Source organism: Megalobrama amblycephala, linkage group LG12 (assembly GCF_018812025.1).
Source record: "Megalobrama amblycephala isolate DHTTF-2021 linkage group LG12, ASM1881202v1, whole genome shotgun sequence".
In the NCBI taxonomy this organism is placed as follows: domain Eukaryota; kingdom Metazoa; phylum Chordata; class Actinopteri; order Cypriniformes; family Xenocyprididae; genus Megalobrama; species Megalobrama amblycephala.
The window spans coordinates 26,878,070-26,939,017 of NC_063055.1; the positions used below are offsets into that span (position 1 = coordinate 26,878,070).

The following is a 60,948-nucleotide window of genomic DNA, read 5'->3' on the forward strand; positions in this document are numbered from 1 at the left end:
CTTGATTTAAAGGGAAAACAAGTTTATTTTTCTGACCCATTGGCAGATATTTGTTCTTGTTTTATGCATAAAGTCAGTTAATTTTGATTCATTTTTAATTAAATAAGACTTATGTCATTTTGCTTCTCAAGTAAATGTATCTTGATTTAAGAATGTTTAGATATTTGTGCTGGAAAACAAGACAAAACTATAAAGAAGAAAGAAAGATAGCAGTGTAATAACTTTTTCTTACTCGGAAATGACTTTTTTCCCCCGCTGACATCACTTCGGCCTATTGGATAATAGTCAAAAAAGCTATTTAGGCCTTATTCCAGCAAATATGTATTCAGGTCTGTCTCAGTTCACCCTGTTAAAATCAATTTAAATCAATTACTTAAGGTTCTCAACCTTAACTTCCAGAGAGGCCCCAATAATTCTTTACATTTAGTTATATTAACAATCATAATTAAAATGCTAAAAAAAAACCACTAAAAATAAATATGTACAACATTAAACTTACATTGTATATTTTAGTTTATTTTCATTACAACATGAAGTAACAGAGGTTCATATCACCTTAGACAGAAGGGCCTTAAAATATTATCTTGGATAAAATCAAGTCCCTCCCTACATTTTTTCCCCCCAAGATCCTGTTTCTTAAATATATGTAAACAAAATAAATTGTGAATAAGTTAACTTTAAAGAGAATATTCTCTGCTACAACAACAAAACAGGACATAAGCAATTCATACTAGTCCTATACAAGACAGTCCTTAGGAGCCGAAACACCTAATATTCTTACAAGATCTTTAAAATGCCACATATTTTATGTTGATGTTATTAATCTTTCATAAGCCATATCGTATAATAAGCTTATCTACTGCAGAAAGCTGCATAAACGACTCACATCCTCAGGTTTTTAATGCACAGTACAGTCCTGGTGTGCCGGTCATGCTTTTCACTAACACAATTTAGGCAGCCAGCTTAACTCATTTCTAGTTGAACAACATGTTTGGAATTGAAGAGCCTGTTTTTTGGTTTGGATGAATGTCTCCCGTGTCCATGCTGAAATCCCAGTGTGTGCAGGTTGAGCTGGGTTTCATTATTTACATCTCTGCAGATCCTCCTGAGCTCTAATCTTCACGTCTCGCAGGCTCCTCGGGGCTATTTCATTTAGCTTTAATATGTGCGTTTGACGTTTTGTTCATTTAGCTTCCCCCTTTAATTTAATTGACATGCTGCTGCCTTGTTTTGTTTGTTCTCGCCTGTGTAGGGATTTTTTTTTTTCTCATCTTCTAATGCTTCTATAATGCTGCGGTTGTGTTAGAACTTTTATTGTGTGTGGACAGACAGTGAAAATGAATTTATGCAAGCATGCTTATGGGGAGGTAAAAGTCAGTGACTTTTTCATTACATTACAATACCTGTGGGGACGCCTCACTCATGCAATAAATGTACCAGTGGAATCAGCAGAAATGTGTTGTGTAATCTGGTTGACTGAATTATAACCGGCTGAGATTATGAGAATGCCATGATGTCGGTTATCAATGTGCATTGGTTAATGTTGCATTTAAATTAGCAGTTAGTTAATAGGCTGATGGTAAACTCATTTCCATAAATCACTTAGACAAAACAAGAGCAAAGAAAGAGTTGTGAATTTCACTTTAACATTTCAGAAAAATGCTTATACAGTTAATTGTTACACTTATGAGCAACATGATTTTTTTTTTTTTAAAAATAGATATCTTCTTTTAGCTCACATGAAGGTATTCAGAGGCCTAAAGCATAACCTACAGTATTCCCAAAAGACAATTACACAGTTCCTTCCTTTTCCCCCCTCATTTTTTGATGAATTTCAAAAGCAGTTGTGAATCATTTTCTTAAGAAATAGGGTTACTAATAAGGTAACGCAAATGTGTAAATAAAATGAATTCTAAACTTTAGAATGGTCTTACTTTAACATATAAATCTCAAATATTTTACATTTTTAAACATTTGAGAATTTTTAGTCCGGAATCATTTACACATAGGCTAAATAATAATAACAACAACTTTAGCCGTGTTCATTTCATTTTACGATTATTAGACGTTTATATGTGAACATGTACAATCTTGCAGACGTTCTATTTGTAATTGTTTTTTAGTATTACTTTGTATAAGTGATGAATTTTAAAGACAGGTTTCACAAAATGGTGCGTATTTTTGCTACAGTATCTGAATGTGTTCTTTGTTTCGGCGACATCAGAAGCGCTGGTGGCAAATGGCGCGGCTGCCATCTGGCGGTCACTGCGAGTACAACACTCAGTCAAACCCATTACTGTCTGCATAGTTACTGACATAATTCTATCAATCGCATTTCACTTTAATTCAGAACAACCCAGCGCAGCTTCATATTAGTAGGCAACACTGGTTTATTAAACGTTCATATTATGAGGTGGAAATAACATTATATAAAATAAAAATAAAACAAGTTGATGATAATTCTCCATTTATATACGGAATAAAGCTGTTACACAAGTAAAAAATGCTCATTTTCGTGATGCTCATTTTCCCCGGATCTATTAAATAATTCAAAAACACACTAAAAAGCATAAATTACTTGAATACACTTCCTCAATTCCTTAAGCAGGCTAGTCCTATAGTCAAAAAAGTCTAGGTGGTGTAACCGTTAGGAGAGCAAAAGAGGAAAAAAATGATCATTTAAAGCCTGAAATTCATGAAAATAGAAATGTTTGCATATTATTTTAAAAGATTACTTATTTTCATGAGCAAAAAAGAGAGGAACCCTCATAGACCCTCACGACTGTACATATGGTAACACCACAATAGGTCTCATTCGTTAACACTAGTTAATGCATTAACTAACAATTAGCAATACATTTTACAGCATCTTTGTTGCAAATAAAAATATTCATGTCAGTTCATACAGCATTAATGTTAACAAATAGCTACAACTTTTGATCTTAGAAATACAGTAAATGTTGAGAATTACATTAAGATTAATAAGTGCTGCAGAAGTATTGTTCATTCTTAGTTTATTAACTAATGTTAACAAATGTAAAGTAGGCCTACATGTTTCATTTGTTAACATGGACTAGAAACACATTTTCCCCAGGTCAAATGGCGTATAGTAGGCTATAAATGTTTTTCAAGAAAACATTTTTCCTTTTTATCATATCAGACATCCTTATTGTCATTGCACCATATATAAATGATGTAATATGATGGATATTATATACAAAATGTAGCCTATATTAAAGTTGGCTGTGTCCATTCTGCTGTTCTAGCTGCATGTGAATTACAAACCATGTGAATAAAGCAAGCCTAACATTAAAAAAAACCCTAACTGAACAGTGTGTGTGTGTGTGTGTGTGTGTGTGTGTCTGTGTGTGTGTGTAGTCATGTGTGAGCCTCACTGGACTGATGATCTGTGATTTCAGTGCCATCTGGGATTGGCCCTCAGGCTGTTTAGATCTTCATGCAACAATCTGACATCAATATGTAACACAGTTGCATCAGACAAAACCCATTCCCAAATCCAGCATGCACAATCAAATCAGCAAACCCCCAAGAACCATTGTTTACAAACGGATAAATGACAATAACACGGCCACGGGATTGCCAAATGTGTTTAGATGGGGGGCGATGACCTCGTGTTGTATAATCAAAGTTTATTCATATCACTAGCCTGTTTCACCAATAAGGCCTCCATCTCACACAGCGGGCTGCCGATATCCACCCGATCTCACCTAAACAAAAGCCATCTCATCTCCCGACCAAGCGAGTCATTTCGGGTTATTAATACAACTAATTACCCTTTTTCTGGCCAAATTTGAATTTAAATGAACAATCGGAGATATCATCAAGAGAAGCAAAGGCACCCCGCTGCGTTCTTTTCCTCTGATGGAAAGATTACAATTAGAGCACTGGAGTGGTAAGGGCAGGAGAGAGAGCGCAAGCGAGAGCCTATTACGCTGGAAAAAAATCTCCAATTACAAATCCGCTATACAGTTGTCAGTGGTAATTAAATGCGTGGCGAGTGCGGGGGCTTTGCTATTTGTGGCGGCCTTTGTTTCGTCATACTCGAGCCGGGTGACGTGCTCGACGTGAAGGTGACAGACATCAGTGTGAAGGGATCTGTCAAGGAGAGAATGCCACATTTTAAATGCAGTTACATCCTTGATGGTTGAACTTTTCATAGACAAAGTTTTATTTGTGATCATCGATTGTGAAGAAAGTCTTTCTGCCATCAGACCTCGTGGCTGCTTCAGGAGGCTTAGGCCAGCGTGATTAAAGTCACCATCGAAATTGACAAATTCTATTTTTTAATGGAAAATTGCAGTGTTTATTATTGATTTATCTGTGTATGTTTTTTTTTTTTTTAATTAATTAATGTGCCCTCGTAATCTTTAAAGAAGTGGTTAATAATGATTTCACTTTTGTAACTTTTGTAACTGAGCATAAACAACATCTGCAAAGTTACGATGCTCAAAGTTCAATGCAAAGGGAGATATTTTCTTTTAAAGAATTCTCTGTTTAAGGACTACAATAAACAGCTGGTAGGGACTACAAAGAGCTTCTTCCTAGGTTAGTGACATCACTAACCCTAAAATTTACATAAACCCTGCCCCCGAGAACACGCAACAAAGGGGGTGAGGCCATGTTGGACTGCTTTAGAGTTGTTGTAGTAGAGAGTTGTTGCCATGCTGTCATTTTACACCGGACTGCTTCACAAACGAGGGTCAATTTAACACTGGATTTGCACAAAAGATTAACATCTTGGCACATGCTAGTCAATGAGTTGAATCAACTCCACAGCAACTACATAAATTTATCCACTAACCATTCAGAAACGTCCGGTTGCATTCTAAAAGTTGTAACTTCTTCCTGAGTCTCTCCATCACTGTCCAGCTCCGGTTTGAACAATGTAAGGCTGAACACCGTTACTGACTATCGTCATTTTGGCTGTGTGAGATTGTCCAGCTTTGTTGTTGTTGAGCAACCGAAGCACGAGATGTTAAAGCTCCGCCCTCTTCTGGAAAGCAGCTGGGAGCAGCAGCTCATTTGCATTTAAAGGGACACACACAAAAACGGCGTGTTTTTCCTCACACCCAAATAGGGGCAAATTTGAGAAGATATAACAAATGATCTGTGGGGTATTTTGAGCTTAAACTTCACAGACACATTCTGGGGACACCAGAGACTTATATTAAATCTTGTAAAAGGGGCTTTATAGGTCCCCTTTAATCAAAATAAAGGTGAGTTCACGGTCGTAATTAACGAAATCATGAAATTCCAACTTGAAAACTTGGAATTTTCTGAGCGTTCCAACTGGAGGTTAATTTTGGCGTTGTTAGTGTTGCCATAGAAATGCATAATTTCGAGTAGAATGTCACGTGTTGTCATCTCATAATTATGGTAATTGTGACATTCACGCCACGCAATGACATGTTTTCTCTTCTCTGATGATGTGTTTACTGGCATGAGGGCGGGACAACCTGTCACTCAAATGAGATCACAGCAATAGCAAACCATAACCATCCAATCAATTTGCAATGGACAAAATCCAGTCCCGCCCTACATATTTTCTTGTTCGAGAGGCTGTTTTACTCAGATATGCCTCACAATAGGGAAGAAAAGAATATCGCAACTTTCGTTTCATGCTGACTTTAAAACTAAAAATAGCCAGAAGATACAGGAGACATGCATTTCTATCAGGACATTTTGGTGAAAAACAGGCGTTGCATTTTCACGGAAAAAGTCTTTAATCTTTTTTTTTTTTTTTTTTTTTTAAAGAATTATGTACAGGTTCATATTAAATCACATAACACACAGAATGCCTTCCCAACAGGAGCCCAAGTGAGTATGCTCACAAATGCAAGCCATAACCCATAATTCTCTTAGCATGCTCTTCAAAATAGTGGACCAACATGATACGGTAGGGATTATAAAGCTCTTAAATACAGATCGAGTACAAAGCCTTGCTCTCAGTCAACATACTGTGCAGATATTAAGCCAGTTCAGTTAAGTACAGTACACCAAAACCCTGTTTAAGTCGCTTCTGCTAAAAAGTGTGTTCAAATGAATAGTAGTGTATTTCATCTGTTCAATTAAAAACTGCCCTATTTGGAAACCTCAAAGACTATTAGTCTTGTGGGTTAGAATACTTCCACATTGAGGCTGTCGCTTTTTATTTCTTCCGGGTAAATGGAGAAAACACCAAAAACATCAACCTTTCAATCTCAAGCAAACCGTGAGGGGGGGAAAAGACAATAGAAACAAATTAATCAAGATTAAGCCCTCTTCAAATGTTTGCCACAGGTTACACAACCCCCAAGGTGCATATTTTAGTTAGGGCAGACTTTACACACAAAAACGTCTTGGTAAAAGTACATGTCATGAAAATATAAAGTCTTTGATTCCTTTGGCAACTAATCTCACCAAGGTCCACCAAATGAAACATTGCTGCTGTGGTAAAAAATAATAATATTAATAACTCCAACCACTGCAAACAAAAAGAGCACCAAAATAGTGTGCTAGCCTGAACCATTTGAGATATTAAGATCAATAATACCCGATTCCACATTACAGAAAATGTTGAAAAGGCAAAAATTAATATCACATTATAATTTAAAAAGGAACAAGTAAAAACAAAGATAGTCTGTTATGACATTTATATAGAATATAAATGTTATACAGAAAATCAGTGTTGTTCCAAAGTGCACTGCAAATTAAGAGTCTTGTAGCTGATGCTCTTCGTATTACAGTTTGTGCAAGAGAGATACATGGTAGCAACCGGCAATATCAAGTTCATGCACCATTCAAATCAGAAGGAAAAAAAGTATATACAGAGCTCTACAGGCTACAAAAGCTAGAGGAAAAGAATGCATTACAATATTTTATTAATCCCTTTATGTACACAGTTGGAGGTAGAACTAATAGTTCTAAGTGCATCTACTATATTTAGGACCAAAATCAACAACCAGAGTTTGTTTTCGGATATTCACACATCTTTAGGAGCAACAATAAAAGACAGATTTGAAAGGGAAAACTTGGACAACCACACAAAATGTTAGGGCTACAGTTCTTTTGCCCTAGTTCTACGCAAGTGCAAAGGTTATTGGGAAGTTCTGATGTGATAAAGATAATTTAGCAATAACATGTACTGTAGATTATGATATTCTACATTCCTGTTTAAATAATATATTGTGCCGATATCAACAGCAAAACTGTTATGAAGAATACTGTATGTGCTAATTTACGGGATTATGACATGAGGTAGCCTGAATCGCATAGATATATTCTCCTCAACAACGTCAATATACTAGTCCTCAAGCACTGATAAAGATGCCACAGTGTTAAAATGTTCTTCGCTATCTAAACTCAAACAAAACACCATCAGAAAAAAAAGTGCAAAAATTGTACCTTTAGGTGTACAACAGCTTGTCACAAGGGGAGTTCCCATAAGAGGGACAATTTGTACCTTATCTAACCCTAAAAGGTGCGTATTAGTACATTAGGAGTAGTAATATGTGCCCTTAAGATACTACTATGAATCTTTTAGGGGTAAATACAGCCCCAATGACAAGCTATTATTGCCCTAAAGGTAAAATTTTTTGCCTTTTTCTAAAAGTGCACCACAAAATACACAAAAAATAGTCCTCCTAACTCATAGTTTTACTTGGGAACTGCATTATAAAAATAACAACGATTTTAATCCTAGAAAAGTAAGAACTCTGAAAACAATACATGGAATTTAAACACAAGTAAAGGTCAGTATCAAACTAAATAAAAAGATTTTCTGGGGACAACAGCAGTAACTTTTGTGTAAGACCATTTCGTAAGACCTAACAGTCATTCAACACAAATAAGCATCCACATACTGAACGTCCAATTGTGGGGTGGGGTGTTTCTATATGGCATGTTGTACTTTTTACTGTAGGTTGGTTATTAATAGCCAGGCTTTGACAGATCCGACTTCCTCACTTCAAGAAACATGTGGCAGAAAACCCACCAAAACTAAAAGAACAAGTGGTACTGCAAATATCTGCAAGGCACTAATTTACAACTCTATCCGCTAATGTGAAGACACCCTGTTTTAGCAGCTTCTGTGAGACTTAATTTTTCTCAAACTTGCTTCCTCAACCGAACTGTGTGCATCTGTCCAACAGCTAATTCATGGAACAAGTCAGTAAATATAATAAAACATTAAATACAGGAGTTAAGTAATAAATACATTTTATTTTATATAAATATGTGGGCCCTTTTTTCCAAATCGTCTGGGAAACGTAGTAAAGAATGAATGTACAATAATGACAACACCTGCTTACATTCATAGAACAAGCTGCCCTATTAAAATAATGGCATGATTAATTTGATAAACTGTAACATTGATACACTGGCAGCATCTATAGTGATGCGTTTTATGATATGACTCTGCGTGTGACTGTTAGCTATGAATGGGGTGAGATTGCACGGTTTATACGAGAAGAACAGAATCATGGGTTCCCCTCTGAAGCGTCCCGACACATGAACGTTTGCAGGTAGTTCCTGGTCCCTTTTTCATTTGATAGGTATGTTTTAACAACTAATTACTTGCTAAATCTGTTTAATATAAAATTTGATTCTAAGCCCCAGCACCTCCCCAATACTACAGAAAAAGACGTGGGTTATAAGCGAGATCAGTAGAGAGAGCGGCAATGTCGCCACCGGCCGCATTATTTGATTTCATTCATTCAATACCCCACCGTAGTAAAACCTGTCATGATCATATCTAATTTTTGATCGCTTTTAAACTTTTTTATTTTATTATGTACAGCTATACAGACTGAGGCGATGCCTCGTTGTGATGAAGGGGAGAGTAGTCGTCCGCGCTGTCCTCTCTCTCTCTCTCTCTCTCTCCTACAGTCTGCCCATACAGGTGGCTGTTCTGCTTCACTTGCGATCGTCGATGGTTTTAATGAATTCCACGGCGGCAGTGAACTGCATCCACCAATAGCACTCCTCCCCGCTCAGCCTGCTGGCGTAGAAATTATTGATGTACTGAATGGTGGACAGAAGGCAGGGTGGGTTTGCCTGGAGGGAGGGAGAGAATGAGCGAGAGGGGGGAATTAACGTACGAGATAACATCTGACCACCCACATTGTGCATGCTTACACATTCAAGCGCGCTTACAAGTTTCGAAAATCTGGTGTGGGCGTGTGCATCGCTAACACAAATAGGTATGGGGTGGGAAGATGTGAAAAACTCACACACGATAACAAAACTTATTCATCGAGCAAACAAAACTCTAGCACAAGGATCAGTGCATTAAGTTTGTTCCTGAAGACTTTTCACCTTGAAACACACTAGCGTTAAATCATAACTTTTATTCAGCGAGGATGCATTAAATTTATCAAAAGTGACGGTAAAGACATTCACAGTGTTACAAAAAAAATCTATTTTAAATAAATGTGATTCTTTTGAACTTTCTACTCATCAAAAAATCTTTAAAAAATACAAGCAAAATACAGAACAACTGTTTTCAACATTGACAATAATAAGAAATGTTTCTTAAGCACCAAATCAGCATATTAGAATGATTTCTTAAGGATCATGTGACACTAAAGACTGGAGTAATGATGCTGAAAATTCAGCTTTGCCAAGTATATTAAAACAATTCATGATATTACTCTTTTGTTGTATTTTTGATCAAATAAACGCATCTTTATTGAGCGTTCTTTCAAAAACATTAAAAAAACCTAACCAACTTTTGAACTTTTATATAAAATGAATCTCAAAATATTAAAAAATTTGTAAAATTTTATTTGTAGCAGGGATGCACAATATATCAATATAATATCGGTTATTGGTTAATATTGAGATTATTTCTATTTAATCATTTTAACTTCATTAATTGGTATCATTCTATAATGGATATTTAATTGTGCATGCTCATTTCCCCATTTTTATCTTTGCCATAATTTAATGCTCTTAAAAATCTAATGTTTAAAACCATAAATAATAATAATAATAATAATAATAATAATATATTAACACAGTTAAACCATTTATAGCAAATCTCAAAATAACTGCATTTTTCATGATGTCTAAATTCACTTGTAGCATTTGAAACAATTTATTTTTTTGTTTTATTTTTAATTAAAACATAATATTTTGTTGCTTGTATTTGAAAGGATGTGCCGTTTTTCATTACATCTTAAAATATGCTGTGGATATATTGTAATTGTGAATGCAGAACTGAAATTATTTAATGAACTTCTAAATAGATACTTTCATTAAATAGCAAAGAATATTTGATTATGTAGAAGACACCAATGCTTTTGGGCCAACTATTAGAAATGTTACATAATAAACAACACACTTAATGCAATTAGCAGCATTATCACTCTATGGTTGTGTCTCTTAACTCACCTTAATCAGGACAAAGACAAGCACAGGGACAAAGTCGTCCGCCCCGGGTACAGCGTCCTCATTGGCCAGGCTGAGCAGGTTCATAATGGTGGAGCACATGCGCAGGATACACTGCACCTTATCTCGTGGGGTCTTATAGGCATTGATGGTCCTGATCTCAGCTTGTGCTGAGGGCCACGGTGCTTCTTTCAGATACACCTGCACAGATTCACACACGCACACATCAGACTGCAGTTTTCCGTTTTCATTTCTAACTATATTCTGAGGTGTAGTGCAAATGTTTACCTCCGGGATCTGCAGAGCTTTGTGATTGGCCGTCACCACTTTAGAAAGACGCTGAATGTGCTCGTGGAATAGCCTTGAATAAAGGAGACATCCCATTAAAAGACATTTAAAATGCTGAAAAAGCATCAGTTTTCATGTTTCAACTGGCAGTGATTTTAATATGCAGGCATGAACAGGATTTTGGACCAATGAAATGTCATTGTGTGCAAGGCTATCCAGTGCAATTTGAAACCATGTGATTGACAAAATGTCCGACATGCAGATTAGTATAGAGGTGATTGTTTTGATGCATCACATTTAATTCAGACACAATGTATGAATCAACATGGAAAGGAATTAGGAAAAAGGTAAAATTCAGGATTTGAGTTTCCTCACTCGTCTCTGTGGATGTCCCCATCCTGATTGGGGTAGAATGCCAGTTTGAAGATGCGGTTCATGACGCTGCGTTCGATGGCCATCTGGGCATCCTGGAGCTGCTCCTCACTGGCATACTGCCAGATGGCATCATGGGCCATGGCTCCATACAGGTAACGCAGGAAATCCTCCACGGCTGCTGTCTTATCGTCAGCTGCTGTGCAGCCCTGAAATGCTGTGGAACAGCAGAGAGAGTCAGTCTCAAATACAGAGGTCTCATCTATCATTTCATACAACCACTCAAATGCTAATAGTTTAATTAAATGTACATTTGGTAAATTTATGTTGCATTATGACAATATTGTCAATTTTCAACCAGCTGCAGCTACTGCAGCCAATTTATGTCTATTTGAAAATGATAATATTTTAATTACAAAAAATCCTTTCACACTACCATTCAAAAGGTGGGGATCAGTAAGTTTTTTTTAAAGAAAGTAATACTTTTATTTAGCAAGAATTCATTAATTTGATCAAAAGTGACAGTAAAGACATTTATAATGTTATAAAATATTTCTATTAAAAATAAACACTTTTCTTTTGAACTTTCTATTCAAATGTAAATGTAAAAACATCAAAATGTAGCATGGTTTCCACAAAAATCTTAAGCAGCTCAACTGTTCAACATTGATAATAATAACAAATGTTTCTTGAGCAGCAAATTAGAATGATTTCTGAAGGATCATGTGACACTGAAGACTGGAGTAATGATGCTGAAAATTCAGCTTTGCCATCACAGGAATAAATTACATTTACAAATATATTCAAATAGAAAACAGTTATTTTAAATTGCATTAATATTTCACAATCTTACTGTTCATACTGCATTTTTGATCAAAGAAATGCAGCCTTAGCCTTTCTTTTAAAATCTTACCAAACCCAAACTTTTGAATGGTAGTGTATATTTTAATAACTGACTTCACAGTCAGACTGTGATGTTTCTGAGACTGTGACCTGCCTGATGTGCCAGGAGTACTATGTAGTTCCCCATGTATACAATCTTAGACAGCATTAATCTGCTAAACAACACAGTAGTACACTAGATAGTAGTTTAAAACGAGTCACTATGCTCTAAAAAAGGGCCAACCATGTATAAATAAATGTATAAAATTAATAGCTGTAAAAACACATGTATTTTTGTAACCACTGAATTGTCCCCAATGGAGATCACCAGCTGGCTGGTGACCGCCAGGTAATTAAAGTTTGAGACCTCAGCTCTAATGAGACAAATATCCACCTTTGCTACTTAAAACAAACCATTGGATTTTTCAGGATTTGGCAATCAACACAAAAAGTGAAGTACAAGCCGTTCTCATCTACACAGAGATTCATATAGACCTTTGATGAAGTCAAGCATCTTAGACTCCATGTGTTCCAGCAGCAGTCGGACACAGACGGTGGTAAAGTAGCGGTTGGCCACTTCTTTATCTCTCAACACTCTCTGCAGGAGTCGCTCCAGATGAGCCTGAGACGTCTGCAGGCCTTGCCGACACCGCGTCAGATAGGCGATGTACGGAGCCCGCTTCCTACAGCACAAAACCATCACAGCGCTCATTATGGAGTCATGCCCAAAAATATGTCAGCACAATCTTTTATTAAAGGCAGGGTAGGTAAGAAATTTTGTTCCAAATTTGTTTAAACTTTCTATATATATACATGCATAATTAAAATGTAAGAACTCTGGTAAAAAGAGTATAAAAATCGAGTGACTCTAGACCGTTTAATCTGTATTAAACACAGCTCATTATTTCCATCCGGGACGAAACATAGGATTGGCTTAGGCGGCTGTCACTCTCTCGCAACCATGGCAACCACCCTTTTGCCACACATGACCTGCCCACTTGCGCGCGCACGTTTGATTTGGGGAATCCAAGAGGCACGGATCCTAGGAATACCAAAACAATGGCAGAGAAACAGCAAGCTAAATTCACAGTATCGGCCTATGCAGTTAGTGAAGGCAAACCAGGCAAAAAAAGGAAGACAGTAACAGTACAAGAAAAGGCAATGAACAAAAAGTCTTTGGATAAACAAAGAAATAAAACGCGAGTTAATATCGGCGTGGCTTTCCAGCGATGGCGAGAACTGAGGGAACTCAAGGGGCTGAAAAGTGACTCCTTGATGGCTTTATTTCTGCTGGACAGGTAAATCTTTCTTTTTGTATTTTGATCATACATATTTTTTTGTTTATTTTTTCATGAAGCATGTGTCATTAGCACACGTAGCTGCGTAATATAGCTAACATAACATTACTTAGCGAGCCGTAGTAGAGACGATAAATAATGATAGCTATAGTGTTGAATTGTGCATAATTTTACCCTCTGTCTAAGTCTTTTACCATGTTCACCTGCAAGTTTACCTGCACGTTTTTTTCGCCTTTGTTTTGTTTTTATATTCTCTAGCCTATGTTTACTGATGTTTTATCTTGTATCTGTGTGTGTCGTACACACTTTGTTGTATGTGTGTGTTATTATTTTGTGTCTGCAATGCAGTTGTGAGTTGATATTTGAGTGTATGTTACTCTGTTGATCTGTAGAACAACGTATATGTTATGAATCTTACACGAAATTCATCTTCATCACAGTGTAAATGATGGTAATGGAAAAACGTGTATCATGCAACCTGTTTTTAGCTTTGCTTATAGATAACTAGCTCGTTAGCGAATCAAAAAATATATATTTTAAACTTTACCAATATCAATATGCTAGCTTGATAGTGAGTACTAAAATACATCTTGTTTGTTTATCTTCATAATTTTAAAGTTATTTTTATTACATGTGATTCTGACATGATGTCACTACATGCACTGTGCTCCTTCCTCTCCGCTCGTCTCAGGTAAATAATGCGTCTTCCAGCTCAGTGGTCGGAGTCACACGTTCATGCGTTTTGGGGGCGTGGCTTTGGAAGGAGCCCAGAAGGGAGGGGGTGGAGTGAATGGAAATAATGAGCTGTCTTTAAAACAGTCGTGAGAGGTCTACAGACACTCGATTTTTATACTTTCTTTTTCAGAGTACTTACATGCGTAATTATGTATTGATATATAAATAAAGTTTAAACAAATTTTGAAAAAAAGTTTTTTATACATTTTTTTGCCTACCCTGCCTTTAAATGGTGATTCATAGCTGTGTGTGAGAGAAGTGACTAAAAGAGAGAGACAATGAGACAGAAAGTTAGTGAGACATTAAGAGATGGAGAGAGAGAATAAGAGAATAATGTGTGTACCTGTAGTCCTCTGCCATGGCAGTGAGCAGTTTTCTGCAGGTGCGGGGGTCGAGGTGGCTGACGCAGCGCGTAGTCTCCTGGATCTGAGCCATCTGGTTCTTATCCTGCAGGTTAATGGCCTCCGCCAGCTGCACCTTCAGAAAGCACACGATCTCGTTGTCTGAGGAGAGAGAGGAGACAGGGGCCAGACATAAATGCACAGCGTTTTGAACCTCAGAACCTGCGTACCAGCTACTTCCACCCCATGAGCAGAAAGCTACAAAAACTTTATTTCAAAAGAAGGTTGATTTTAAATAGGACTGAATACTACCATAATGATGATAATAATAGTAGTAGTTCATGATATTTCAATATAATTGCTATAATAAATAAATAATATGATATAATTAAAAATAATAATAACAATAAAAATGTATTATTACATCATTAAAACACTAAAAACTGTTACAAAATAGTATGCCAATATTATTGTTCTTTTATTTTTACTACTACTACTACTACTAGTACTACTACTACTACTACTACTAGTACTACTACTACTACTACTACTACTACTAGTACTACTAGTACTACTAGTACTACTACTACTACTACTACTACTACTACTACTACTACTACTACTACTTTACATATCTATACAGTGCCTAACAAATTTATTAGACCACGTGTCAAATTTATTAGATCACACAAATATTTTAGGAATCTGTCAAAAAGTTGTTTAAAACTAAAATGTTATTGTATTTTTTTAGGCAAATAAACTGGAAAAAAAAAAAAAAAAAAAGTGTCTTTATTTACACATAATAACCAAAAGATGATGTATTATATATATATATATATATATATATATATATATATATATATATATATATATATATATATATATATATATATATATATATATATATATATTATTTTTTTTTTTTTTTTTTTTATGGCCTCGTTTGGCCTTGACAAGTTGGCATTGTTTTTATGTACTTTTCCATAGTCTCTGTTATTGACTTCCAAATAGTTTGTACTTGCTTTTGATGAAACTTTTGTGCGATCTTTTAATACATTAAATCCCAACAATAATTATATTTTAGCATTAAAAACACTACTGTGACTAAAGAGCTTACACTTACTGGTGTGGATTAACCATTATACAAAAATTTGGTAATCACCAATACTGTTAGTTTAGGGCAGCTATGGCATAAACCTTACATTGGGTGGTGGTCTAATAAATTTGTTAAGCACTGTATGTATTACAAAATATATATTACAACTTAGTATAGAGGAGGCAAATATACATAAAAGATAATATGGGTAATAGGAACCTTCGGGATCTGCATGGTCCGGGAGGCCATTACGTGTTGTAGCAGGTGGAATGATGGGAAATACAACCGAATCTGCAGAGCACAGCGCCATGCGTAGCTTTTTCTTAATATCACTGCAGAGATGAAACAGACATGGCAGGTTATCAGTCTGACTCTGTTAAATGTCCATTGCCATTTTGGTTCCTAACTGAGATTTAGACTTTCAGAATGTACTGATTTTGTCTGACCTGAAGGAGAACGTCTTGTCCTGAGGTGGTGCGGTCTGACTGGCAGAGTCTGGAAGGTCATCTGCAGAGATGTTCTGCAGAACTTCATCTTTAGGAGAGTCATGCTCACTGTCTCCTTCTCTACAAGGCTCTGTAAAACAGAGAAAAACAGTTACAGCAGCAGACAACAAACTGTATCAGTGATAAATTTTGTCTAAAAGATGAGAGTAGAAAGCATAGTAAGTAGTGCTATTCCTTTAATTACTTCAATTTAAGAATAATATAGTTTCCCCAGTGGTAAACTACAAAAATTCTCAAATTTTAGGGTAGTTATACCCTGGGTGAGTAAAATCAGTAACACAGAACACAGCCTGACCCTGATCCGAATACCTGATACCGCTAATCAAGGACTCCAGGATTACTAGAAACTTTCAAGCAGCCGAGTTGGAGCTAAACTCTGCAGGGCTGACCTCTGTTCAGTTTGAGACCACTGAGTTAGAAGCATCACTACTTTTACTCCAAGTTATTTACTCCTCAACTCTAAAGAAAAAAGTGTGTTCTTTTGTGTGTGTTTGTGTATAAAGAATGAATATTATTATATAGCAAACCTTGTCCAATATAGGTTCCAGCAACTGCTCCATCACTGGGGGCGGGTCGTTTCTCCATGTACCTGATGTATTTGTCCATTATTGCCTCTGCTGACTGGGTCTTAGAGCTCTGTCTGAGCATTGAAGGCTCATCTGAGATGCACAAAAATGCATACATTAATTGATCAATGTGGACAATGGTTGCAGTAAGTGTATGATGGAGTTAAATGTGTGCAGACCTTGCGGGACCCTCTCTGCTCCTTGCTCATCTTTTTCTGGCTTATCCCGCTTCCGGAGCCCCGCGATCGGCACTGCAGAAACGAATAGAAGCCGTTATTCTCACAAAACGGCAGAACGCTGCAGTCGTGTTCCTATGAGAAAGCTAACCTCAAGACACGGACTCTCTCCAGTCCACTGTGGCAAATGGACAAACATGCTTTGAATGCTTTTGCTCCACACATGAGCCACAACCAAAATTTCAGTAATGGGGAACTAAAACAGGAAGCATGTCACTACTAAAGTGCAAACACACAGATGTGGAGCTCTGTGTTGCAGAATGTCATGTGTATGCTCATGTGAATTTAGGCTGTGTGCAAAAACCAACAGATTATATTGTCTTTATATGACAGGAAGTCTAAAAAAAAGGTTACAATACTAAAATTTCAATAGTTAAAATTTCATGAATCTCCATATCAATTTTGATTCAACAGCAAAAAGCAATATGCTATTAAAACAACCTTTTTCTTTTTCATTTAATTTAATAAAAGTGAAATACTTTAATAATAATTATTATTTATTTTAGTTTTGACTTGTAACCAAAGTACTGGTAGTTTTGATATACCTACATTAAATTACGCATATTTTCCAAGCGCATATTTGAGCAAATGTCCTCTTATAGAGGTCAACCACTGCAAAATAAACCATGGAAAACCAAAATGGCTGCATGAATGAAAAGATGAAGCTCGATTGTTTCATGTCACAAAGTGGCAAGGAGGAGTCTACAGGATCTAGTACAAATTCGGGCCGCTGGTGTACAGCACTAGATTGAATGGGAGAGAGCTTGAAGAGTGTGTTACCTGGGAGTTCACCCTCTGCAGTCCAATAGAGCACTGTGTGAGGAACACAGACAGCAACAGACAGGGTTGGGGTTCACAAACACAAACTCTTCACCCAATCCATGCTAAATGCTAATTGCTATTGAGCGTCAGAAAAGTTAGACTGATTCGAGTTGCATTTGGGAGTTTGACTGTTCAAACATTTGGGGTCAGTATTTTTTTTTTTTTTTAAAGATATGATATTCTTATTCAATTAACATGCATTAAATTGATCAAATGTGACAGTAAAGACATTCAAAAAAATTTATATTTTAAATAAATGCTGTTCTTTTTAACTTTGTAATTATTATTTTTTTCCACAAAATATAAAGCAAAATTTTAAGCAGCATAACCGTTTTCAGCATTGTTAATATAAGAAATGTTTCTTGAGTTGCAAATCAGCATATTAAAATGATTTCTGAAGGATCATGTGACACTGAAGACTGGAGTAATGACTGCTGAAAATTCAGTTTTACTATCACAGGAATAAATTAATTACATTTTAAAATATATGAACATAGAAAACAGATGACATTATGACAGAATGACATTTCACAATATTACTGTTTTTACTGTATTTTTGATCAAATACATGCAGCCTTGGAGATCCTATTTTTATTTTTTTATTTTTTTGGCAATTCCAAAAAACATTAAATATGTTTTTTTTTTTGTCTAACTGTCAAATATCTGTAAGAAACAGCCAATAGAAAAGAATGTGATATTTAAAATGAATAATGTTTGACTTAATAAAGAATTATATAAATCACAGAGAAATTCTTCTCCAATTAGAAATACTGATCACATACAGAAAAACAATAACATGGATAAAGAGTTTTACAAGTTTAAATAAGTCTTGTAGTTGCAGGGGTAGAACTTTATTTTACAGTCCCGTTCCTCATGTAGATACGATGTACTTATTACAGTAATTACAATAACTGGGTAATAACTAGGGTACTAACCTTGAACCTACCCCTAAACCTAACCTTAACCCCCTGTAGCTGTCTCATATTACCCAGTTTTTTTAGGTAAGTACACTGTAAGTACACTAAGGCCGCATTTACACTGCAAGTCTTAATGCACAGATCCGATCTTTTGACCATATCCGATTTTTTTGGACGACGTGCTTACATTTCTTTTAAAAGTGACCTGTATCGGATGTGTCCTTTTTACACTGCACTTGGCGAAACGTACCAAAAATAGCCTATTTGACATCACAAATCAATTTCAATGGTACATTGAGCTTAATTTATTGACATGAATTCATATAGAAACCCTTTTAATGCAATAGTTACATCCCTGCATAAAAATAATACAAATTCTTCACGACAGTATACGTACGCAGCTCCGCTGGAAGCGTGTGAGTTGAAGAATACTCGGGTACGGGTAGATATTCAGCTTCATGGGCTCGAATCCGCCATCCTATACAATTTTTTTTTTTTTTTTTTTTTTTGTCATTAAAACAAATGCATTCATCAGTGATTGTATATCAAGGGCAGTTGCAAAGTGCTTTTTATTTTGTGGTTTCAATGGAACGAATAGGGACTGAAGCGTGCGTCTGTGCACGAGCCGTCGTCACTGACAACAGCGACAACGAACACTCAGTGTGATTTGAAGAGCAACACATTTCAACGTCAGATTGCCTTTTATTTAACATAAACAAATTAAATTAATAATCTGCCAGTCAACTAGAGATGTTCTGTTTGTTATAGGTATGTCTGTACCGCGAAATGTTAAAAAACCCTCACTTTTCAATGACGCAGGAGTCGCATTTACAGGGGAATATCCGATCTGTCCGCTTACACTGCAGGCGCAAACACACGTATCCGATTCATATCTGATTTATAACCACATATGAATGAGGCCTGAAACCGATCTGTGAAAATCGGAATCCATGCACTTTTTTCCTGCTTACACGGTCGTGACTCATATCCGACCTGTGCCACATGAGAGGAAAAAATCGGAATTGGGTCACTTGAACCGTGCAGTGTAAATGGGGCCTAAGTTCAATTTAAGTAAACGTACTGTAAAATAGTGCAACTGTTGTATGGATGCACATTATAGACTTGACAATGTCAGTATCAGCAAATACTAGTGTTTTCACAATTATTGCCATCAATCCATTTAGGCCAATAATTAAAGCAGATATTATCAGCACTTTTCCCCCACTCAAACAAAGTACTTTTTTTCTATGCCAGCAATTTCTACATCGATTCAATTTTCAAGCCGTTGACCACAGGATGAAAGCAGACATGCACTTTTTACAAAAAAAAAAAAAAAAAAAAAAAACCCACTCAGGGTAAGAGTTGGGCTCCTCACCTTTAGGAATGGCAGGAACAAAGCGCTTCTTCCACCAGGGTCTGTTCCTGTCAGACTTCTCATCATCACTGTCCTTTCTGTCCTCAGACTGAATGGATACAAAAACAGTAATTTTAAGGAGTAGTTAACCCAACCATTTAAATTCTGTTAATTACTTGACCTCAAGTAACTTGAACCCTGAAGAAAAACATTTGAGACAAAGTTGAGTAGAAAGATATATACAGCTATGGAAAAAATTAAGAGACCACTCCAAGTTCAGAAATCAATGTTAAGTGGTCTCTTATTTTTTTCCATAGCTGTATATATATATATATATATATATATATATATATATATATATATATATATATATATATATATATATATATATATATATATATATATATATATATATATATATATTTTTTTTTTTTTTTTGTCCAGAAATGAAAATTGTTACATGGAGGAAGAACATATTTATACTCATTTCACAGAAATTATTCAATTTGGAAAAACATAAATATATAAACAAAAGAAGTAAAAAAAAAAAAGAAATAAAATAAGATTATGCAAATACTTCAGTCAAATTCATGTTCACTCAAACTGATTAAAAAAAAAAATTTTAGATTTTTTATATACTATAAACTACCATCCAAAGTTGGGGATCAGTAAGATTTTTAATAATTATTATATAAATATAATAATTAATACTGAGACATTATTCATGCAAGGATGCATTAAATTGATCAAAATTGACAGTAAAGACAATTATAATGTTACAAAAAAATTCTATTTCAAATAAAAGCTGTTATTTTGAACTTTGTATCCATCAAAGAATCTTGAAAAACAGTTTAGAAATGTTAACATAATATAATAACAAGAAATGTTTCTTGAGCACCAAATGAGCATATTATAATGATTTCTGAAGGATCATGTGACACTGAAAACTAAAGTAATGGCTGCTGAAAATTCAGCTTTGCTATCACAGGAATAAATTACATTTTAAAATGTTAAATTACATGTTATTTTAGATGTAATAATATTTCAAATCAAATAAATGCAGCATTGGTGAGCATTAGAGACTTCTTAAAAAAAAAAAAAAAAAATATATAATAATAATAATAATAATATATATATATATATATATATATATATATATATATATATATATATATATATATATATATATATATATATATATATATATATATATATATATATATATATCTTACTGACCCCAAACCTTTGAACTTTAAATAATACAGATTATACAAGACATAAATTCATGTTCTTCACCTCTCCTTTGAGGGAATCCTTGCTGGGAGAAGAGGTGGGCCCTGTGGAGAAGGCCCCAGCCGGTTCCCTCTCCTCCAACATGGTCCTGCGGTTCAGTCCGGGATCACTGTTGGGTCTGCGTCCAGCGGACACCACATCTGTGCTGCGGCTTCTCACCAGCCTTTCAGGGTAAGAGTGCCTCTGCTTGGGATGCTCCAGGTCACCCTGTGCCAGGTGGGGGGCGAAGAGGGGCGGGCGAGGCTCCTGGTGGCTCATTATGCTGGCCTCTGGAATGGGTGGGTCAGGGGGAGGGTGAGGGGGTCGGGGATAGTGCACCTTGGGCCGCACGATGGTGCCAGTGCATGAACCTGCAAAGACATTTGACCTAAATTCAGGGGGTCCTTGCTTTTGGATTTAAATAATGTCAACAGCTAAATTCTATCCCTGTGAGAAAAACTTTTGCGCTTTGGTATTTGCGACTTAACTGCCAGTTCTTGACAAACAAAACTAGATGCCAGGGTCGTGACATGACTTCTGTTCAACTGGCATTCATAAAAAAGGTTCCATGCATACCGTCAGCATGAGTGTGTGTGTGTGTGTGTGTGTGTGTGTGTGTGTGTGTGTGTGTGTGTGTGTGTGTGTGTGTGTGTGTTAGTTTGAGAAAGCTTGAGAAAGCTGTCAGAGTCAGACAGACCTCAGGTGAAACTAGGCCACCTGTTCCAAGGGTACAGCATCTCTGCTGTGTGCCTTCCAATGCCAGCCCTGTGCCACTAGCTCAGTGGGGACGAGCTGCTGAGCCAAAACGCCTGCAGTGAGGTCTAGCAACCTGTCATCCCCTCACCTTGCCCCACACATACAGATTCTCACAATGTCTCTCCAACACATTTATGCAACTTTCCACTGTGGATTTGTAAGCTTGGGCAGAAACAAATCAAACTTAGCCTTTAAATACCAATATGATAAAACCCTCCATTCTACCATTCTGGCCATAATAGGATAGAAATCTGGCAAGCGCTTCCTTTATTTCACAGCGCACATGCTGTTTAGTGGGCTCTTGTCATTAGGCACATTAATGGCACTCCTTTCTAGGTCTTACATGTGTAAGTACTGCATTCAACAGCAGTGCATGCTGGGAAGTGACATTACCTTCTCCAGAGGAGAGGGGATCAAACATGGCCAGCAGTGAATCTGTTTGAGAGGGTGCACAGGATAGACTGTGAGCTCCTAGAGAGGTGGAAGAACAGAGGGGTGGAAAGAGGGATGAAGTAAATGAGTGACAAAGGATGTGTTAGTCCCACACCAGACATCCCAAGAAACAAAATTCAACAACTGTGCAGGATGAGATTTCACTTCAGAATTAAAATTTCATGATAATTTACTCACCCCCATTTCATCCAAGATGTTTATGTCTTTCTTTCTTCAGTCGAAAAGAAATTAAGGTTTTTGAGGAAAACATTCCAGGATTTTTCTCCCTATAGTGGACTTAAATGGGGTACAACGGGTTGAAGGTCCAAATTGCAGTTTCAGTGCAGCTTCAAAGGGTTCTACACGATCCCAGATGAGGAATAAGGGTCTTATCTAGCGAAATGATTGGTCATTTAAAAAAGATAAAAATGTATATACTTTTTAAACCACAAATGCTCGCCTTGCACTAGCTCTGCGATGTGCCACGCATTACGTAATCACGTTGGAAAGGTCACGCATGATGTAGGCGAAAGTACCGATCCAGTGTCTACAAAGTAAACATGCAAAGACTAAGTCAAACGCTCTTTACGAAAAAAAAGGCAAAACAACGATGTTAGACGATTTTGAAGTTGGAGGAGAAAATGAGACCCAAGTTTTTCACCTTACCGCAGTACTTCCACCTACGTCATACGTGACCTTTCCAACGTGATTACGTAATGCATGGCGCATTGCAGAGCTAGTGCAAGACAAGCATTTGTGGTTAAAAAGTATATATTTTTACTTATTGTTTTAGAAAATGACTGATCGTTTCGCTAGTTAAGACCCTTATTCCTCAGCTGGCATCGTGTAGAGTCCTTTGAAGCTCCACTGTAACTGCAATTTGGACCTTCAACCCATTGTACCCCAGTGAAATCCACTATATGGAGAAAAATCCTGGAATGTTTTCCTCAAAACTGTTTTTCTTAATTTCTTTTCAACTGAAGAAAGAAAGACAAACATCTTGGATATCATGGGGGTGAGTAAATTATCAGGAAATTTTAATTCTGAAGTGAACTAATCCTTTTAATAGTGAAGAAAAACAGCTTTTATGTCTGAAGATGAAAAAGTTTGACATATTCTCTTGCATTTAAATGTAACGTCTCATAAAACATACAAATATGAATTTAAACTTAAAGATGCACCAAGTTATTACATGTTTATATGTTCCGCTGGCTCTTAATTTCTTTAAACATCTGATATATCAGCATTACGCTCTTACGCCATCTGTTTTCCAGGGAATTTATGTGCTTTTACCACAGATAAAGTTGGCATTCACTGGGAAAATATGGATCTTAAAATTCTGTACAAAGCACAGTATGTATGTGCCCAATCAGTCACTTGAGTGTGTGTTTGTACCATGAGCAGAGTCCTCTCCATCTGGACTGGTCACGGAGTCTTTGCCTCCAAAATCTGAGCTGCACTCTGAGCGTAGGTCTTCAATCTTATTGGGGATGTCCTCTGACGTGGCACTGATGCCTGCACAAACAATATGTAACAAATCAGCAAAACCTCAAACTATAAATCACAGAGGCAAACATATTACCTTCAGAGTTGTAAAGTAGTTTGGTTTGTCAAAGAGGAAACATTGGCATGACATGCCTCTTATACAAGGAACAAATGAAAAAAAAAAAAAACTTTTGTTCTGCTGCCTTAGCAAAACAAGCCTAGAGTTTGACTGTGCATATATCTCTCAGATATACAGAATAGTTCAGATAGTAAGCAAAAGTCTAGCATATAGGTGATGGAGTGGTGGCCAAGCTGAACAGCCAATCTCATTTCAAGCGCCTCATGGAAGTGGGGAAACCACGCCAATGCTCCCTTGAGCACACAAAGAGGGCAGGAGAATCCCCAGGGAGGTCAGAGTAGGTGAACGAGAGATGGAAACGGCAAGAAGGAACGAAAGAGGAAGGGAAAGGCAATCCATCTGCCAAAGTCCTTAGGGAAAACTCTCCACAAGGAGTCTGTCGGGAGCGTGCCGTTGTATTACCTGGCTCTTCGTCTTTATCACAATGTCAGGGCAGAAGAACCACTGAATAAAGAACTCAGCGAGGCAGAGAATACAATTTAAATGTGACATGTATGTGGGATGTTAAAACTTTCGGGTTGTTGAATGCTGCGACTTCATGCTTACTCAAATCTGTGATTCCAGACTGACTGTGACCATTCATTTGAACACATTTAGACAATTAAGGCCTAGCCTGGGTGCCAGCCCGAACCCCGCCCACAACATTTTTTGGACGGGAAGTTCGGTCTGGACTCGATCCATTGTGGAGTAATTATGCTCGGCTCCCAGAAGGCCGAGCCAATCAAATTGCCAGGGCAGGCTTTAATCGATGATGGACAGGCTATCTGCGGTTACGTAACCACCCACGTCATTAAAGAGCGCTTGGGGAGTTTGATTGACAAGCGATCTAACCAATCAGAACGCCGCATCCGCCATTTTGTCCGACAAAGCAGTCAGGAGTTAGAAGATTAACATCGGTGGAGTTAAACTTGAAAAATTGTGCATATTGACGTCTTTCCGCGTTTGAAACAACATTCATTCTCATGTTCATTCATGTTTATTTGATGCTATAAATGGACTAGTAGAAAGAGATGATCGGTTAACGAGCCTCTTGAGCTGAGGCGCTACAGCAATCTGTCACGATCATGGTCACAACACATTAAAGAGCCACAATTGTTTTATTGTTTGAATTTTTTAATAACTACACAGTTTGAAAGCTGGGACTTTGTTTAATATCATAAGTTACCTGCTCTGTCTCGTCTGTCGATGTGTTGTCAGTTTCCTCTTTGCTCCGCGATGTATTTTCCACTCTGTGTGGCGTGACAGCGCCACGGCTTGTCGGACAAAGCAACAGTAACTAAGGGGGGCGAGTCTTTGCGAAAGGTCAATTAGTTTACAACAATGATGGCTGTTGTTGAATAATTGAGATGTGTAGATTCCGCCATCGCGTCCGTTATAGAAGATATCGACAGCACATTAATTTTAAAAGAGGAACAGAGGGCCGCGATCAAGGCATTTGTCGATGGGAAAGATGTCTTTGCCGTCCTTCCTACGGGATTCGGCAAAAGTTTGATTTATCAGCTGGCCCCGATGGTCGCTAAGAAGAGTTCTGTTGACAACTATGCGTCGCTCAACATACGTCACTTACTCTGTAGCTCTGATTGGTTGTAGGTCTATCCAATTGAGGTCTTTCCTGGATCGGTTGAAATACGCCCCCATAATCAAAGCCCAATGGAGCAGTATCAGACTCATATTCTGACTAGAATTGAGTATGACCACGTCAGGCTAATTAAGGCCCTGATGCTAAAACAAAGTTTGTTTGGAGTTTGTTTTGGTGGTTCAAAACAGCTTGCCAAAGAGAACTTTACAGAAAAGCTTCAGCTGGCAAACACCTTTCTGTGGCATCTATGTTGGCGTGGCTCTGAAGCTCTGCCTTCTTTGACATGAAAATCTTCTATGATTCGTTTCTTCTGTTCAGACCATCAAGGTGAGACATGAGTAAAAACATGACCATAATGAAAAGTTGCTTTATAGTAGAAAATTAAGTTGTAATTCTAAGCGAAAGAAAGACTGTATTTTCATTCTTGCTTTAAAGCAATCTATTTTGTAAAGTGCTAAATACATAAACAATGTGACATTACTGGAGTGCCATATTAAATATCTGAAAGCAAACATATCCCTGTTGCTATGATCACAGCCCCTATAGAGTGCCCCAGGGATGACGCGTTTTTGTAGGCAAAACCCGGAAGCGAGTTAGCATTTTAGGACTTCCAGTTCCAACGCTGTAAAGTCTATGGGTTTTTTTTAATGGGTTTTTGCTAAATCGCCTGAAATAAGGTCTGTGGTTAACAAAGCCTCTAAATACTTTCACGTTTTGATCTATGATATAAAACACACCAGTTATAACCCACTTGTGATTTTTTTAAACCTTTTACTGTGTCTTAAAATCGGCGGTTGCTAACAAATTGCTAAAAGGGACTACTTCCTTTGGCGGGGACTTTAGACGTCATCATGACAAAACAGGACATTTGGACAGCATTTCTCATGAATAAGTGGATAAGTATTCATACACAGAGCAGATCAATCAGTGAGCATGTTTTTAAATAGACATTGTTTTCTAAATAAAGTTTGAGGACGCTTGGTGGTGACGACGTTGATCCGCGACCATGGTGTGCTGTGCTGTAGTCCGTTTATGGCCTACTGTTAGCCTTTTATATCTGACGACTTTATTTAGGCTTCAAAATAAATGTTGTGTTAACTTGTAAAGATTATCTTGATAAACAAAACGTGTAAGTGTCATAACCCTTTGTTAAACACAGAGCTTATTTTCTGCGATTTTCCAAAAGTCTATGGGAAAAATGCATAGGCTTTCAACCGAGGGAACCCGTGCGCCGCTAACTTCCGGGTTGGCCTACAAAAACGCATCATCCCTGGGGCACTCTATTTGGGTTTGAGCAAAAACATGCTGTTTTCGTGTATCCCTTTAAATGCAAATGAGCTGCTGCTTTCCAGAAGAGGGCGGAGCTTTAACAGCTCACGCTTTGGTTGTTCAACAACAACAAAGCCTGGAGAATCTCGGGGACAGGGTTTATGTAAATTTTGGGGTTTGTAATGTCAACAACCCAGGAAGAAGTTCATTGTAGTCCCTACCAGCCGTTTGTTGTAGTCCTTAAAAAGCAATTTTCTGTAGAAGAAAACATCTCCCTTTGCATTGAACTTTGAGCATCGTAACTTTGCAGATGTTGTTTAAACTAAAGATAAAAAAAGTGAAATCATAATCAAGGACCCCTTTAACATATTAATCTAAACGACGCTCACGAACGTTAACGTTTCACAAACAGTATATTGCTGCAAAGGTATTTCAAACTTCTTTTTACCCCTTAAGCGAAAGAACTAAAAATAACTTCACCATGAGCATATCAGGGCCTTTATGCGTCTCTGTATGTGTACCTGACAACAACGCTGAGTCCCGGGGTGCTGGGTCGAGAGCTGACCTCTCTGACCTCGGTATCATCTGAAGTGCTACCCACACCCGAGCAGCTCTCCAGCTCCTGCAAGCGTTCCTCCTGCTTCAGGTCTGCAGCTTCTGCAACACAGATTCATTAACTGTAGAAAACGGTGTTTCTACACACACATAAAGACACTCAGGGCATCCCTGTGGAGGGCTCTCATTTACGTGCTCATTTGTAATAATGCAAGGTCTCAATTGGTCTTCGGAGTCTACTTTTCCACTGCCAAGAACTGTAACAAACCCCAGAAAAGCAAAAAACAATCACTCATTTTCTCTTTCGTTTGTTTGTGATGCAAAATGGGCAGGGAGACAAGACCCCACACAGACTGCTATATGCCTGATACTGGCACAGTCTTCTTTTAAATTTTTTTCTTATTCAGAACCGTATGATTCACAACATAATTGGCCTTTACATGATCATTATTAGTGATATCACAACAACCAAATTATAGTAGTGGATACTAATACCAGTAACAATTTTAAAATTCTCAATACCACAACAAAAACTAATATGCAACTGATTTGTTTAATTAAAAAGCTAAATATTAATTCAAATAAACAAAAAAAAATGGAACATAGCCTGTAGAATGTAATTAAAGTTTTAGACTTTAAACAGGTCATCACTGTAAATGAGAACTGGTTCTCAATTGACTCACCTGGTTAAATAAAGGTTAATAATAATAATAATAATAATAATAATAATAATAATAAACAGTAATGAAGAACAAATTAATTAATAAAAAAAAATGAGTGACTTTTTTTAACAACATAAAGGGAGATCAGCATGTCTATCAAGGCTGCACTTGACATCTCTTTAAATGCTTTAAAAGCAGCATAAAATGAAAATTCAATTCATCCATTTTCTAAATGCTTGTTTTAGAATCTTATTGTGGACAATTAATCTGTACATATGTTTTATTTTTTACAAATGTTTTGCAAAACTGATGCAAAGAACTGAGTCTGCGCCTATGTTACACTTAGATGTAACTGCTGAGGGGGCCGCTGTGCCTTGAAGAAACCGTGTTTGTTTACTGACTGTTGCATGCAATCCTGAAATACTGCATATTGTAAAAAGTCAGCTGTTGTTAGAAACCAATTTCAGATTTGGTTTTAAAATTTAACAGTACTGGTCAGGTCAGGTCAAATGATCTCGGGTACAGGGCGGGTTCGGGCTTCAGTTTAATGCCCGTGCAGTCCTCTACTCCGTATTGACCAGCATCTGAGACCAGAGCTACTGTAAATATTTAATAAAGACTCTCTTGAGTGAAGCCAAAGCTGAATACTAATGCTCTGATAGAGGTCACCAGTAGATGGGCAGCTTTATTCACTGAACTGTTCTTGTATGCATTCAGCTCTCACCTGAGTCACTTGGCAGAACCTCAACGCTCCACGCCTCACTCGTTGTCTCAGAGATGGTAGAACCGTACGGGTCCAGAAGCACTGGCAAACACAGCATGCCGCCCAACGCATTCTCCGCCGCCCCTGAAGAGGAGAATAGGGCTTGGTTGAAAATACTGATTTCTTGATTTTAATCGATTCACATTTTGATAAACCAATACCGATTCTTAAAATCGCAAGAATCAATATTTTCATCTATGCTGTTTTCAGTAGGTGCATGAACAAATCCTTCACTAAAAATTATTTGTAGAGTGCCTCGCCATTCAATAAATCACAATAAGCTTTATGCTTTGTTAATTTTGATATGAAAAAGTCTCCGCTTTCAAATTCTGTCCATTTAATTACTCAATTAAAACTATAAATACTGTTTTGGCACTCCTTATTGTTGAGTATTCAATCATGACAGAATTGTTGTAGGACCTCAGTTTAAGCAAAGAACACAGGCAGCACAGAACACACATGAACTGATCATCTCTTCCACTTTACTACTAGTTACTGCACAAAATAAACATGTATGAACATCAGAAGGTATGCAGAATGATATAGTACAACTTACAGAAAATAATTATGTATTATATTATAACTTAAACAGTGTTTCAACCACGGAAAGACTTGTAAACAATGTCAAGCAATGTTATAATTATCTCAGAAAAGTCATTCATTGACTAAAGCTCAAAAGTTATGTAATATTTAATGTATATTTGCATAAATCTCATGAAAACAAGTTATGACAGCCAACGTTTAAAGGTGCTAAAGAGGATGTTTTGTTTTATACATTTTTGCAATATTACTTGAAACTGTCTTTACTAACTGATAAAAGACTATTTATTAGGTGCACTGAAAGGAATAATATTAATATACATTATCTGTGCGCGAGGTAGGGCCTTAAAAACATCACCCTCTGGCTTGTCAATCACTGCCATTACGTTCCTTGTGAGAGACGTGCGCGGCTGCGCGCTCCAGTAACTTTCCACACCCCACAGGCACCGCATGCAATGTTTTTGTCAGGAGACAGGAGTAAAAACTGCAGATTATGAGTTACCTGCGGTGAGTCCGACATAATGAATCCACTAACACCACACAGCGAATGCCGGTGGTAAACACTCGTGTTCCAATACTCGTGCACGAGTTTTGGGAGACGTTCCCTCGAAATGAGTTGTGAAGGGTTGTTCTTACGCATGCGCTCATTTAAAAAACTCAGTAACAGTCTTTGATTTCTCAGTCGACTAAAAGATCCTCTTTAGCACCTTTAAATGTTTAGGCTATATTTAAAAAAAAAAAAAAAAAAAAAAAAAAAAAAAAAAAAAACTTGAATAAAAACATTTATTATAGAAACAATATTATAGTTATGTACCAACTAACAGGGTTCCCTGTATCGTTTACACCATTAGTTGAGAGATGTTTTCATATTTGACATATACCCAAATTAATCTATATAGAATTGAAATTAAATTAAATCACATGCTTGTGGAACTAGGAAATTGAATAGAATTGTGAAATGTTTCAATGTCCCAGCCCTACACACACACATAAGAAACACATGGGTACGAGGCATCTCTGATCTAAAGCAGCAAGTAGACGGACTGCGACAGGGATGGCCAAAGGTTAATTGCAGCCTCCCTCGCACACAGACACAGACACACACGCGGCATCATCAGGGTTGTGACTTTGAGGTGTGGATCGAGCCGAGCATCACTCATAACCTCATTATTCTCTCAACCAGCATCCCACACAGCGCCTCCTCTCTCCGAAACACTCCCAACAGGAGCTAACGCCTAACAATGGCAGAAGAATGGAGATGGAGAGCAGGAGGGGGGGTTGGGGTTGTTTGCACGTGTGCAGGGGCGTTTGATGGTCGGGCGGAAGCAGAGATCATGAGTGCTCCATATGAAGCTCTCCGCAGGTCACGTCTCCCCACATACGTGCACACGCAAGGGCAGGTTTGGTGGGCCTGCAGGAGAGCTTTCCCCCGCTGGCCCTGTTTACAGTGAGTGAGGCAGGGGCTCTGGGCCACCCGTCTTTCAGGTGCATGATTAAATGAGTGGCACCCGCAGTAGTGAAACAATTAGAATTTCTGCCTCATTATCATGGTAATCTTATCAGTGGGATAATGAGGTATTAATGGATATTTAATGTGTATCTCATAACCCAATCCCTCGGAGAAAACACATAAGGAAATCGCTGTAAATTCACTTAATGATGGAAAAGTCCCCCAACGCCATATTCCGAGGAATGAAAAATGGAGGATGCAAATGAGAAGGAACCAAGGTCAATAAGACTGCAGGGACTGTGTGAATGTCAGAGAGAGAGGCGAGAAAGAGAGAGACCATGGAAGACGAGGGAACAGAGCGAAAGAAGGGGTGGAGGGAGCGAGATGACTGAAAGACAGAGAAGGAGAAAGAGATGAAGAGAGAGATGGAAAGTGATCGAATGAAATGAGAAGCAGTTTCAGGTTGTTCTGCACATCACTCTGTACAAAAATCTTACAAACACTGGACATTTTTGAGTCAATAACCCTAACCCTAAAGTTTTTTCTCAATCCAGGAAAGCATGAACTAAATAAGACTAAATTAATTTACAAACAAATAAATTACCTATGCATTTTAAATATGGGATTCAGATTCTGTCTAAATGTACATTATTGCATTTACACTTAATATGATTTGTATAAAAAAAAATACATACATTACACACACATATACAGTACTGTGCAAAAGTCTTAGGCCACCATTAAATGTTGTTTTATCAATGGTATAATGACCATATATAATCATTTCTCAGACTCTTTATTGGAATATAACCAGAAAATATAGGAAATTTGCATACAGTATTAAAAAACAGGGGGGAAAAATGACTTCTACAGGCTTTAGTGACCTCTCCTTACACTTAAGAAATAGCATTAAACTGGCTCTCTTAAACCTAAATGGAATAGAAAAGGACTGGAAGACCAAGAAAACTTTCAAAATCTGATAACAAGTTTCTCAGACTTTCTTCTTTGAGAAACTGGAAGAAGTCCAGGAGGTCACACTAAATACAGATTTTTGTTAAAGAAGCCATTTTGTTCTGATTTTTTATTTATTTTTTAATATAGTTTTTGTGAACACATTTCCTGTATTTTCTGTTTGTATTGTAATAAAGACCAAAAAATAAATATTGATAGTCATTAAAACTTTCCTAAAACAAAACTGGTGGTGGCCTAAGACTTTTGCACCGTACTGTTCATATATATATAGCTATATGGCATATGATTTGTTACAATGTCTACAATAATAAAACCTCAAATATATTTACAGTAACACAATCCATTGTAATTACTTGGGCACTACTAAAGGGGACTGACATATAGACATTTTAAAGTTCGCTCAGTAGTTTCTCAATTGAGAAGTGCAACTTTTCAGCTAACCACAAGGTGGCAGTAATGGGTTTGCTGGCTAATATGCAAAAAAAGAACCTTCACTGTAAAATGTGCAATTTGCACTTGAATCTTAAATATTAAAATATTATAAATCCAAGTTCAAAATCAACTTTATAATTAAAAGTCAAACTTAAAATGAAAAGAGAGAAAACATTACTATTTATGGTTATATGAACTTTATATGATCTATATGAACTAGTGCACTATAAAGTGCATAGCCTTATGACTAGCTACGACTGAGAGATCTGTAGAAATACACTCATACCTGCTATCTCCTGCAGTCGGTCCTCATCCATGTTGGGATCGAAGTCACTGCCCAGGACGTCAGTGCTCCAAGTCTCACTGACCGTCTCAGAAATGTCTCGATCATCTGTCAGGCCCATCATGTCCCTAATCTCAAACTTACGCAGTTTATCGTCCAAATTATCCTGTGTAGTGGCTATATAATGGACAACCAAGAGTAATAATCAAATTTTGCGACTTTAACCAAAAAGTTCTTGTAAATGCTATTTAGTTTGTTGCTGGAGATTTTTTGGTGAGATACTCAAACACAAATTTACCTTGTTCATGTTCCAGTAGCTGCAAAGCCTCTGCACCATTACTACCAGATGGACCTGGTCCACCTTCTGACACAGACTCCACCTCCAAGTCCAAAGAAGAAACTGAATTGGAGCGGTTAGACGGGCCTACAGACAGACCACAATTATTCTTATTCACTAACATACCTCTAGTATTTAGTTTCATCCAACAGTACACTTATAGCAACAAAAGTTCTATCAAAACAAAACAGAAGTTAATTAATAGAAGATCACTAACTAATGTTTATGTCTGTGTGGGTTGTATGAAAAACAAAACAAAAAACTAAACAAAAACAAAACACTAAAATAAAATAAAATAAATCATAACAAAAAATAAAATAAAAAACAAAAACAAAATAAGTAAAATAAAAACAAAAACAAAACAAAATAAGAAAAATAAAATAAAAACAAAAACAAAACAAAAACAAAAATAAAAGATTGCTAGTTTATTTCTCTTTCTCTTCCTCTTTTTTTACAATTTTCTATTACAAAGAAATGCCAGGTGGATATGGAACAGTTTATGTACAAGAGAACCATCTGCTGGTTGTCTGGTGAAAACACACCCTCAGAAATGCCCTCCAGGTTGTCACTGCAAAGTGAGAATCGCAGCGTTTTATCAGGCTTGCCGTGCAGTTTATTGTCGTCGACAGGGGCATCTCCATGTCCACCATCTCCAAGATTCAGAGTCAGAACCTGTGGACATAGACACAGCAGTCACATACCAATATCACCATTGCTTGTTAAATACTATAACATTTGACCATCACAACATTTGACATAATGACTAAAGCTTCAGACCTCGTTTTCTGACATCATCCCAGGTACGGTCTGTGGTGAGGTTCCGAACGAGATGACTAGCACTTCCTCGGGCGTGACCTCCTGCAGAGACTCTTGGGAGCTAGCTTCAATCTCACCCTCCTGGGCCATGTTGGATCGGCTTCGGCTGCGAGAGCCTGCTGGGTGAGGAAGAAGGGGAATGGAGACAAACTAATAGGGTTAGAGGAAAGCAAGGCAGCTAAAACTGTTAGCAGAAGCCTAAAAAAACACAATGAAAGCCTGCATGAACACTAGCACTCACAAATGCTCAAAAGCATTTTTAAATGGCAACAATAACACATGCAAGTGAACAAACTTTTCTGATAAATCTGCCAATATAGCAATGAACATGTTTTATTCCATACTGCTTAGACAACTTGGAATGTGCATTTTTATGGATGATGAAACCTCTTTTTTGCGTTTCTTTTTTTTGAGAGACTTTTTTGTACAGAATCGGTTTTAACAAAAGAAAATGATTGAAACTGGATAAAGCGAAGCAAAAAAATCAAATGAAGAAAACAGCTATTGTGGAATATGATGGGAAAAGGTTCAGGTACATATTTACAAAATTTATGACACTCATAAAAGTCTTGCTTGTATGAGCAACTACAACTATATCGCTAGGGGCAAGTAATGCAGCCCAGATGTGTTACAGCGAGAAGTGAAATGTATAGCAGGGACACACATGGCAGACACAGTGAGCACTGTCAAAGCATGGGTGAAGCGGTGAGAAGCTGTGTGTGGACAGGGGTATTTGTACATGTTGATCACGGCAGGGCGGCAGTGTTACCCACCAAACGGGGTTACTAAGGGTATATGAGCGGACAGGGCAGTGGCAGAAGGCTCCCAACACGTTATGGCTGCCAACTGTTGTCCTGATGATCATTGGTAGCAAGGCAAGAAAAAAAGGTGGAAGAGACAGAAGGGGGAAATCAGAGTTGGTGGACAAGATAAACAATGTGTAAAAGATCAGTAAATGAGTGTAAGAACAAGCACTAGTAAATTAACAGAAGACCATCAAGTAATGTCCATGCCTGGTGGGTTGCACAGAAGAGATATTAGCTCTGTTCCAGCATGCTTATGACTTATGACTTTAAAGGCCCGTTCACACCAAGAATAACACCGATAACTATAAAGATAACTACATTTCAACTTTTTCACTGCAACTTCAAAGGCAACTTGTCAAAACTAGTGCTGGATACTTGAGGTAATTTTATGCTACTCTGTTTGCTAACCTGGCATGATGATCTCATCTCCGTTAATACTTCTCACCATTTATTCGGAGGGTATGACTAATTGTTTTTATATCCATTTTCTTTAAAGTATCCTTGAAAAGGGGGTCTTGTCAAACAGTGCTGGATTTTTCTGGACCTCAGCAATTTACTTCTCCGCAATGTCGTCTGCCATTTTAAATGCGCGAGCCCTTAAATTCGAATGGATTCTGATTGGCTGTCAGTGTTTTATCGTTCAACAGCTGGAAAAAAAAATCTCAATGATATCGTTAGTTGTGGTGTACTCTGTGGTGGACTCTGCTATTCTTTTATTTTTAGAATGATTTTTAGAACTATATCTTCATCGTTAACATCCTTGAAGTAAACGATCCTTTAAGCGTCCTAAGATCATAACTAATATGAATATAATTTGAACAGATTAGAATATTGCTGAGCTAACAGTGCTATGCTCCATGCAGAAAAAATGCAGAGCACACACAAATATTAGGTAAAATCATCAATTTGTAAAATCTAATTTACAATCAATTTAATCAATTTAATATTGATAGAAATACATTTTAATTATCTTAAATCAACATTTCTTCAATCTTAATCATCTTGGACTAATTTTTTCTCTGAACTTATTTTGAGATTGCTTTCACTGTGAAGGATACATGGGATTTTGACTCAATTTTTTATTATTATTATTATTATTATAAATAACAACAATAAATTATTAATAAAGTAAAATTTGTTACAAAAACCCAAGTGTGTATCTTTATATAAACTGTATTATTAATAGTAATAATACTTTATCATTATTTTCATTATCTAATAGTAATAATAAAAATATTACAACAAAAAAATTTGTCTTTATCTACAAACTGTCATATCAACAACCAGTTTAAGATGTAAGTGTCACATCCTTAAATACACAAAACTTGCTTTTAAATATGAGCATCACTAAAAGTAATCATACTTACAATATAGTTCAATTAGTGAGTTAGATGTTGATTCAGTATGTAAAATAAATGATTCAGTTTGATTTTTTTTAACAATTCATTAAAAGAACCAGCTCGAAAGAGTCATTTATTCTTGAATCAGATTATAGTAGACTGCACTTTCTGTAATCAGAGGGTTAGTCTCTAGAGTTGTCAAAAGTACCGACCAATCGGTACTAAAATTTAAAAAATGTGACGCTTTGAGCGCTGTTGAGCAGATTAATAAACACCTGATTGGCCATTGTTTCACACGCTCAACATATATATCTGTGATTGGCCACAATGATCAACGCACAGGAGCGTTAGAAAGCACACGGAAGTGTTTGAATTTGAAAGCGGGAGTGTATCTGTGTAAGTGCTCGGTGAAGATCTGTATCTGTGAAAGTGCTCGGTGAAGAGCGCCATTGATGACTATTTACAACATGTTTTTAAAGTGTTGATCATTGTAGCCAATCACAGACATATACAAAGAAAGTGTGAACACAATGGCCAATCAGAGGTGTTTACGAATCCACTCAACAGGTGCTCAAAGCATCGTATTTTTAAAACTTAAGTTTAAAACCGAAGTCGGTACTTGTGACAACTCTATTAGTCTCCAAAATATCTGCAGAAACCAACATGCAGTAAAATTAATGTAGTAGGAATACCAATAGGGAGTCTGTTCTTCTTGTTGGCGGGTGTGGTAGCTGGGGAGAGCTGGGGCGTGTTAGAGGGCGTGAGCTCCAGGCTATTGCTCTTTGTCGTGCGGGACTGAGGTACATTGGCTAGTAGGGTTTCCAGAGCCAGGTGGTCTTCTTCTCTGAGCTGATCGCCTGCAGTGACACTACGCACAAAGTCCACCTGAACACAGAAATAAGGTTGAAGACATTTTTTGCTCCGCTTTGGTACAAACATACTATCAAACAATCACTCTAAATTGCTATCCAATGATTTCTTTAAGTCAACATCCTGTGAAATAAAGCTTACAAAGATGTACGGTGAGCTTTCATTATGTCTTCAGGTAATTTTTTAACTCACTCTTAATCAGTGCTGGTAATTAATGCAGGTGGGCCTCATTATTCAGCTATCATCATTAGTGAATTTCAAACAGTGAGTCTAATGCAATAACAACATAGGAGTCGGGCTAATTGGCTCTGTAAATGACAGTGTGATGATGAACATCTTGCTGCTCATGCTGAGAAGAAAAACAGGGAAATGGAGGGTTATTGGCTCTTGGCAGGGTTGGGCAGAAAGAGTTAAAGCATTATGACTGTAAAGGTATGCAGCATGACTGTTACTTCTGTATTGACGTGACGGGTTTGGGCCTGTCTACTTCATCTTTTAAAGCTCACCAGAACAAGTCATATTTCATTGATCTGAGTCTAATGTAAAAGCTGAGTACAGAAAAAAGTACTGTAATGTGTTTTGATTAGGGCTGTCAAATGAATTAAAAAAAAGTGATTATTCATCTTAAATGACATGACACTGTGATTAATTAAATTAACTGCAAATTATTGCACATCAATATTACATAAAAGCTCTTAAAAGACGAATATTCAATGCTTTACTCATCTGCTACAATAATCTTGAATTGACGCTACAAAAAAAGTGGCTTTATAAGTCAATAAATTATTTGCTTTATTTCCATATCATTTTCATAAGCCCGTCACAGGCCTGCAGTCCACAGCAATCCACTGTGCAACCAATCTGTCTTAGTGTTAATGTTCTTGAGTGCTTATTCACATGCAGATCAGGTGACATGATTAATGTGTTCATATTAGCATCAAGTTATATTTTTATATTTTATTAAAATCCCCAGTCCTAGTTTACTGTGGACTAGTTTGTAAACATGACAATGTTTAGGACATCCCTTTGTCTGCTGAACTAAAAAGATTAATCTGAACCTGCTTAGAAAATTTAACTTTTTTTGAAGCCTTAACATTTTAGTCAAGAAAAGGATGTGAAACTGCATAATAAGTCTCATAATAAGTCATAGGGCAACTTGTTACAAAACTGCAGACTATACTTTGGAAGGATATAATTTAATTTACACTGATGACAGAATCATAAAGGTCAGCTGACATTAACTTCCTTCCACAAGTCTCTTTCTTCATTACATACCAGAGCTAAAAGCTGATTATGAGTCATGTAAACCACCGTCCGCGTGAGGCCCTCAAGTAAATTCATTGTCGACATGGGTGGAGTCTCGACAGCTCTTCCACCGATGACGACATCCAAAAAGGCAGAGACACACGTCTGAAAAGACCAAAAAAACTAACTGCAATGAGTCAATCACCAAAAAAAAGACTTTGAACATGTTAATAAACCATTTCACATTTCCTGATTATGCTTGGAATAGCATACTAGCACTGTACTACCCATACTATGTGTAGCATGCACAATGTATACTGTGTGCAGTATGTTAATCTTCTGTATTCGTATAGAATACTCAGATGACATTTGCTAAAATGTAGTTTAACTTTATAATAAAGGAATAAGTTCAATGGCATATTCATTTTTGTGGTAAAATCATATTGAGAATTATGAAATTTCACTGGTGTTGGTTTCGACTACTGTAATTCTGCTATTGTGACACCATTTTAATGTAAAATGACCAGTATGCAATATGCCAAACAGACATAGTTTCAGAATCAGAAACAAGGAAGCTTCATAATTTTGGGATTCTTACCTTATCAAACTTTGATAAACTGCTTTTGCGTCGAGGATCTCCATCATCTGCATCAGACATGGCTAACTGTTGCAATAACTGCCCCACCTAAAGTCATCAAATAAGATGTTATTTTTCCAAATACATTCATAACACTGACATGCATGAATCACACTAAATGTGTTAGAACAAGCATTTTATTCCATAAAATAAACTTAATCCAGTGTTTCTTGCACTGTTGCCAAATCTACAGCCTACGAAAAAAATTATACTTTAAGATTTTATCTTTTTGAAAGTCTCTAATGCTCACCACAGCTGCATTTATTTAAGCAAAAGTACAGTAAAAAAAGTAATATTGTAAAATATTATAACGATTTAAATAACTGTTTTCTATTTTAATATATTTTTTAAAAAGTCATTTATTCATGTGATGTCAACGCTGAATTTTCAGCATCAGTACTCCAGTCTTCAGTGTCACATGATCCTTCGGAAATCATTTTAAATATGCTGATTTGGTGCTCAAGAAACATTTCTTATTATTATCAATATTGAAAACAGTTACACTCATTACAGAGATTACAGTTTTGTAATATGATGGCTACAGTGTAAATCACAAACAAATGATTCTTATAATTTGGTTATTTTAATTAATTGGTCAAAAAGACTTGCAATCTCCCAGATCATTGGTGCTTTAATAACTTTCATTCATGTTCAAGTTCAGAATCAGAAATCTGAAGCAGAACTTGAATTTAACTGAAACCTGTTACTCTGTTCTGTATGTAACACTCCATATTATACACTCATGTATATATACACAGGCCTAGTTTAAGCTATCCATTCACAAACAAATACTTTTTTCGTAATGATATTTAATTTTTCTTTTAATATTGAATGTTTTTTTAATACCATATATCTAAATACCATTCAAAAACAATTGTTGTGAATGTGTAAATTCTAATCTGTAATACTGATATACTATCAGCATTAAAACTAGCTGATGGCAGCCAAAGTAATTACATTAAACTTGTCTTGTAATATACTGATAATGATGCAACACTATTATCCCCTACCTGCATGAGGTTGAAACGAGCCACCTCATTGATGGGTGCATCTGAGATGATGCCGTACTGTTCAGGGTTGACAATGGCTGGACAGATGAAGCAGGTGAGCAGCAAGTCGGTGCACATCGTCCTCACCTCCCCGACCTCTAACCTCTCCACCCGTGCCAGCGTCTTATACATCTGAGACACAATCCAACGCAGACTCTGTGGGAAGCAATAGGTGTTCTGCTTCAGGTAGCCAATAAAGGTGTTGACCAGGGCCACGAGCTTGGCCTCATTGGCCTCCACCCCCGCTTGAACTTTTCTGCGGTACTCATCTGTGCCTTTCTCCCCAAACAGGCGCTCCTGCTGGGCTGGGGTAAAGCGCTCTATGAGTTTGGCTGGATCTGTCTCTAGATGGTCCTCATCCTCAACCAGCAGTTGCATGATGGGCTCGTGGAGGGTTGCAGTGAGGAAAAGCTTAGCTGAATACAGGCCCTCGGAGAAGAGTTTGAAGAGGATGCTGAAGGCACACGTGCCTCGCCGTAACAGGCGACGAGGGTTGTCACTCTCCTTTAGTTCAAATTCCACCAAATAACGCAGCACCTGGTAAGAGGAGGACAGCACAAAGAGAGTTTCCTGGTAAAAGTATCTAGGCAATAAAAAATAAATACACATAAAAATAAAAAATATAAAAATTTTATATATATTATATATAAAATATATATATATATATATATATATATATATATATATATAAAAATAATATTAAAAAAGTATTTACAAAAAAATATTTACAAAAAAAAATAGCTTAAGTCCTTTGGTACAACTGCAGATTTCTATCATTACACATATGTATATCCAGTGTACCTGCAACAGGTAGCTTTCATCCTCTTGCATGATGCAGTTGCCATAGAGTGAGGTGAAGACTGTGTGTATGACCCCCTGCGTGTGCTCATGATTGAGTCTCTCTCCTGCCACCAAACAGGATGCCACCAATCGCGGGTTCTCCCTCAACCGGCCCAAGAACTCCCCGTAGATGCTCTCCTGAAAACCTAGTGTCTTATAACCATCCACAAACTGTGTATCTTCCAGAAACTTGGCATGCTGGCAGCATTCCGCAGGAGAGGCCTCCACACTGGAAAGGAAAGAGGCACATTCAGAGAAGTGTATCGCAGAAAAACTGTAATTAAGTCTGATCATGCTGGAGATGCATTGGAAAGAATGTGCAAATGCATTTCAGATAAAGAAATATCTAGATACTATCTGATGGTTGGTTACAACAACTATTCAAAATATCCCTACTGAAGATTTACAAAATCCCCACTGAAAGGTGGCCAACCTGAACTATCTTGAATGTTGAACTTTCTAGCATCCAAGACTGGAGATTTAATCATTTGATAGTGTGCTGCAATGTACTATAAATGATAGTAGTGCTGGGCGAAATGACCAAAAATCTGTATCACTGTATATTTTAAGATTCTGGCGGTTTCACAGTATATCAAGTATTTTTTTCTTTTCATGACTGAACATTTATATAAGTTTATAGTGGCTTATTTCACTGTCAGGAGTACATAGAAAATAAAAACTTTGTAATGTCAAATACAAATTAACATTTTTTTTTTTTTTTTTTTAAATGGAGGTAATCAAATCAATTTATAAAACTAACAATTTAGTTAAATCAAATTTAAAATTTAAATGATTCTTAAAATAATGTTAATAAATTGTATTATTATTAAAATTATTATTACATTAAAAAGTACATTCTACTGTGCAATAGCAATATGATTCTTTCATAATATCTTCAAGTTAGACCAAACTTATTTTGGCAGGTTGTAATGAAGACCTTTGAGCTTGTGTGTTTCAATAAACTGAATGAAATTTTCTTGAATGAAATGGTAAAAATTTTATGAAGTGAACACTCAAGAGCAGCTTTCCAGATGAAGCTCATGTGTTAATGTCCTCATTTAGTGAGATAGCAGACTCTAAAAACACCACAGATGTCATGCGTGCATCAGTATGTTGTAGTAGGCAAACTGCGGCACTCATTCACAGACACGCTGAACATGCAGACTTCAGATTCAATAGCGGTCTTTCTGAGCTTTAATAGTCAAATACACTAGTCCATATTGTGATTTAATTCATTGTACAGCCCTACTTCAGATTTATTAATCCAAAAATTGTCATTCTGTTTAATACAGTATGTTCCATTTGTGACTGGTTTCCGTCCGCATTTCCGCATCGCCGAAATCATAGGGCTCTACATGGTATTTGCCATGTTAAAGAGAGATACTTTTGTGGGTTACTTATTGGTGCATTATAAATTCATAATATATATTATCATAATATATATATACATAATATATAATATCATATATATATATATATATATATATATATATATATATATATATATATATATATATATATATATATATATATATATATATATATATATATATATATATATATATACACAGTACAGTCCAAAAGTTTGGAACCACTAAGATTTTTTATGTTTTTAAAAGAAGTTTCGTCTGCTCACCAAGGCTACATTTATTTAATTAAAAATACAGTAAAAAACAGTAATATTGTGAAATATTATTACAATTTAAAATAACTGTTTTCTATTTGAATATATTTCACAAAGTAATTTATTCCTGTGATGCAAAGCTGAATTTTCAGCATCATTACTCCAGTCTTCAGTGTCACATGATCCTTCAGAAATCATTCTAATATGCTGATTTGCTGCTCAAGAAACATTTAATGTGCACAATTGTACAAAATATTTGTGTACAATATTTTTTTTTCAGGATTATTTGATGAATAGAAAGTTCAAAAGAACAGTGTTTATCTGAAATCTAATCTTTTGTAACATTATAAATGTCTTTACTGCCACTTTTGATTGATTTAATGCATCCTTGCTGAATAAAAGTATTCATTTCTTTAATTTCTTTTCAAAAAAATAAAAATAAAAATTCTTACTGACCCCAAACTTTTGAACGGTAGTGTATAATGCTACAGAAGCTTTGTATTTCAGATAAATGCTGTTCTTTTGAACTTTCTATTCATCAAGGAATCCTGAAAAAAAAAAAAGTACACAACTGTTTTCAACATTGAAAATAATCATAAATGTTTATTGAGCAGCAAATCAGCATATTAGAATGATTTCTGAAGGATCATGTGACACTGAAGACTGGAGTAACGATGCTGAAAAATTCAGCTTTGCATCACAGGAATAAATTACTTTGTCAAATATATTTAAATAGTACACAGTTATTTTAAATTGTAATAATATTTCACAATATTACTGTTTTTTACTGTATTTTTAATTAAATAAATGTAGCCTTGGTAAGCAGACGAAACTTCTTTTAAAAACATTAAAAATCTTAGTGGTTCCAAACTTTTGGACTGTACTGTATATATGTGTGTATATATATATATATATATATATATATATATATATATATATATATATATATATATATATAAAAACAATGAGGCAATAATATTTGGTTCAAATAAAGTGTCAAAAGCAAGTAATCATGTGGTTTTATAGAACAACACTGTTTAAATACATAATTTACATAATATAAATAATCATCAAATGCCTGCAGAGGGCACCAACGATCTGTTGTTGTTACACTTTACAGCAGATCAAATCCTTGTTTAATATTGGCTGAACATTTAATTCAAATGTTTACTTAATCTTTAATATTTGGCCACTTCTTTATGATAGAAATGCTACAACCACTGTAATTTCTTGAACATGAATGGACAAAACATCCAAACAGAGCTTTTTAAAAAAAAAAAAAAGTTTTAAAACTTTGCTTTTGAGATCACGATGAACAGTTCACAGGTTTATAAATAATTTACCTTACAAATCTGAGGAAATGTAAATAATTAAAGTGCATATATATTCATTTATATATATATATATATATATATATATATATATATATATATATATATATATATATATATATATATATATATATATATATATATATATATATTAATATTAATAATTTAATATATATTAATATTAATAAAGCGCATATATTTATTTAATTGAATCGCAGCCTTTGCAAATTCACAATAGCACTATGCAATGATTTTTAAATGATTTTATACATCATGCGGCCGGTTCATGGATTCTCTGCTGTGGAATTTGGCACTTTCTGTACTTTGCCGGTTACTCGACATGGGTAAATTGCAATTGGGGATTTTTTTAAAGCGAATGGAAAACTAAGCTGTTGTATGGGGGAAAGCATCTGAAACATTCTTCAACATTTCTTTTTTTGGTTCCACAAAGAAAGAAACTCAAATAGGTTTGGAACAACATTAGGGTGAGTAAAAGTTTTTTTGGGGTTTTTTTGGATAACTTTTTCGAAAAAGATGAAAGACATAAAAGAAAGTATTAGTCAATCAGATGTCAGAACTTGCCACGCCAGAATACTCATTTGGCTCTTTCCCCAGCAACTACCACTGAGATAATCTGCAATGTAATCTTTGTGATTCTTCCGGTTCAGTTAATCAGGTAATGAGTCATGAAAGAAAATCACAAGGAGAGTCAGTTGGTTTAACAGGTCTGGAGTGCAGTCACCTGGTTAGGATGAGGCGGTCGAGGTTGATCCTTTGTTGTTTGGCGATCCAGGCTGCACGGTAGAGCCTCTCTGCCGTCTTTAGCACTTCGTTGTTGAGCCGCTGGATGAGCTGCTTCTCTGATGCCACATACAGACGTTCCTGCTTCAGGTGGTGGGCCAGAGTGTGAATGTCTGGCTTCACCATCGTTCAGCTCAGCCACGGCGCTGCAGATAGACAGCAAAAAAGAAAAAGAAAAAAAGTAGTAGCACTGAAAGAGTACTACAACAGAATTGTCTACTGAATATAATGTAAATACCTATGTAACAAAAGCTGAGCAGTATTTTTTCTTCAGAATTAATTACATGCAGTTACCATGATAAAAAATTACTCAAAGCATGATACGTTTTTGGTTATACCACCCACTCCAATGGGAAACTGACATAAACTTGAGCAACTGTTTTTAATGGGGTTCAGAGACAATGAATACTGATCAAAACAATAGAATTTAGTTGAAGCAGATGCCATAATTAATTACACATGAATTAAAAAAAAGAAGAGGCTGTGAGTGACAGAAGAATGTGATTTTTCTGTTGTTCAAGACTAAACACATTAAGTTGACTAGAATAAATCTACTAGACATTTTGCATTGACCTGGATAACGGTTTTCTCACACAGTTCGCACAATATGTCGTAGTGTATTAAGTTCAAATGTAACGTGACGTCCAATTTTTTTAACTGTTTAACAGATTTGAGGGTTTTTATGTAAACAACAAAAACTGCATAAAGAGCTATGTTAAAATGCATGTCAAATGCCTACACAAAAGTATCAAATAAAGCTATTTTGTATTTTGGCATAGGTTCTCAGGCCGAAAAATAAGGATTTTTTCCTGTTGTCTCATTTGTTCACATTTTTACTTGTACTGACAAAAACACATTTATGTTGTTTGTTGTCACATTGTTGTCTTGCCCAATCTGGTGTGGATGTGTCACAGGACTGGGCGATATGGACAAAAGAAAAAAGTTATCTCTGTGTTTTTTAGCTGAAAGCCAATATACAGTATATATCCCGGTATTTTCTACTTTTTTCTATTTGAATTAAAAAAAAATAAAAGGCATGTCTCATGTTAAGGACAGCTCACTGTGTGTCCGCCGCTATTTTTCAGATGCGCTCATCATAATATCAAACAATTGTATACTGATATAAACGTATTGCCTTATCCTATATCATAAAAATACAGTGATATATAGTACTGCCCAGTATACTGCCCAGCCCTATGTCAAATGTGTCATTGCAGTAAATCAGAATGAAATAAGAGAGGTAGGCTATGATTTCTTCTATGAAGTAAGCAGAAGTATTTATCGGGCGGCAGGTTCGGTTCCTTCTGAAGTGTAGTGTCATCTAACCCTAACTTTTCCAAACATGGATTCAGTAATACGCTCCCAACAGTAGTACACTAACAGCTGGACAGCACATCTCAATATTACACATACTGTACCTTATTAGGATAAAAGCACATGAGGCCTATTTTTAAAGTAAAATCACTACAGATAAAGTCAATAAACAGAGCTGCTGAATAGCACACATTCAACTGTGTAAGACAAATAATCATGCCTAAACAGGAAGACTGCTCTATTTCCTCTGAGATGGGAGAGAATAGAGCAATTTTCGTACAGGGAACTTACGAGACTATAAACACAGACATACACCAGAAGAAAATTGCACATATTTTATAAGGTCCAAAGGGCATGCTGAAGTGTAGCTTTTTTTTAATTACTTCACCTTTTTAACCCAGAGTCAGCACACAGCAAAGGCAACTACGCACTTAGCTCCGACGCATTTCATTTAACTTCATGAAACTGCCGTAAAAAGAAGCAAGGCATGAAATGCATCATTTCTGCTTATTGGTTTTGTGTGTAAAACAGATGCTATGCACAAACTCTGCCATAATTTTTGACCAAAATCATTCTATTGGTACACGAATGCAGTTAAGAGTATTAAGGATTTTACAGCAGTTAAATCCATTAATAATCCATTGTTAAATCACGCATTAACATAATGACCAACAATGCAAAGACCACATAAAATGTTGTCTTTTAGACAACCTGATGACTGGTGGTGAAGCATACTAACAACTACAAACTATTAAAAAACAGTTTCTGATAACTGAAAATAAGATGATAAAATATAAATATTAGAATAAAAGCCTTCGCTTTCTCATACAGTGGAGGGATGTAGACAAACAGAAAGCACCCACACAAGCCACATTCACTCTCTCACACACACAAATTTGAATGTACACACATGCAAACATTCAAACTAGAGAAAATGCAGAAAATTCAAATAATTTCTTGGACCGTTCCTCAGGCACAAAGAGGTCTTTGTAAAGCACAGTTACACAGGAGAACGTGGGATGAAGAGCAGCCCAGAGACGCCCTCGATTGAGCCGGGCCCCTGTGCATCCGTATAGCTGCCCACAAACACAGAGCGGAATATCAGTACATCCGCGGAGGCCTCTTGTACCACTCACTCCTGAATCAGCTCGACCTCTTGTCATCCTGCCAAATAAAGCACATCACTGTGCTCTGTGTTTTGCGGTTGAATGCAGTGGTATGTGAAGACTTGGCCTCAGGGGAAGAGGAAAAGGCCACCTATTCACTTACTTTCTTCTTCTATTCTGAGAAAGTTTAAGGTAGTTGTAATGGCTTTTGTGACACAAAAACTTATAAATAGCAAAAGTATGTGCTAAGTTACATTAAATAAGCTTACCAGAGAAAAACTATTAAACAAAGCAAACAACTAGGCCTACCTTTCTAAAGATCTAAACTTAGCTTAGTTGGCCATGTGGCATCAGATGGTAATAGCAAGATACTTTTATTTACATTATTACCATCCAAAAAATTGGAGTCAGTAAATAAAAAATAAAAAAGCTTGAAACTGGTCAGCCTTCACTGCCATTACATGGACGAGTGCAAACAGGACACTTTTTTTTTTTTTTCTTCTTTTGTGAAAGAAAATTAAAAAAAGAAAGAAGGGCATACACCATTAGAACACCACCAGGGTGATTAATTTATGACTTAATTTTCATTTTAGGATGAACTATCCCTTTAAGAACGACTTTTACAGTTCAATCATTCATTTTAAACCAGTAAAAATATATTTTTAAAGAATCATTTGATTAATTGTGCAAACTGAAAAGAAACTAAAGGTTTCCAAATTTCCATAATCAAAATGGTCCTGTTTTTCCTCACACTAAACATATTAGACAAAACATCTGCAGTCGTGCAGTGAGGCAAAGTACAAACTAGACCATAATAGGACCAGAGAGAAATATAAAGGGGCATTTTAACTAGCATGCTTCTTTTCTTGCACTGCCAAATTTCTGGTAAAGGAAGTTGAAGGAGCAGAGAACATTTTCTAGACACAGTCGCCCTATTTTGATGATCAAAAAGATCAAGAAAACATCAATGGAGCTATGAAAAATGGAAACGTTTCACATCTTATACAAAAGGACACAGGCTGAGATGAATAAGTTATTATGCAGCATTGTTTATCCCAGGGATGTTTTAGTAATAAGATAAGACTGGTTGACTGTCAATATCGGCAGCGATGAATTCAAAAGCAACTAAAACCCAGAGATCAGTTTACTTTCACTTTTTTCAAGTTTTGGACTGCAGCCGATGCTGTTTTTAGCAACACAGAAAGGCACACTTTCTAAAAGCACTGGGAACAGGAGGAAGGTCCTTTTTTCAGTTCCTCTGTTCTGAAGAGCTGCGTTTGGATTAGATCTGATCTGACAGCATTTGAGCAGGTAGAACAGACTCACTCACTCTGAGGAGGAATGGAGAGAGAGATGGATGTGTGCTTAGTGTATTCTTATGCAAGATAACAAAATGTCAAAACGTATTCAAGAAAATAGCCCAGAGATCTAAAGTAGGAATGCACAGATAACTTTTCTAAGGGCCAAATACAACTACCAATAAATTATTTTTGGTGATTGCTGATATTTCACTACTGTGTCATATCAAAGTACAGTACAATGCTGTTATAGTTACACTTCACTTACCATAGGCTACAATTTTCTTTTGATCAAAATGACTGAGCTCCCTTTCATTTGAATGATGAGCATGTCTGCATTGAGAAAACCGACAGCACTCGAATGCAAACGCACACAGTACACTATCCTGGCATTAGACTTGGTGTCTTCCTAGTCTAAAGACATCAACATCTCTCAAATCTGGTTAAACTCAAAACTGTACTTTTTTTTGTCTTTTGACAAAAATATCCTTAAAATTTAATTGTTATTTCACCATGTCCTATTCATTCATTTTAAGCAATCTTACTCTGATTAAAACGGCATCTAATTTTATCTTATTGAAATATTTTATATATTAATTTGAACAAATGTATTATTATTCAAAAGTTTGGGTTTTGAATAATAGTTTACTGTTTTTGAAAGTAGTCTCTTAAGCACACAAGATCTGCTTTTTTTTATTTAAAATACAGTGAAATATTATTAATATTTAAAATAACTGTTTTCTATTTTAATATACTTGAAAATGTAATTTATTCCTGTGACGGCAAAGCATAACTTCCAGCAGTCATTAATAATACAGTCATTATGATTCTTCAGAAATCATTCTAATATGCTGATTTGGTGCTCAATAAACATTCCTTACAATTATCAATGTTGAAAACGGTTTTGGAGTGTTTGTTTTAAATGATTTATCTGTGTTTTATGTCACATAGGGAAGAAAAGACAAGAGCCACTTCTGTTTCAGGCCACCTTTAATTAGGGCCCAAGCGAAAATTCGCGCAGGGCCCTCTTGTTCTTCTAAGGATTATTATTATTTTTTTTTTTTTTTTTTTTTTTTTTTTTTTTCCGTCTTCCGGGGCTTTTTGGGGGCCTTAACATGCTCAAAAACTCTTGAAAATTGGCACACACATTGGAATCCGCGGCCATTAGGACGCCGGAGAGGCTGGTACCCGGGCGTGGCAGGGGGGCTCGACAGCGCCCCCTTGAAAAAAGTCTGAAAATTTGGTCCATATATTAAACACGCTTGCACGTATTAGTATGAAACTCAGTACACATATAGACCTCATCGGGCCGAACAACTTTCGTGCTCTAAGTTAAACACCACGCCAACAGGAAGTCAGCTATTAAGGGTTGTTTGAAAAACGCATGCTCTGGAATTTGATATACTCCTCCTAGACGATTAATCCGATCGCCACCAAACTCGGTCAGCATGAAGTCAAGACACTGATGATTAAAAATTGCCAGGGGATTTTTGATATCTCGAACGGTTTGGCCGTGGCGAGGCAACGAATTTATGGCGAGAAAAAGGAAACAGGAAATGTGTTATAACGTCTGCATACATATATTGATCTTTATGAAACTTCACGAGTGTGTTCGTTATAGGAGTCTGATCACATGGATGTGACTATTGTGAGTCAAAGTTATAGCGCCACCAACTGGCAGCAGGAAGTGTATCACTTTTTGAAATGTTTTGAGATCACCCTCTTATTTTTACCTGATTTGCTTCAAACTTCATCAGTGTAATGTCAATACACAGCAGATGTAGACCTATGACAGGATTTTTGATATTTGAAATATTGTTGCCATGGCAACAGGTCAAACTGTAATAATATTCTTGAGTGTTTTTGAGGCTCTTAACATGCTTCAAATTGCATGAAACTCGACACACACATCAATATTGTCAACCAGTAGACATGGACAAAGCCATAGAAATGGGCGTGGTGGAGGGGCTCAGTAGCGCCACCTTTTGACAAAAGTGGGGGGGTTAGTTTTTCCTACAATCACCAAACTCGGTACACATATTGTTCTCATCAAGCCGGACAATTTTCTAATTTACATTCATTAGCTCCGACCAACAGGAAGTCAGCTATTTTGGTTTGAATGTTAATTTTTTGAAAAAACAGGCTATGAATTTTATACTACTGCTCCTACAGGGTTTATCCAATTTACACCAAACTTTTTTTAACTTGTTGCTAACACATTGAAGTTGTTTAATTGCAAACGGATTTTGGATATCTCAAACGGTTTGGCCGTGGCGAGGCAACGAATTTATGGCAAGAAAAGGGAAACAAAGTGTTATAACTTCTGCATACATTAATTGATTTTGATGAAACTTCGGCTTAGTCTTCGTTGTACAAGGCTGATCACATGGATGTGACTATTGTGATTCAAAGTAATAGCGCCACCAACTGGAAGCAGAAAATGTGTCACTTTCAGCATACATTGAGATCACCCTCTTATTTTTACCTGATTTGCTTCAAAATTCATCAGAATAATGTTAAAACTTGGCACATGTAATCCTTTGAAAATGGGCAGGGAGGAGGGGCTCTATAGTGGCACCTTGTAGTGCAGTAAATGTGGAGTGAATTTGACATAGTCCTTTGATGTTTAACCGTTTTAAGTGCCTATTGCCCGCTGTGCACAGTTGCCCTGAAGCCACCGGGGTGGCGGTGCCACCGGGCTTGGGCCCGCCATCGCTGCTCGCAGCTATATTATTTTTCTTATATTTTTATGGAAAAAGTGATACTCTGATAAACAAAGTTCAAAAGAACAGCATTTATTTGTAATATTTATAAATGTCTTTACTGTAACTTTTATTATTAATGTGTCCTTGCTGATTAAAAGAATGCATCCTTTATTACCGACTAACTTTTCTACTTTTACTCATTTTAATTTAATTACCAACTTTTGAAGTCAGTAATAACTTCTTTTGGTAGTATATATAAACAATTAATAAAACTGTTACTTTTGAGAATGTTGTGAATTCTTAATGCATTTGTTACTACCAATTGAAAAAAAAAAAAAATCTGAGCAATTCTGTTTAGGACAAACTGACCGGAAACACCGTGTGAGCTGAGTGTAACTCTCAGGTTAGGTTGGTGCCTTAACGAGGATCCGTTTTTCATTTCTTCTTCCTCTTTGCATCTGGTTGAATCATTGCTCTCAGTGCCCTTAAAGCACCGCAGTAAGGAGCTCTGTGGGATATGAATCACAAGCTAGATGCAACATCATGTACTTTCACATATTTACTATAATGGACCACACCAAACCACTCATGAGAGAAATGACTTGCACATTCAGCATCGAATGCAGCAATGAACAGCATTGTGGATATAATAGTGACAGAGCAGATGAGAAATACAGAGTGGAAGTATACAATTTCCATGGCAATTATGAGCACAAAGAGACAAAATCTAAGAAATGGAGGCAGCTAACGTCACTAGCTGGGGATGTGATGTGGAGTGGGATGCTCTTTCGATGGCCAAGCATCCCAACCACATTTCCATTTACAACTACATAAATGTGCTAGCAAAGAGATAACACTTGGTCAGTGGAGCTCTACTGAAAGCCCTTTTAAAAGCATTCAGATCTGTATTTTTGTGCTTCTACTGGTATCTAACTGACCACTAAAAATCCCATATCCAAGCACAAAGTCTTTCTGAGAAACCCAATTCATTCCACCAGCCTGGCATACATGAGGGTGTGGGAGTACTGCACGGAAATGTCTCCAACCCAGGATGCTTTCTGCTCTCTTTTGACAATGTGAAACAATATCTCGGTGGTTTACAGAAATAGTGTACCAAGCAAGTTTGAGTACCTTGGCAAGAATCCAGAGGTAAAATAACAACCACATGCACAGCTTAGTCATCTTTGAGATTTCACTAAAAAGCCACTGAATATCAAGGATCTAAGAAACACCTGAACACACCATTACATGGAAGCAATATTACACGCCAGAAAAATGGATTGCTGATGGAATAGCGAGCCAAAAATAGCATGACTGCCAATAACCAAGTGATCAATCAAAACTTAAAGAAAAATCTAATTTGATGAAAGCAGAAGTCAACACACAAATGATATAAGCCTCCTGAGAATTACAATTTCAAGCAGCTCTCAGAAACAGTCATCAAACTTCTCGTGTTGTAGATAGAGAAGTAGTTGACAGATCTGAAAAACGTGGTTAAGTACATAAAGAGGAGGCCAACAAATGATTCCTCAATAAAAAATAAATACAACATGCTTCTATGTTTCTGAAGTAAGCATTCATTTAGTCATTTCACTATTTTTTTCTTTATTTTAGCATAGAAATGTCATATAAAATCCAGTAAAAGTATTTACATTTCCATCAAGGATATATGTGTTGGAATAGATATAACCTAATAAAGTTGCACCAATAACATGACTATAACTGTTATTGCTCGATATTAGAGATTAAATTTATTAACTAATATTGGATATTTAGATGGCTCATGCTTGATATTTCACTTTGGGCTATTGCTTCCAGTAATTCAAGACTAGTTAAACTTAACAATAATTTACTTTAGCAATAATTTAAATGGACGGCAATATCTTAAGGCAACACTTAACACTTATCATGTGCCACCCATTTAAGAGTGTGAGTCAAGCATAAACATAAGTTTTAAGGGATAGGTCACCAAGAAATAAATTGTGTCCATCATTTACGCCCCTTCATGTCGATCCAAACCTTTTGAAGAATCTTGGAAACCACACAGTTTTGATTGCCACTGACTTCTAATGCATGGGAAAAAAACACTGAAACATATTTTCAAAATATCTTCTTTATGTTCCACAGAAGAAAGAAAGTCATACAGGTTTGAAACAATATTCAAGGGACTAAATGATGACAGAATTGTCCCTATTTGGGATGAACCATGCCAGGTATTTTATTTTAATATCTGAAAGGCTAATATCAGTAATTTATTGGTTATTTGCCATTGTTACTTCCATATTGGTATCTGCCAGAACTATCAAAAGGTGCAACCTTATTTAAAGTCATAATAGAGGCGCACAATTAATCGTTAAAAGATCACAATCTTGATTCAACGCCCATTCGATCCGATTCCTAAATGACAACGATTCATTATTGATCATAGCGAACATTCAAATCTGTGTTGGTGCTGCCGCTGACCATATTTTCATATGCCGCTGTATAGATATGAAAGAACTTTCAAACAGTCTTTTTAGTTCAGATTATACACAGAAGTACTGGAATAAAAGTTTATATAGTTTGGATATAAACACTGATGACTATTGCAGTGATTAAAAGAGAGTCAATTACCTTCTGAAAGTAACTTTGACACTTCAAATAAAGACTATCAATTACATTGTTACACCAGTAGGTGGCGACAAGTGACTGATAAAAACATACTTGTCATTGAATCATTCATTCAAGAATTCAAAATTTGTTAAATGCTGATTCATCCAGTAATGGAACATGGCAAGTCTTTATGAGTGAGTCACTTGAATCATTCACTCACGAGATTCATTCAAAAACGTGGATTCATCCAGTAATGGAACAAGTGACGCTAGGGCCCTGTCCCAAATGGCACACTCCGGACTTGTGGACTTCCTCAGAGTCCACACTTTGGTGACGTCATGCAGACCTATAGGGCCCTTGGCGCGAGTCCACAAGGGCGCATTGAGAGGTATTTTTGGGACAGACTCGATCGTCCACGCCGGAAATAACAGGTCTGGTTGTTTTTTGACAGGAGCTGCAGGTTCGGGGATAATATTTAGCATCGAGAACAGGTTTCTTTTCTTTTGCAAAATATTATCTCCATGTCAACTACACAGCCTGCTTTTGCTTATGCCACCTAGGTATTAGACAATATATACATGCTTATTTAAATAATGTATACAGTTGTAATAATACATAATGGTTTCATTTGAACTAAGATTACAATTTTAACACATAATAAACATGTGCGTGAGTTTCAGATGAATTTACAGGTTTAAATATAAATACTAGGTTTACATATGACTCAGTAAAGCCCTGACATTCAGGTTCTATTTATTCATGAATCATAATGTGAATCGTATTATTCAACGTGCTATTATTATGTTTGAGATATCAACCACTGGTCGATGACCATAATGTTTGTATAAACTGTAGGTAACAACTGGTAAAATCTACACCTAGGTAAAAAAAAAAAACGTAATGATACCTACACTTAAATATTTTCTTCTCAGCCATGTCATCTTATGTTCTTGAGCAAAATCTCCTCCCATCCGTTGTCTGATTGGCATTTCGCAAAGATTCCTGGGTAGTTAAAGTGTGCGGAGCCTGCATCTATGCGGGCTTCACGGAAGACCGCTTCAAGGGTACAAAGGGGACGCTGCTGAGCACACTTCAGAGCTTTAAAATGCTGAATGGGACGGCCTACCGGACTCGTAGACTCGGCGAGTACGCGCAATTTAAGTCAAAGTGACCATGTATTTGGAAGTAAATAGAGCCATTCATGTCTTAAGTGAAGAAAGAGAAGGTTGAGAAAGACAAGGCTTGAGTATAATGGATCAGTGCAGTTGGTCTTAAAGGGACAGCATCCAAATCAAACAACAACAAAAAGAGAAAAATCTCTCACTGCTAAACAGTAAAGAATATGCATTTGATTACTTTATACATTTTATGTAGAATTTCTAGTACTTGAAGTTTTTCAGGTAGGTCTAATTCAATTGTGTCATTCGTTCTATTGTAGTTGGTTTTCTTTGCTCTTTCTTTAATCACTGTTTACTTGTCTTCAGTAAGCCCGAGAGTTTAAGTTAGTGTTCGTGTTTTTTTAAATGATACTGAAAATGGTGATAGGAATTATGAAATTATGAAATGTATGAAACATTTATATCATAAAAACCTAATTTAAAGCAAAAATAACTATATCATGAAATATAACTATATCATGAACTATAAAATTACTTATTAAAGGTGCCCTAGATTCAAAAATTGAATTTACCTCGGCATAGTTGAATAACAAGAGTTCAGTACATGGAAATGACTGCAGTGAGTCTCAAACTCCATTGTTTCCTCCTTCTTATATAAATCTCATTTGTTTAAAAGACCTCTGAAGAACAGGTGAATCTCAACATAACACCAACTGTTACGTAACAGTCGGGGTGTACGCCCCCAATATTTGCATATGCCAGCCCATGTTCCCAACATTATGAAAGGCATTAGACAAGGGCAGAACGTCTAGATCTGTGCACAGCTGAATCATCAGACTAGGTAAGCAAGCAAGGACAATAGCAAAAAATGGCAGATGGAGCAATATTAACTGACATGATCCATGATTACATGATATTTTTAGTGATATTTGTAAATTGTCTTTCTAAATGTTTTGTTAGCATGTTGCTAATGTACTGTTAAATGTGGTTAAAGTTACCATCGTTTCGTACTGTATTCATGGAGACAAGAGCCGTCGCTATTTTCATTTTTAAACACTTGCAGTCTGTATAATGCATAAACGCAACTTCATTCTTTATAAATCTCTCCAACAGTGTAGCATTAGCGTTAGCCACGGAGCATAGCCTCAAACTCATTCAGAATCAATGTAAACATCAAAATAAACACTGTACTTACGCGATTAGACATGCTGCATGACGAACACTTTGTGAAGATCCATTCTGAGGGTTATATTAGCTGTTTGAACTTTTTTTATGTTGTTTAAGGCAAGCGCAAGCTCTTGGGGCATGGAGCACGAGATTTAAAGGGCCACACACCCTGAATCGGCTCATTTCTAATCAGGCCTGGAATGGTAATCTGGCATACCGGGCAAATGCCCGGTGGGCCGACGCACTAGGCGGGGCCGCTATATGTTATTTTTTTTAAAAAATAAAAATTGGCCAACGACCGGCCCATAAAGCAGGGACAGCGGCCCATTGGTTCATTTTCCATACTGACACTGGGCTGGCCCAATCACATCTCTTAACAGACTCCAGCCCGTCCCCTCTGTTTCGCCAGAACATTTTGGATTAGGAGGATGGAGAAACAAAAGCGCAAGTGAAGGGGGTGCGGAGAAGTTGCGGGCAAAAAAAATCAAAAATTTAGAGGTTGATGCCTCACGTGCAAAAATTACTGGCATGTTTAGTGCGGTTACTGTAGCTTCAGTTTCCAAACCTACAGTACCTGACGTGCACAGGTGAACATAGAAGAACATGGAGGAGACACCTGTAAGGCAGAGGAGCAGTGAAGCCAATGAGGGACAGAGTAAGCAGGAGAGTATAATAGAAGCGGTAAGCAGGGTAGTTACATGATTAACAGCGAGGGACTCATGATGCGACGACGACGACGATGATGCTTAAATTAATGAATATTATAAGACAACATAATCGCCGTCGTTATTATAAAGTCAGACTGTCACCTACTGCACTGGTCACTCAGTCAGCTAAAGTCAAATAGCACAGCAAAAGTTATTTTGCACTGTTTTTTGTAGTTAGCAGTGCCCTTGTAGCTATCAGAGTTCACTTATGCAGTAACGGCCCTTCTCATAGAAAAACCTGAAATGATGCAATTTGATTTTTCAAAAAAAAAAAAAAATTCAGGTTATTATTATAATGTAATATTACTGACGATGTGTTTATTTCACAACGAGACTATAGGTGTCTATTTATAGCTGTTAGTCGTGATGATGGTCTACTAGATCTCACTTTTCAGCTATAAAAAGTTATGTTTTGTAGCTCTTGTACCCTATTACTCTGGTATGAACACTTGGTTGTTTATGGCAAGTGAATAACATGAATATCATTTTATTAGGACGTTTTTTTGTGAGTAATTTGGTAGTATAGTTTTCTTTTTCATTGTTTTTAATGGGGAGTATCTAAACAATGAGAGGTAAATGTTTGACACTTAAACAGGGGTTTGTGCTCTTTAAAACAAAGTATATTTGTAATTGTAAATTATAGTTTTTCTGCTGTCTGTTTCATTGGAATTTTTTTTTTTTTAAATTCTTTATAGAATTATCAGTATTCTACATCCACGTTCTAAGGGTTAACTAGCTTTTATATCATGGAGCACATTGTCTATCTAGAAATCCTACTCTTACTAAGTGTACTTTTAATAACTCTACCAATTAATTGTAATACTCTGGTGGGTGGTGTCCGACCGATTGTGGTGGGCCGGTCTGAGCAAAAATGCCAGGGCCATTTTTTTGTCCCAGTCCAGCCCTGTTTCTAATTATGCCCCAAAATAGGCAGTTAAAAAAATGAATTAAAAGAAATCTATGGGGTTTTTTGAGCTGAAACTTCACAGACACATTCAGGGGACACCTTAGACTTATATTACATCTTTAAAAAAAAAGTTCTAAGGCACCTTTAAGATTCGACTCAGAATCGTGGGTGAATCATGATTTCTATTTTAAGCAAAAAAATATTGTGATTCTCAATTTATCCAGAAATAAAAAGAATTAGTTTTGGATGCATTGTTCCATACTGAAATATGTGCCAAACTGAAGCATCTAAAATAGACAAATCTCAGAAGAAGAGGATGAATCACATCCTGATATGTTTACAAGCACATGATGTACAAGAATTGTTTTCTCAGTTTTGCCAAATACCAACAGCAAGGTGCCAAGAAAAATATGCTAAGGGCCCCTCTGACATTACTATATGTGTCAGTGCACTCTTTTTCTCACACATGATCACACACACATATACACACACACACACACACACACACACACACACACACACACACACGGACACACTATCTGGAGCTACACACTTCCTAACTCCTGACCCTGCTGGAAACACATCCTGCTTGACCTTAGCATCACCTTAACGGTTTGTACACTGCCTCAGTCACATGACAGAAAACTGCAGCCTGTTAAAAATTCAAAACCACCTATTAAAGCTGAAATGATTTGTCAGGACATAGCACTTCAACAAAAGGACATTTGGCAGAGGTAGGAGTAAACTGGCATCATGAAACATCCTTAATGAGCTTTCACTACACCAGTGAAAGAAGGTGTAGAGATGTAAGCCCCACTAAAATAGCTAATGCATCAAATAAACTCCAGTCTGCTACTCAAAGTGCACCGCTAACCTAATGTCACAGCTTTGGCATGTGTTGAGGAGATGCTATGGGAGGAGCTTCATACCCTCAATATGAGGCTACATGAGGACGGGCCAAACAGTTGGGGGATGAATTAGATCAGAAAATGTGCCAGCCACACACAGCTGACTGATAAGAAAACAAGAGCGCTCTAGGATTTGGCAGTTGTTTACGATATACAAGACCAGCTTTTCTGAGACAGTGTGTGTTTGAGCAAGCAAGCTGTAACGGATCACAGATTCCCTCCACTGAAATTACCCAAATACCCATTCAAAAACACAAATACAGGCTATTTATTTTGTACTTGCTCTTAATTATGTCCAATCCATGCATTCCAGTACTGATATTTATTTGAAATACCACTAGGATTTTAAAAAAGGCCAACTTGTGCATGCAATTTGAAAAGTTTTGGCTCTTTTTTTGAGGATTTCCATAGGCGGTTAAAGATGCAATGAAACAGAAGCAACAGATCTTTTCTTCCTTGTTGTAACTTACTTAAAGGTGCCCTCGAATGAAAAATTGAATTTATCTTGGCATAGTTAAATAACAAGAGTTCAGTACATGGAAATGACATACAGTGAGTCTCAAACTCCATTGTTTCCTCCTTTTTATATAAATCTCATTTGTTTAAAAGACCTCCGAAGAACAGGTGAATCTCAACATAACACCGACTGTTACGTAACAGTCGGGGTGTACGCCCCCAATATTTGCATATGCCAGCCCACGTTTCCAACATTATAAAAGGCATTAGACAAGGGCAGCCAGTATTAACGTCTGGATGTGCACAACCAAATCATCAGACTATAGGTAAGCAAGCAAGAACAATAGCGAAAAATGGCAGATGGAGCAATAATAACTGACACGATCCATGATAACATTATATTTTTAGTGATATTTGTAAACCGTCTTTCTAAATGTTTCGTTAGCATGTTGCTAATGTACTGTTAAATGTGGTTAAAGCTACCATCGTTTATTACTGTATTCACGGAGACAAGAGCCGTCGCTATTTTCATTTTTAAACACTTGCAGTCTGTATAATGCATAAACATAACTTCATTCTTTTTAAATCTCTCCAACAGTGTAGCATTACCCGTTAGCCATGGAGCACTATCAAACTCATTCAAAATCAGAAGTAAACAATATAACAGTATACAATACTCACATAATCTGACGCATGCATGCCGCATGCATGACGAACACTATGTAAAGATCCATTTTGAGGGTTATATTAGCTGTGTAAACTTTGTTAAGGCACTGTTTAAGGCAAGCGCAGAGCATGGGATTTAAAGGGGCCGCAGCATAAAATCGGCGCGTTTATAATGATGCCCCAAAATAGGCAGTTAAAAAATTAATTAAAAAAATCTATGGGGTATTTTGAGCTGAAACTTCACAGACACATTCAGGGGACACCTTAGACTTATATTACATCTTTTAAAAAAAAGTTCTAGGGCACCTTTAAGAGTGAAAAGGATTATTATCAAAAAAGAAAAAATGTAGATTGTGGAGGAACAATGTTTAAGCAGACTAAATGATCGGAGAAGTCCTGGATATATCAGGAGAGAAATCTGTCATTTTCATTAGAAGATCAAGTTATGGCATTATGATTAAACATTACCAAGTCAAAAAATTACAAAATTAAACAAATGCACAGATTAATTGTTGACAATAAGATCTATAATAATGCATTAAAAAAAAAAAAAAAATAGATTGGGTGAAAATCATGCTGACTTTAAGTAATGTACAAACTGGGCAATGTCTGTATTTATACAAACTCAATATTAACTTATTGCTTAATGAACTGTTGTATAACGGCGACATCAAACTGCTGAATATCAACTGAATAACATTAGCACTCCTGCTTGTGCCATATTGTTTTCTTTTTATCTTATTATTGTTTTAAATTAAGGATTATTTTTCATTTTATCATTTCTATGTAAAGTTCGCTAAATTACTAGTCTAAATAGTAATATGTGCCAGCTAAACCTACCTTTAGGGGTATTTAGGTCACTTATTTCCAGACAAATGATTATGTTTGGAAATAAGTGACCAGTATGCAAACCCTTGAATTTATATATTCGCCGCAAACACTGCCCAAGGTGTGCATGGCTGAGCATTTGACATCCATCACAGAAATGCATTTTTCACATTCATATTTAGATCACAATGAGAAATGTCTAACGTCAGTCACATAAGAGCCATCTGTATATATAGCAGCGCGCGACCTGATAATGTGATTGACAAGATTGCAAATATTTGTGCAATTCGCATTGAAAGGAAATGACACGAAACACTTTGGGCCTTACGCTGTGAAATAAAACACTGTAGCGTTAGCTGGAATTAACACACCGGCATGACTGTCAATGAGAAGTGCATGACAACAACAAAAGCTGAAAGAGTCGGTGTGTCAGCGATCAAAAGCTAAGGAATCATCGTGTTTTATAGCGCAAGAATAAATGAAACACCTCGCTTAGTAGCGCTTTGAAATCTATGTAACAATATGCCAAGAAATCGAAATATATTCCCGAGAGCTTAATTTGGACACAAACGGGGTTAAAAACAAAAGGTGACAACATGACCGAGACAAGCAGGCCAACAAGCAGCTAACGCTCGGTTCGCTAAAGTGTCACATTAACCAGCTCGAACCAGCGTACAACAGACTTACCGACTAATTTGACGGCTGGGTGTGAAGTATTAAATTCAGTCGCGACTGGTACAGGTCGGTTTTACAGTCTAGTTCTCGTTTCAGTCCTCCAAAGGTCCTAACTGCGAATGAAAGAGATAAAAAAAAGTCCTCCGTCGTGAGATTTTCTCCTCCCTTTAGCAACAGCCACAGCGCACAGCTGTCATCAAACGGGGACGCGCGCCATGCGCATGCGCAATTCAAACCTGCGCAGACCTGCAGCGTATGGAACTATTTTGAGTGTTTTTCGTTTTGTATTTAAGGTTTGTTTTCAATCACTGTTTTCTTTTAACATTATATAAACACTATTAATACATTTAACTACTTTAGAGAATTAAGGATTGACTGAGAACTCGAGATTCACTGAGAAATTTAAATTCACAA

The 60,948-nt window shown here is 36.5% G+C and overlaps 1 protein-coding gene across 5 annotated transcripts; it reads right to left on the minus strand.

The window, feature by feature from the left end:
* Nucleotides 1-6,864: 6,864 nt before the first annotated feature.
* Nucleotides 6,865-60,746, minus strand: gapvd1 (GTPase activating protein and VPS9 domains 1). 5 transcript variants are annotated; one of them, XM_048210221.1, is made up of 29 exons: nt 60,547-60,746; nt 44,029-44,233; nt 40,293-40,560; nt 39,453-40,028; nt 38,404-38,490; nt 37,836-37,970; nt 36,383-36,575; nt 34,318-34,398; nt 33,506-33,663; nt 33,271-33,400; nt 32,690-32,815; nt 32,395-32,568; nt 28,676-28,798; nt 27,256-27,391; nt 23,658-23,770; nt 22,224-22,301; nt 21,099-21,445; nt 19,824-19,911; nt 17,490-17,522; nt 16,653-16,724; nt 16,435-16,566; nt 15,848-15,977; nt 15,621-15,733; nt 14,308-14,467; nt 12,427-12,614; nt 11,053-11,266; nt 10,678-10,750; nt 10,393-10,590; nt 6,865-9,054 (listed from the first exon to the last, which is right to left on the minus strand). In XM_048210221.1, exons 2-29 carry the CDS (start codon nt 44,211-44,213, stop codon nt 8,914-8,916), a joined length of 4,452 nt encoding a protein of 1,483 aa, XP_048066178.1. In that variant the 5' UTR covers nt 44,214-44,233; nt 60,547-60,746; the 3' UTR covers nt 6,865-8,913. The 5 variants fall into 5 exon arrangements, 1 of the variants encoding a protein (XP_048066178.1); XR_007187499.1 differs by lacking the exons at nt 6,865-9,054; nt 10,393-10,590; nt 10,678-10,750; ... (8 more) ...; nt 19,824-19,911; nt 21,099-21,445 and having other exon boundaries at nt 23,658-23,777; XR_007187500.1 differs by lacking the exons at nt 6,865-9,054; nt 10,393-10,590; nt 10,678-10,750; ... (8 more) ...; nt 19,824-19,911; nt 21,099-21,445 and having other exon boundaries at nt 23,658-23,777; nt 33,506-33,660; nt 60,547-60,745.
* Nucleotides 60,747-60,948: the final 202 nt, after the last annotated feature.

Coding starts and splice junctions, on each gene's coding strand:
- gapvd1 (XM_048210221.1), bottom strand. CDS start 44,213: ATGGTGAAGCCAGACATTCACACTCTGGCCCACCACCTGAAGCAGGAA. Junction 17,523..19,823: donor TGTTCCTGCCATTCCTAAAG/GTGAGGAGCCCA, acceptor TTCCTCACACAG/TGCTCTATTGGACTGCAGAG. Junction 10,751..11,052: donor GGGGACATCCACAGAGACGA/GTGAGGAAACTC, acceptor CCTTTATTCAAG/GCTATTCCACGAGCACATTC.